The sequence below is a fragment of the Bidens hawaiensis genome, unplaced genomic scaffold, assembly GCF_021521415.1.
Source record: "Bidens hawaiensis isolate Kalapana, Puna unplaced genomic scaffold, B.hawaiensis_p1.1 tig00027112_1, whole genome shotgun sequence".
In the NCBI taxonomy this organism is placed as follows: Eukaryota; Viridiplantae; Streptophyta; class Magnoliopsida; order Asterales; family Asteraceae; genus Bidens; species Bidens hawaiensis.
This window is the reverse complement of record NW_027494379.1, coordinates 93,785-165,374: the sequence shown is the minus strand read 5'-3', so window position 1 is coordinate 165,374 and position 71,590 is coordinate 93,785. Positions and strand designations below refer to the sequence as shown.

The following is a 71,590-nucleotide window of genomic DNA, read 5'->3' as shown; positions in this document are numbered from 1 at the left end:
CTAGTTTATTAATGTTTTCTAAGATACTCGAAACCTGATTAACTCAACTCGAAAAAACTTAAACCCGAATTAACCGAACCTGAAAACCCGTGAGAGATTCGAGTTGGGTTTCGAGTCAAAATTTAAAACTCTAAAACTTAAAGAACTGACCCGAAAAACCCGAAACCCAACACCCTTAATCCCAAACTATATAAAACCGTCAACATGGACCGCTATAAATCGATATAGAATAATATTACTGATAAAAAAAATTTAAAAAAAAAACATTTTTCACGAGTGGGTCCCACCAATCAGAGTCCACACATGGACAATGTCACCATCTTTCCCAGACAAAACGTGGGCCCACACCACATGGTATTCTCCCCACTCAGGTGGTCCATGATCCAACGTTGATGCCTCAAACAACTCATCACAGCCGTTGATATTCATCCCCACACACAGGCTGTGTATGCTCCCTGCACCGGATCCACACCAACTTGTCTTCTATTCTTAAAAGCTTTTGACTTTGATGTACACTTGTCGGGTGTGCTGTCAGATTCATCCACAAACAGAATAATCATGTCCCATTTCTAATATTTTATTATTATTATTATTGGAAAACGGACCTAATTTTTTATATAAAACTCTCATTTTCCATCACATATCATCCCATCCAATTCTATCAAAAAAACCACTAGTTGGAAAATCAAGATTGTTGTTACTTGGGTTAACAAGACATGGAGCTAATTAACTTTGAAGCAACTGAATTAAGGTTAGGGTTACCCGGTTCAACCGAAGATCATCGGGATGTAAAGTCAACGAATTCTCCGGTGAATTCAAATAAAAGAAGCTCACCGGAGATGGATTCGAGTGTATCTGATGAAAATGATCCGTCGAGATCTCCACCTCCCACCAAGTAAGTTACCGAACCCACGGAAATTCTAAGTATTTGATTTCCCACCATCAAACAGTCGTTTTGTCAAGAAAACCACCAAAATTGTTGGTTAGAACTGTTATTTGAACAATATCTCTTAACAACGTTAAGTTAAACTTTAAAAATCTTTGGTTTATTGGGTCTTTTTTGGGCCTGAGACGAAAAAGATTTTTGATCTTAGATTAGTTGAGTAATTGAGTTTAAACATTGAAAATACATATTTTTTTAAAAAAAAAGTATATATAATTTAAAAAAATAAAGTTAAAAATTCGGCTCAGGTCAGGTGACCCTGCCTCATAGCCGGCCTTGATCTGGATAGTCGGACCAAACGGTCTAACTTATAAAAAAATTGGTTTAAATGGACGTCTAGTCTCTATCCTGGTGGTGGTTTGAAACGATGGGAGATTAGATATTAGCGCAGGTGTGTGCATAGTTGGTCCATTATATTATATGAAAATGTTTTTTTTTTTGTTTTTTTTTTAATTTGTACTAAATTGTTAAATGGTTTTTCAGGGCACAAGTTGTGGGATGGCCACCGGTTAGATCGTACCGGAAAAACATACTTCAGGGCAAGAAAAGCGAACCCGAGAGGGGTTCGGGGATCTATGTGAAAGTGAGCATGGATGGGGCTCCATACTTGAGGAAAGTTGACCTAAAAGTGTACAAAAGCTATGGTGAACTCTTGAAGGGTTTGCAAGCCATGTTCAAGTGCATTATAGGGTTGTACTCTGAGAGGGAAGGGTACAAGTCCGAATATGCACCTACTTATGAAGATAAAGATGGTGATTGGATGCTTCTTGGTGATGTACCATGGGATATGTTTCTTCCCTCTTGTAAAAGACTTAGAATCATGAAAAGTTCTGAAGTTATAGAGTTAACTGTGAGTGCCTTTTTTTTTGGAAGAAATAAAACCACAAAATAGGAAGGAAAAAAATAAAAAAGAAAAACTATATGTGTACATATGATCATGTAATTTTTCTTTATATAGTTTTATGATGTTTTAACAAAAATAGAGATATATACATATTTATACCTACTTGTTTAAATTCATGATTTATTAGTTATTTTGGGCCTCGTCCCGTTTATTAGATATAGCTAGCTATACATTCATCACAGATTTGTCCGGACATTTGTGGTTATCCGGACAAGAAAGTATATTATGATCCGTGATAGGATGAGAATTGTCCGGATATTTGTGAATATCCGAACAAGAAATATCACAATTCGCGGACAAGAAATATCAAATGAGTGTGTATTAATGATTTGTTAGATTGTTAATATTTTTGTTTATAAATTTTAGTATCTATGATTGATGATAATTTATTCTATTCTTTCACTATAACTAAAGGCTAGGAATTCTCAAATATTTTGCAGATTTTTAGTGTCTTGTAAGCCTGATTTGAACTAGGTTCTAGGTTCTGATTTATGGTTTTGAATGATTGTGTATTTCAGTCTTTCTATGCTTTGATGTGTTTGAACTAAACTTTAGAGCACATTTCAACTTGATTATGTGTTTTACATTTGACACGTTAAAAGAAAGCGACTACATATTAGATTCTTCTAATACTAGAAAGGTTGGCGGGTCGAAGGGAAGGGCTAACGAATACCACCTTCCAATTTCCGTTCATCTAAGTGCACCACCATCCAAAGGTAGTTAATTCATTAGCAGAGACAACCGATAAATTTTCGGTTCATTCTCTAAAAAATGGAAAAAGGTGTTTATATTATAAGCTATTTGGCAAGTTCGTAATAATAAAGTCTGCACAACAAATCCTCTCTTTCAAGGTTTATGAGGAAATCAAGGTGAATGTGTTTCTATGGATAAAAAACAATGCACAACTATTGACTTTGAGTTAATTCAACTAACGGGAAAATGAGAGAAAAATATTGAACTTCAAATGAGCATAACTTCGGCTAGAGCAGAGTACTAGAGTTACAAGACCCATAACTAGTTGACCAAAAAGTCTCGATGAACCTGATCAACTGTTACACCCGAATTCCACCAATTACAATTTAGGGTTCAAATTTTACAATTTTCAATCATTTCTTATTTAGCCTAAATCGTGTAAATTATCGACTGACATAAGTTACGTGTTAGTTTACAGACTTAATTTCAATATTTAACTGATAAGAAAACAATATCGCGTATTCTAACTTCTAAAATTTCCTTATTTCTAGATCTGTGTTTTTAATTGTTGCCATCTTTTAATTCGATTGTCACCTAAAAATAATAATTGAACATTTAAGAATCATTTTATTTATTAATCATATAATATTATATAATCAGTGAATTATATAGTTCTTTTTATATTTGCTTCTTGCATCCTAAGTGGTGGCCGAATAGTCGGTTACACACTTGCAACTACTATAGCATATTGGAATTTATATGTTCCCACCTGAGCTTTTTAAAAAGGTAAAGTTAAAAGGAATCAAGTTATAATAATGTTTTAAAATTTAAAGGATGACATATTTTCAAGGAAACACAAGATATGTTCAATTTCATATTTTGATTGTGAAGGATAGGAATTGTAATCTATTGAATGACACATTAATCCACAAATAATAACTTTCTGACTTCGCGGTAAGCCATTAATCTATCAATTATTTATAAAGTTGGAGCCCTAAGATGTAACTCCAGCCGTCCATTATTATTTTGACGTTCCAGATATTCGAACCTGGAGATTCTTATCACTTTATTTGTGGCTATTTTAAACTATCATGAATCTTCACAAGCCACTTTTCGCGTATGTGGATTGTATAGGGCTATACGGGTCGGGCCGTACAGGACCTGAGTTGTGTCAGTTTGTATCGGGCTCAGGCTAGATCTATACAAGCAGTTGAATATCTACACGGCTCGTATAGGGCTTTAAGGGTCGTATATACTGAAAAAGCTGGGTTTTTTTGTCCCCTTTATACACTTGTCAGTCATGCGTGGTCTATACGGCTTGTAAAGCCTTATACGAGCCGTAGTCCTATACATTAGAGGTGGACAAATAATCTGGTTAACCGAACCAACCGACAATCGAACCGAAACCGAACCGGTTTGAAACCGATTATGTAGAAACCGGTTCGGAACCGATTCAAACCGTAGGTTCGGAACCGTATTATAATTTTCTCCACCAAAACCGATTCCAAACCGGTTTACCGGACCGAAACTGGGCAAAACCCGAACCGAAACCGATCAAAACCCAAACCAAAACCTATCGTAACATGGTAAAAACCGGTTTCAACCCGAACCGAAACCGATTATAAACCGGTCAACCCAAACCGGTTTTAAGTTTGTGCACCTCTATTGTACATTATGTGGTGTATGAAGATAACATCTATTAGTTATTGGCCATAAATGTTTCCACGTTAACATGTCCAACTTGAAGTTCAATGTTTACACCCATTAAATATGCCATCTGTCTCAAATCATTTTCAAAGGCACTAATTCACTATACGTGGTGGTTATAACTTATATTTATATTGCATCTTCTAATTTTAACAATCTCGTGTGAGCCACAAGATGTGTTACATGATGTTTTTCTATATAATGCACTTCCTTTGACAATATCAAGGGACCCATTCGAGCAGTGACGACGGATCTAGAAGAAAAGCTGAGAGACAGTGTGGATTAAAAATTTTTGTTAAGGGCAGCCGATACATAAAACGAAGTGAAAAAATTTGCACATGAAAATGTTGCCAAGAAAGTTGAAGGGTGGTGTGGGCCGTGGTCCGTGGGCCACCCCTCAACCTATATTAGATTCGCCCTTGCATAGAGTTGCACAAATAGGTTTAAAACTCAAAACCGGGTTGGGTTGAAACCGGTTTGGTTTGATCAACAAAAATGTCAAAACCGGTTTAAGATTGGTTTTGGTTAGGGTTGAAACTGGTTTCTGACTAACTTACGATTGGTTTTGGTTTTGGTTTCGGTTTTGGCCGGTTTTCGTTCGGTTAACCAGTTTGGAACCGGTTTCGGTGAAGAAAATTGCAAACCAGTTTCGAACCTGAGGTTTCAATCTGTTTCAAACCAGTTCGATTTTCGGTTCGGTTCGGTTCGGTTAAACGGTTTATCTGCCCACCTCTACATATTTTCAAATAATAACAGAACATCAAAACAAAAAAATATGGGAAAAAGTAAAAATCTAAAAAGACATAGTTAAAGTACCTAAACGAGGTCAAAGTCAAAGTCAAAGTCAAAGATATGGTTATGGTTATGGTTCAGGACCAGGCCTGGTTCGAACCGCGGTGGATGCACCGGGCCGAACTTGATTCTGGTTACAAAAACCGAATACAGTCTAACCTTACCAGGACCGATTCATGTTACATATAACTTAAATTGCAACATGAAACCATAACTAATGTGTGTCATCTATATATCCTTCGATTTCCGTTTGCTACTGCTGAAAATGCAGAAATGATTGAAGACCCACCTGAACTGTACTCGAGAAGAACGCTTCTAGCCTGCATAATAAATTTCAGCTCTTAATAATACTAGAAATCAGACAAACGAAAACTTACAACCGATTTATAAAAGTAAATGAGCCAAAACTGTAACCGTTAGAAGGAAAAAATGCATAAAGAATTAAAGATGTACGAAAAATAACAGTAAACTGCGGTTTTCATCCCTGTAGTTTGTCTAAATATGCGATTTTAGTCCAATAGTTTCAAATTTGCGATTTTCGTCCCTGGGGTTTCGTTTCAATTGCAATTAAACCCTACCCCACTAACTCCGTTAAGTCTGGTCGTTAAACTCATCCACGTGCCCCTCGCGTCAGGAGCAGTTTTGTCCTCTTTTTTTTCAAATACACCCCAACCCCTCATGTGAGGGGGCTTGCGAATTAGGACCGGGGATTATCTGGGGAGAAAAAAGACAAAATTGCCCCTCACGTGAGGGGCACGCAGATGGGTTTAACAAGGCTTAACGGGGTTACTGTAGTCGGGTTTAATTATAAGTGAAATGAAACCACATGAACGAAAATCGCAAATTTGATATTGGACTAAAACTGCATATTTAGATAAACCACAATGACGAAAACCGCGGTTTTTTCCAATCTGAAATATAACAAATTACCTGATGGCACATCTATAATAAACAGTTTCTGGAGAGTTATAATTTTTAGCATTGGCAAACATTTTCCTTGCATCAGCAATGAACATCTCGAGTGTGACATAATACTGTTCAGATTCAACTCGTCTTGACATCGTCTTAAGATCTACAATAAGTTAAACTTTTACGTTAATGTAAATACTTAACACTTAGTTAAATAACTTAAATTTACTGTGTTTGTATAATATATACTTACCCATGGGATCTCTGATGACATGGTAATAATCCGGAACGTCACGAACATCAACAGGTTTATCAAATGGCCAAGAATCAACGTGATCAAGCGTCGCCTGCTTACATCAAATAATTTAATTTCGTATACATTATTCTGTTTTAAAAATAAGTTAAAAATTATTTGATTCAAATTAAAAACTTACCTTTAAAACTGAAAGCATGAATCCGGTCAACTTTGGATTTACGGTACCATCTGGAGAAGCATTGAAATATTTAAACCGAGTGTGTCCCCATTGATCCGGACTCCATCCAGCTTCCTCTGTAGCTCAACTTCAGTTAATAATCTCACAAAATAAAGCATAATAGTGAATATAATATAAACGATATAAAGATTTGTTTAATCGTTATAACTGTAGGGCTCGAAGGACTCACTTAGCCCAGGAATGTCTTCAAGTTTACAAATCCTTTTTGGAATTCCAGCTTCTTTCTAGAAAACAAAATGCAAATATTATATCAGTTTTGTATATAAGGATACACACACGTTCGCGCGCGCACATACGAGTATATTAAATTATTAATCATAAGCATACCTTTTGGAAATCAATACCAGGGTACACAATGTGACAATTTGAGAGCTCTCTTATTTTCTCATCGATCGCCTGGTGTATACAAAATTATATATAAAGTTACATAAAAAAGAATAAATTGTGGTTTTCGTCTATGTGGTTTGTCCAAATATGCGATTTAGTCCAATAGTTTCAATTTGCGATTTTCGTCCTTGTGGTTCCATTTCACTTGCAGTTAAACCCGAACCCACTAACCCCGTTAAGTCTGGTCGGAAAACCCATCTCCGTGCACCTGACATAAGGGACAATTTTGTCCTTTTTCTCCTAAGTAAACCCCAACCCCTCACGTGAGAGGGCTTGCGAATTAAGGCTGGAGTTTGTTTGGGGAGAAAAATAACAAAACCGCCCTTCACGTGAGGTGCACGCTGATGGGTTTCACGACCAGAATTAACGGTGTTAGTGGGCTCGGGTGTAATTGCAAGTAAAATGAAACCACAGAAACGAAAATCGCAAATTTGAAACTATTGGACTAAAACAGTAAATTTGGACAAACCACAGAGACGATTAGACGAAAACCGCAGTTTACTCTAAAAAAAAATGATTTTCCATTATTTTCGATCAATTCACCTCCCTCTGACGGTGAATCATGCTTGATAAATCGGTGTATGGAAACTTTGGATCAATTTTACATTCCATGAGAATCCCTCCATCATAATCTTTTATACACCTATATAAAAAAAATCATTATATTGCAGTAAGATATTAATATCTTTTGTAAAATTTTAGATATACTCGTATACATACCCGTGCCATCGTTCTTTCTCCAAGAATATATCTTTCGTAAATCCCTACAACATAAAAATTATAGGAAAAATATATGTATATATTACAAAGAAGCTAAATATTATCTAACCTGTTTAATAAAATAACCAACAGCATTGTTGTCTGCATAAGTTAGAAAATGAGTAAGCCCATCGACGTCTCGTGCACGTTGTTTTAAATGGTTCATTAATCTAGTGCCATAACCCTTTACTTGCTCATTAGAAGCTATTGCACAAAAAGCTATCTCTCCAAACTTTTGGCTAAAATGTCACATAAACAAAAGTCAAAAAACAAAAAAAAAAATACAAAAACGAAAGTGAAGCATGTCACTCTTGTAGCATCTGTACCTGAAATAAGGGCGGTATGTAATCCCGCCAACAGCATTGTTGCGCCTAATAACCATTACAGATTTGTGCCTTCTGCATAAGATAATAATAATATTTGAATTGTGGATTAGAGCGCGTCCACAATTCAAATATTATTATTCAAAAAATATAATATAATGCAGACAGCATGCATACCGATCCATCACAAGACGAACAATGTATTCTTTAGGCATATTTGGCAGTTGCCTTGTAAATATATTCTTCAGTTCAATTAACCTGTAAACACATATGTTCATCAATTTTATAACATTTAAAAACCGAAAACATTGGTTAAATGAATATAAAGATTAAGTGATACCAGATCATATGTTCGTCAATATTATTATTCGATACGCATACAAACTTGATATCTCCTGCTTCCTCCTGCATATACCGATAACTTGCTTCACAAAATTTATAATTATAAAATAAAACAAAATTATAATTTACTGATGATACATTATATTACCTCTCTTTTTAAACTCTCTTCTCGGGCACAATAAGCTCCATGTGTCTGCAAATTCTCAGTGAAAATACTTTTTACTGCATCATCCTTCACCATAAGCCCCTGCATGCATGAAACTGAAAAACTGATCCGAGACAAAAACCGACAGTTTGGTTTATGTTTTTGTAAAAGCCGAACTGTATCCGAGCTTACAGTTAGGTTTTGGTTTTGCATGTAACATAAACCAAAAAAAAACAAACCGAAAATGAATTTATATTTTTTTATCCTTTATTTAATTTATTAGAAGTTAATAAATATCTAACTCATTAATTTTAACCCAAATGTATAATAATCAGTTAACTATTACTTAACAAAATAATTTGGACACAACTTCGTTAGACTATGTGTACTACAGTACCAGGATAGCGCCCCAGCCACTTCATCCGCTACACCATTATTAAGGGGCATTAAGGGCGGCTTGAGCCCCTTCTTCCGTGAAGCTGATAACGGGCGCGAGGGCGTAGTGAGTGGGGCCCACCAACTTTTCACCAATCACATTCACACACACTTCACTTTTTTTTCTTTTTTATTAATTACACAGTTAACCTATTACACAAAAAGTAGATAAAAATAAGTGGTTGTTAGTCATCTCAGATGAGCCGAGCTGTTTGCGAGCTACTCGAGATCGGCTCGTGAAAAAGCTCGATCGAGCCGAACTAAATTGAGCCCGAGCCTAAAAGTAAGCTCGTTTAATAAACGAGCCCGAGCCCGAGCTTCACTTATCGAGCTCGAGCTAGCTCGCGAGCCTAAACGAGCTTGTCATTATATAATTTTTTAAAATATATATTTAAGAATTATTAATTAATATATATAATGTTATGAAAAATAAATAAAAATAACTAAATAATATATGTTATTTTATATATAAAATATTATAATAGAAATAATATATAAAAATAATTATAACTATATAAAAAATAAATGATAAATAGTAAACGAGCCGAGCTCGAGCTTGAAAATATATTCACGAGCCGAGCTCAAGCTTTGAAAATAGAGCTCGAAACGAGCCGAGCTCAAGCTCGAGCTTTGTAAGTTAAACCTAGTCGAGCTCAAACTCGGCTCGGCTTGTTTGCATCCCTAGTCTTATTTTATGCCAAAAAGATGTTCCACTCAAACATCCAAACAAATATGGCAAAACCGAAACCGAACGCTTTTCAAAAACTCAAAAACCAAAGTTTCAGCTTTTAATTCAATTTTAACCCAAACCCGACCCAAACAGAACCATGCACACCCCTACCTGCACCGCAAACCGAGTCAAAACCCCCGCCTTACCACCCGCGGCCAAATCGGTCACATTATTATTCTCCAAACGAGAAACAGTAAAGTTCGTCATCGAATAATCGTCATCGTCGTCGTCAAGCTTCCGTTTGTGGACGGATGACGTGGCGGAGTGTGATCGTAGTGTTGACGTTAAGTAAGATGAACGTGTATCCATAATATTATATTAATTACTACAACAATGGATACATGATTGCTGCTTCGGATATTATCAATTAGGGTTTTTGCGAGAAAATTGGAGCTAATTTCAGCAATTGATGCGATGGTTTTGGTTCAAATATTTATACATCTTTTAGCGACGAATACGTGACCAAATTACGATTCGAGTCATCTTATAGCTTTTTCCGAATGCGGGTTTGACCCGACTTGTACACGAGTCGCGTGACTCTATACGACTGGTTGTTTATACGAGTAGTATATATAGAGTCATTCGACTCGTATAGACAGTGTAACTATTTAGTCCATACCGAGGTTCTTACGGGTTCGAGTGACAAATTATTTTACACGATACAATATTTCGTTAATTATTTGATAAAATACAAGATTCCGTAAATTATTTGGCATGATACAAAATTCAACCGCTAATTATTTAACATGATATAATTTTTCCGAATGTGCATTTGACAAGACTTGTACATGAGCCGTATGACTCTATAGTTTATACGACTGGTTGTTTATACGAGTAGTATGAAGTTATGCGACTCGTATAGATAGTGTAACTATTTGGTCCATACAAAGGTTCTCGGGGATTCGAGTGACAATTTATTTTACACGATACTTACAAGATACGATATTCCGTCAATTATTTGATACGATGCAAAATTTCCACAAATTATTTGACACAATTTAATATTCTAAGGAAAGAAATATATATGACTATATGTTTGTTAATTTTATTCATGTAACTATTGTTAATTATATAGTGTCAAATTGAAAGTTAACAAAAAAAATTGCGAGCTAGTGATGTCCTTTTCTAACGATGACTATCAAAAATGTGATACTGAAATGGATCCATACTACTTGTATGACCTTATATTGTATATGATAATTCAGATGGATCTCGTAGGGCAACATACTACTCGTATATTCAAATAGATCTAATTATCTATACGTGAAAAAGATAATTACAAAACAACTTAACCTCCAAGTAACTCAAATTACACCTTAGACTTTATTAATTTCATCCAACCACTTCTGTAGATATTACCCTACCACCCTTGTATTTTCCAGTACTAAATATTTGGGCCCTTCAAGTTGGTATTACGTCGTTTTTAACACTACTCGTATGAGGCCGACTTGTATAATTCAAACTAGATCTCGTATGGCCCAGATAGTACTAGCCGACTTGTACAGCCCGTGTCATATAAAGTGGTCAATGGGCCTTAACACAAAAGAACATTCATTTATAGAACTATTGTTAAGATATTAGAGGTCCACTGCGAGATTATGGGTTCTAAACGAAATAAGTGAACGCAATCATTTGTGTTTAGAGGTGCACACAAAAACTGGTTAACCGGTTTCTAACTGGTTTGTGCCCGATTTCATAACCGGTTACTAGCTGATCCTAACCGCCGGTTAGTAACCGGTTTATATTATTGATTTTAAAAACGGTTAACCGATTTTCTATTACTATTTTATTAAAAATCGGGCTTTTTTCCGGTTATTAACTGGTTAACTGATCCAATCTAACCGGTTAATCCACACAAAAAAAACCGGTTAGCAATTAACCAGTTAACCGATTTGTGCACCTCTATATTTGTGTTCATGACCTCTTGATCCGAGGCCCACAACTGCCTGAGATAAGTGGGCTTTTAGCATTATAGTTATTGGGCTGGAGCACTTATGTGGGCTCTAAATTACTTATTAATACCTTATAGTTGGTTCTTTCAATAGATGTTCTAGTGTTCCACTATAAAAAAAGTGGAATGGAGCTTAATGCCCATTTCAAGTTAAAAAAAGTTCGAGCCCATTTAATAAAGAAGCCCGAACTTTGTATACCGAGCTTAGACGAATTAGGCTCAGCTCGTTTACCCGCACTCATTGAAAACAAATTTGCGTTTCCTTTACCAAGGGGGTTCACTGACCCGCGTGTCATGAAATTAAGACAACTTTTTTTAGTAGTAACGCAAGGTGGACCACGAACTCTGAGCAAAGACACAACTCATACAAGTAGTGATAACCTCCGACCAAAAGTCATTATTCTACCATCCACCTTAAGTCCTTAATTATGCATTGTTGTTTGAGTTCATAGAATAAAAACACATGTTGTAAAAAGACAGTTCCATAAATCTGTGTTTTGTTTTGCTCACTAAAGTTTTTGATTTTGTTCATATGTAAAGATTTTATCACTGACTTCCCAAAGTCAATGTCAATATGTTTCTTAAGAATTTCTTGGAAATTTCGGATGATATATACAATATTACTCAATATTACTAACTTCTACTTATGATTTGGGCATATATGTTTTGTTATTAGCAATAACCAATAAAGTGTTGGTATCAAGGTCAATTCAGTTGACCATTGAAAACATATTTTCATATAAGAAGTGATTCTAAATTTCTAATCATAACACATATTTGACTAGGGCTATAAACAAACCAAAGCAAACTATTCGATGGGAAGTTCGTTTACGTTCGTTTGTTTAATAAATGAACGAACATAAACAAAGAATTTTGTTCGGGTAACTAAATGAACGAACACAAACAAAAGTCATGTTCGTTCATGTATGTCACGAACGTTTGGTAATGTGTTCGGTTTTTCTTGTTTATGTTCGTTCATTTTTGTTTATTAAAGGTTTTTAGTACCTTTTAATGACATTTCTAATCTTATCATATAGATTTAATAATGGACGAACATGAACATGACTTAGCTCATTTACATACCTATATCTGATTAGAATATATGCATATTCTAAAACGCGTCATAGACAAAAACGAGTAACTTTTTTTTTGTTATAAATATCAAGCAACATTTACTAATTATAACGTTGAACCTGCATTATTCAAGTATTTAATTTCCCAAAAATGAATTTACAACTTGAATTTAGAATATAAGTTTACTTAAGTTACATGATCATTTCACGAGTTATCATGCTCGACTGTTGTACTCTAGGAGACAAACGAGTTCTCTAAGGTGAAATGCGCATATGTTTTAAAGAGTCTACAAAGCAAGAAACTTCAACATTTGAGGACCCTTCTTGGTTCAACTTCTCGAGTTTGGCCAGAGCGAAGAATTGCTCCCTAGCCAAAAGCCGAACTTGTTTAAAATAAGCTTCGTGACTCATAACGCCTTTACAAAAAGCATCATCGAGCCCAAGCATCAACTCTCCCAAAGCTTCCTCCTCGGCCATACACTCCATCTTCAATGTTGAGATCGCATTTACACATTCAAACGCGTCTTCAATACTCCCACCAGTAGTTACGCTTAAGTTAACCTTATTAACCATTAACCAATTGACTAAGACATTCGCCTCATCAGTCATTTCCTTGACTCGTTGCTTTAGTTCGGTCTTTTCATGGTCTATTCCAATGATCAAGTTGTCGGTTATGTCAACACGTGCCCTCATCTCCTCTTGAAGAGAAGCAAGTTTTTCTACCTCGTCTTTGGTGTTCTCCTTCAACCCGATGATTTCATAATGAAGCCTACACCAAAGTCGATCCATACATTCCATTTTCGACACGTATGAGGGGTATGACATGCTAGGAGGCACACTCACAACATAAGGATGGTCTAAGGAAAATATTTTTACTAAATTGTGTGCAAGGCCTAATAGATCATGTTTGAAAGGAACCCACGTGTGTAAATACGATGAGGTGGTCAAGCCCGAAGGGTCCACAAACGGGTGGTTTGGACATATCGGGTTGGTTTTGTCCGTTTGCACTTGAACCATAGGTGCCACATGAGGGTAGTGCTCATGGACCCAAATGTTTATATGAACCAAAGGTAACAAGTGAGAGATATATAGGTAGCCATAAACTTTTAATAACTTTACCGCGGTTCCATCATGGTGGATATACGTGTCGATTGAGGGGTATAAGGACGAAAATTCCTTGTGAAGAGAAAGCAAGTGTTTTCGTATCAACCACTTTTGGTCAGGATCATAATACGCTAATGCCAATTCAGTGTTGCAAAACATAGCACTATCGATGATCTCAGCCTGAGACGGAGATGCCATGGTGAAGAGAGATGGAAGTTGATCCCGAATTTAACCGAATCCTCTTACTTGAAGAACATATATATGAAATTTGGTCATGTAGCAATTTTAAAATGATTCAACAAAGACTTTACAAAGTCATTGCAACATTTAAAAAGCTTAAGTTAAGCATGTAGTTACCTAGAAATTTCTAATGACATATACAACAATACCAACTTCATTTTCTATCATATTATAGTTATTAAAAGTTATAAAAGAATATAAATTTAGTATGGAATTAAAATATAGTATTTAGCTTTGGAGTAAATTTGGAAAATTTTGGGTTAGACACTTCCCAACTACATATGATTTTATTATGATTTAGAAATATATTTAAAATAATAAATTTTGACAAGTTGGACTTATGAAAATTTTAGTGTCACTCTCCTCAAATTTTATAGAAGTCATGTGTTGTAACAGTCATACCAAACCTTGTAATCAAATATATATTTTTTTCATTTTATTATTTTTAGATATGGATAAGTATAACTATGCGTAAATTACAAATCTTAACTACACAAATGAATAGTTTTAAGTCCAAATTGCAATGAAGGTTGACCAACATTGTGACACATGTAAAAGAAATATATAACTTGCTTCCATCAATGTGAACATCTTATAGAAATTAGATTATTAACTACTAAAATGTATAAAACTTGATATAAAGCTAAAATACCAAAGAAGATCACCAATCTATGTATAATGTGATCACATATAGCCATCTAGGTGTCTTTAACTCCGATTATTTTCTAACGGGGTATGATTTGCGATTGGTACATAGTAGCGAGAGGAGACGACCAAATGACGTTCGGCAGGGGCGAAGGTTAGTGAGGGCCGGGGTCCCCCCCCCCCTTTTTTTTTGCGTAATAGTGTAAATTTACCTGTTTTCGTCCGAAACTTTTTATACGCGGTGTAAATTTAGCCGTTTTCGGCCAAAAATTTGAGCCCGGCCCCCTCCGTTTTTTGAAGTTCTTTATACATTTTGAGTCCCCCCCGGTGTCTTAGTTCAAACTTCGCCACTGACGTTCGATATTGAGTACATGCAGAGATAGCCAGATTCGAACACGGTATCGTCCTAGATCTTATATTTGAGAGCTGCTAAGGCTGAACATTTTATGTGAACTAAAATTGAGATCTTAATTTTAATCATATAAACCATAAAGAATCCTTGTATAAAACATTTTATGTTAACATTAATGCAATTGTTTTCTTTTCTTTTTTGTTTTTTGTTTTATGTATTGGTTATTCCTGAACAAAATTTTCTTTGCCCGCACCATCCCTTAATTTTTCTTCTAGATCGTCAACATGTAGATAATGAGATCTAAAACTTGTTAATGATGTTCTTTAGATAAGAGTTTTAAGCTATGATATATTGATATTCCCATGTGAAACTATGAAAGCCTTTCTATCAATGCATGTAATGTAACCACATAGGCCCAATAACTAAAGACTAAAGCCCAATATCAATTTTATCAGGAAACAATGATAATACATCAGTTATTTAACTTATTATTGTCAATAAAGTTATAGTTTGGTAAAGGGCCAGTATTTGAAAAATGATTCCTTACCCAGCTAATAAAGAAAGCATAACATCTCTATTCTCTTTTCCTTTTTTTTTTCTTTTTCTTTTTCTATTATTTTCATTCTTTTTTTCTCTTCATCAAAGTCATCATTGTAGTATGTTTTTTACTTCTTTTATTGTTGAGACATCTTCTTCACAATTCGGTCCTTTTTCTTTTTCATCATAGTAAAATTTATGATGATTTGAATGCCTTTTTGGTAGCACATGATGCACCATATGAATTCAGTTGTACTATTTACGTTAAATTGATTGTTTTGATGTAAATTCGTATTAAAGTTGATTTGAACCAATGAAATAGTAATGTTAAAATCAAATATAAATAACTTTTAATTTAGTGAAATAGCTATGTTACTTCAATTTGTCGTAATGTAGTAATGCATTCCAACACAATGAACTAGAGAAATTATTATCATGTACTCAGATCAATATAGGAATAATCACTTATAGTTCAAATATAATTAATCTAGTTGTTATTTTAGTTCATTATTGAGATGTAATAATTAATACATTACAAGAATATAAAAGTAATCAAGTACAGTAAATATTATTACACTACTTAAAGTTAAAACTACTTTCTCCGTCCCATTATAAGTATCTTGGTTTGAAAAACATAAATTTTAAGATGAATTGAATGATTATTTTTTTTTCCTTATCAAATGACAATAATGTCTTTGAAAAGGGGTCCATCAACATTATTTATTAATGTTAGTTGTGTGTGTTTAAGGGTAAATTTAAAAAAGTAACTAATAAATTTTGAAAGTAGACAATTGTAATAAGATAAATAAAAAAAATATGAACACTTATAAGTTATAATAAGACGGATAGAATATACTCTAATTAAATCTCTAATTATATTTTGAAATATGAATCATGAACGAACTATTTTTAATGGACTATAAAGTCAGACAAATTCTTTCTTTTCCACGTGGTTTCTATTTATAACACAAAACATAAAATAAATATAAAGTAAAAGTATAACTAGAAATAAGTACGTTAATTTCATTTTATATTAGTAAAGAAAAAGATGGACAGGTTTAAAGACAAATATGGCAACTTCGAGTCTCAACACATACACACTTTTACCGTAATTTTTACGTAAAGAATTATTTAAATATTCATCTTAACCTCATTTTCTCCGCATAAGCTTGCATCTTAACTTTTTTTTTTTTTAACTAACATGTGTAGCATTGGAATTTTTTTTTTCTTTTTCTATTTTTTTATTGGCTCACATAAAAACTGGTAACAATCTTTATTTTTTTTTTGTTAAATCATGTATATTTTGTTTTATTATTCTACGTATTTACTAAAAGTACAATCTTCTAACCTAGGATATGCATATAATCTTTTTTATCTATTTCTAATTTCTTGGTATCTGTAGAAAATAAACTGTTAATTTTTTTTCTTGAAAATAATGTTAATAATGTACTAAAGATAATAACTTGTTATAAATATATGATTACCATGGTTCTACCTTTTTTCTTAATAATAACAGTTAATACATTTTACATATTATTAGAGCATTCTCAGCCCATTCCCTACCGTATATCCTTATATATCATATAATTACATTAAAAATCACTGCAATTTCTCTCTTATTTTAATTAAATAATACATTTTATATCTTTATCATTATATTTTATCTCTATTCTACTAACAACCACTTTAAAAAAATATTAAAAAATTATACGGTATGTACAGTGAATCCCCAAATTTAACTTTTCCATATAACACATTCTCTCTGCTCTACACACAACCACTCATAACTATACCATATAATTTCCAAATCTCCCTCACATTATTTTAGGGAGCGGGTTGAGAATGCTCTTATAAGCACAATTGTGCTCATTGTTATCAAGCCGCTATTTTGCTATGTCACATTGTCAAACAAAAAGATCGAATACAAATGAGCTTAAAGGAGCACGAGCTCAAACTTACATTAGAGCTTATATAATAAACGAGTTGATGCCTAAGTTTCAGATGTCGACTTTAACTAGGCTCGCAAACCTAAAGGAGATAGTTATTATATAAAGATAATAACTTTATTCAATATACAAAATATACATTTGAAATATTATACAAAATTAGAATAAAAGTAACTAAATAACATATTTTGTTGTATATAAGATTAATTTTATTTTATGCATAAATAATTATATATTCAATAATTAATAAACGAGATTAGCCCGAGTACAATAAATTATTAACAAGCCAAGTTCGAACCCTCTTGAATCAAATAAACCGAGCTCGGTTAAGCTAAAGTCGTTTACATCCCTAGCTACTCTTGACTTAAAGCTTACTCTTTCCTTTTTATCTATTAGACTTTGGGTATTAAGTTAGTTACCAAACACAAAATATGTACTAGTGTCTTTAGACTTTGCGTATGAAGTTGAATAACTCTTTTTTAATAATTTTTTTTTCAATGTTGTTTTAAATATAATAATAAGAGGAAAATTATGAGATAAATCTTGTTTAGGCACGAGATGAAAATAAATATTTAGAATAAGAGCACATTATTATTATTATTAATAGTTTAGTAATAGGAAAGTACCAAGGTTGAGCATGTGACTGGTCTTTTAAGAACCCATCACATTATTATTATGAAGATATGATGTAACCGGAGGATTCATGTTGCACGTGAGACAAAAGGAGATTGTGCCCTACGAATTAAGGGCTCTTAGGCTGTTCATAGGGGCTTTTAAACCCCTTTCGTCACGTAGGAAAAGGGTTTCGAAGCCCTTTTCCATAATGTCCCGCAGTTGTTTAAAGTCTTTTGCCGTCACAATATATATACACATATATGTATGTGTATGAGGGCCCACACCAAACCCTCCTTACCGCCGGTCGTCCAAAGGCCACCACCTCCAATACCGCCCCAAAACTGCCCCCCCCTACCGCGTATAGCGTCAAGCCTTATAGACTGTATACACTTGTAATTCATAAATATATAATATTTAATAAATAATTTATGTATAGTAAACCTATCAGACACTATTAATACACAGTTGAAGAATAGTATTTATAACAATTTTAATGTAAACAATGCACTTTTATTTTCTAAAATATTTTCGTTTTTTAACAAAAAATTAAATAAAACGAAAAGCAAGGAGGTGCCCATTATGTGTACTTACTGTATGATGATAATTTGTTTATTGCTTTGGATAAAGGAATAAAAAATAAATAAAAACAGGTAAAGTAATAGAAAATAAAGTAAAACAGTTAACAAAAAAATGTCCTTACTAATTACCAACAACTATCTGTACATATAAAAAGATTTTTAAAAAAAATTAATAAGTTTTACAAACATCTAAATTTAAAAATAAGAAAATAACGGCAGAAGTGACAATACAATCATCTATTAAATGCCTAGCTATATTCACTTTGAAATAATAATTGTGAAACATTTCATTCACAAATATAAACATGTGGTTTTCAAATAATTAAACGTCTCCATATCTATGCATACATAAACTCGGATACATGACGCTAAAATATCATATAATTGAACATGCCAATTAATAATATGGTTATGGACCAACACGTTCTCGTGTGGCACGAACACTTATAACGTGTCATGGTACGAGTGGGTCTGAAACAAACGTCATGTAAATGGTCCTAGAACAATGTAACCCAAGAGGAAGTAGGGTAGGGTACATTTAGTTAGATGGATGTATACATTATCCAAATTAGGTTACGTGCATTGTGGACCTATTCAAAATCATAATTTCTATACATTGGGGACCCCTTTTACTCCCTTTTTACCCAATATCAAAACTTTGGTACCTACCCACTAAAACAATTATAACAAGTCACTCAAACATCAAAATAAAAACTTACCATCTACCCATTGATTATAGTTTCAAACACAGAAGCGGACATACCTAGAAAATAGCGAGTACATCGCCTTAGATTAAGTAAGTACACGACTATTTACTAGATCAATCATATTTTTAGTCTCCATTATGTCATTTTTAGTCTCGATATCTTAGTCTCGCTAGGTTAAAATTTATGGTACCTTTTGTTAAGGGACAATTTCACCCCTGCAAGAAAAAGAGTTAAAAAGTAAAATAATTCATAATTCCTACTTTATCACGGTGGACGCACCTAGAAACTCACCACTGCCCATATTAATTTCATTAACCAACCAATAATATCGTGTCACCTGTTTCCACTTAAGTCTATTCAACTCGACCCAATTTGAATAGGGCATTGTGCTAACTTAGTATAACCCATAAAGTTATAGTCCCCTTACTTTCCTACACCTTTCCACCCTTGAACTCGAATTCCATCCCCTTTCCACTCTCACTTCACTCGTTACAAGCCCCCTCCCCCCGGTCCCGTTTTTCCTCGTACATTTCAAGCTTGTCGAACTCGATAAAAGTAAAATAACTTGCTCCCAACTAACTCTAGCCTGATAAAAAAAACACTAGTTATTAATACCTTTAAATAAATGTCACTAAGAACATTAATAATTCACATGATCAGTTTCGGTCACCTACCAATCAAACAACTCAAATAACCCAAGTTATAGTTTCAAATGATGCCAAATGTCACAACTTGTAACATAATCAAATCACTTGTATATATAATTGTATATCACACAAATAAAATAAAAAAAGAAAACAGTTAGAAATACAACAAACCATACAATATTCAATTATTTTTCCATTTATATATATCATTATAATATCCAAAACAGTTAGTAAAGATGGACCCTTACAACAAAAACACCAAAGGGTCATCATTAGGGTATTATATATTTTCCTCTCTTTTATAGTGCACTACCAAAATGACCAAAAAAAGAAAACCAAAAATGGAAAATAGTCAAAAATACCAAAACCTTCAAGTGTCCAATTCTTCCAAATCCCATTTTATCCATATCATCATTAAATGAAAATTTTAGATAAAACAGGTTTTAGATTAATTAAACCTTGATATTGTAACATATTGTAAGTTTGTAACCACTATTATGATCATATCATCATCATTTGCCTTCGATAACGGAAGCTAGACCGCTCACGACTTTACCACCGCTCTTTAACACCTTCGGTTTGATCTCCAACGGCTCCCATTGTTTCACACCTTCATCCAATCCTTCCTCCTCTTCAAATTCCACCGTGTCTGAAATCCGGTTATTATTATTATTATTATTATCGTTAGGATTGTTGATAGTTTGGTTAATGCAAGGGGAGAGCCATTTTGCTTTAACATAATCAGCGCGTCGCCACGGAGGTAAAGGCATTCCTTTTTTCTTCAAGCTTTGTTTTGCTGCATCGGAAACTATGTTGATGATCTTCTGGAGACGATCCGGCTTCCCAACGAATATTTGAGGAAGCGTTTGAAGAACCGCTTTGTAGCTTTTGGTGGATCTTGCTATTTCAAATTCGGCTCTGAAGTCTATGTCGATTATCAAACGTTCCCCTTCAATCACCACATCAATATACTCGTATTCTCCTGTTGTTATAAAATTGATGAATTAACAAAACCAGATTATCAACATGTAGCAATTAAAGCCATAACTGTTCTCTCGTAATGTAAATTGATATGGTTTATAATTTATATAGTTTATTTTCATTTTAGCAAGGGCAAAAATGTCTTTTACAAATTTGACTACCTAAGTTATCTTTTACACACAAGTATGATTATGTGATTAAATACCAAAAAAAAAAAAGAAAAAAGTAACTAATTATAATGTGATTAAATAACAAAAAAAAAGTAACTATTTAAATAATAATTATAAATACCATATAATAGTCAGACTACAAGTTCAATTTTGTAGTTACAATTAATAACTATATTCCTTTAAAAATCCAATACAAAATAATTTTATGTTAACTGAATTCTCAAAATTTTTATATGATTTCATAATTAGTTCATATTATAAACTTTATTAATTCCTCACTAGTTTTTAGTGGTGCAAAAAAACCAATTTTTAGTGGTGCAAAAAAAACAATCTTTTTCTAGCTCAAGCCAGCCCAGACCTCGAATAAAACTCGTTTAGTTATCAACCCCAACCTCAAGTCTTGTATGGAAGCTCGTTTAGGCGCATCAAGCATTAACAAGCCTCGTGTGTCTGTTTTACCTCTCATGGAGTTCTATGTACTACACGAGCTTTGAGTCATCTAAGGTACTAAACGAGCTCGTTTAAGATTTCCTCAAAACGCATGTAAATAATAATACATATATTAATTAATTAATAATAAACAAACTGAGGCAGAACCCATACTTGAAAAAATCGACTCACAAACCAAGCTTTAGGAAAAAAAAGAACTCGAAATGATCCGAGCTTAAGCTCAAGTATATCGAAACAAGCCAAAGCACATTCACACCCACTCTACTTATCATAAAATTGAAAAATTAACAAAACTAAATTACCAACACTAAGCAATTAAACATTTAAACCCACAATATAAATGTTCCGTAACGTAAATTTAACAAAGCATAATATCAGGGACCCCTAATTTCATGCGAATGTTTTCACAATTTAAGGGAAATTGTCTCTTACCTGCCGGATAACTTGAAGTCTTCTCCCACCGCGATTTACACATCGAAACCGTGTATCCGGTAGCCCGTAAACCATCAGTAACAATTTTCCGACTAACTTCATCGTTCTTCTTACAAATCTTATTTTTATCAACTATTTTCGCCACGTCAGCTAACAAATTCCTTTCACAAATTGTCTCACACACCACCAAACTCTGTAACATTTACAGCATAATAATTTAGCTTAAATTAGGTAATAAAATAATAATAATAATGTATATTCGTTTTTATTAGCCTGATTATTTTCTTTTGGTCGTTGTCGGTCTCAATTAATGAATTGGCTGCCAACTGTCCCAACTTTTAACTTATTTGTTCCCAACGGTCTGCAACTAAAGAAATCCTAACATTGTTAGTTGCAGGTTGCCGGAATTATTTGCTCCCAACGGTCTGCAACTAACGGAATCTTAACACAGTTAGATGCAGGTCGCCGAAAAACGTTATTTTGTCGGAAAAGTAACTTTTTTTTTCCAGAAAACACCACCCGCACACCGCCACCAGTTGACTCACCACCACCAACCATTTCCAAGATGTGTCTACGGTTCCAGCAACATCAATAATAGGGACTCTTACTAGGGAAAAAAAACTCCTAAAGGTCCGATACAGGATAAAAATATGAGTTTTATACAGGATAAAAATATGAGTTTTTTGGAAAAAAAATGTGAGTTTTCCTATAAAAAAACATTTATCAGACGACCTGCAACTAACGACATTAGGATTGTGTTAGTATCGTTGTGTTGGTATCGTTGAGAACAAATAAGTTAAAAACTAGGACCTAAGCCGATGGTTGGAATTAATGTTTCTCCGACAACATGCCACTAACAAAGTTAGGATTGTATTAGTCGCATATCGTTGGAAACAAATACGTTAAAAATTGGGACCCACAGCTACTAAAAGACGATAATTTGAATTAATAAAAACCAGTATAAATCATAATAATAATAATAATAATAATAATAATAATATTGTATAAATGATAATTATTATTATTACCTTAAGAGGATCATATACTTCAACGGATGAGCTGTGGTTGTTATACGAGTTACCAAAACAATTAAACGAATCAAGCTCATCATCCGAGACATCCGAGCCACCACATTTGGTGGTTTCCACAACAAAACTCAGCTTCTCGTGCTCTTCAATGAAGCTTCGAACCATTTTGTCCAAGCAAACGGAGCTCGGCTCGAACTGCGGCTCGCCCGAGCCTCTCAAAAAGCTCGAGAAATCGAAGAACCGTTTCAGCCTTGACTTCGGTACGGCTTTCACCGGCTCGAGACATTCAGGTACGGTCGAATCAATTGGTTGTATCTTCATTGTTAATGGCATAACGAATACAAATACAAATACAAAATACAATTCGTAACACTAATAATAATAATAATAATAATAATAATCAAAACCTAAGCTAGGTACTCATTATTGGATAGCCGGCCAAATCAACAGGCACAGAAGCCTAAAAATATTATCCTGCAAAATTGATGATTACTTTATTTTTGCAAAATAATAATAATATTATTATTATTATTATTATTATTATATTTTTTTAATGGCGAATTGTGAAGAATAACTTGTAATCTCTGCTACGTTGCGGTCGCTTTAGCGTAGGGTTTTAACTTTTAAGCTACAATTAGGTTGTAGGCTATATGCTTACGTCACGGTTGAGTAAATGACGTAAAGTAGCCGGAAGATACATCTCCGGTGACGGAAAAATGTGTGATCGGAAAGCTAAGATGTGAATTCAGGTTGTGTGTGTTTAGTATTTAGAAAGGAACTGAGACTTTGGTTAAGGGGGTTCTTATATAACAAGTTTGTGTGTTTTGCTGACGTGGAATTTTATTTTGCTTACGTGGAATACAGTTAGTCATATTACATTATTACTAGACTGTTCGTGTATTACCTTTTTCGTTAACGGGTTGAGGGTTTTATTTTACGTGTAAACGTGTCATTTTGAGGTCGTGTTTAAGTTCGACTATTCGATCCCTTTGATGCGCGAAAACCGGAAGGAAATCATAAACCTTAGCCCCTAGTCAGATTCACATCCGGGATTAAAGCTCTGATTTGTCCATTCATCCGAATATCTTCAAACCGGTTCAAGTGAGAATCGAACATGCGTTTCTGCTTAAGGACGAGACTTTTACCGATAGACTGAATTATTATGATGAAAGACGATTAACTAATTGAGTAACAAACTTGGAAAAAAAAACTTTGTTTGATTGAATAAATGAATGTGAATAAATTACATTTACACTTTTGAACGTGTGTTCGCGATTGTTGGAGTTTATATTAGTTTGTTTCGTATTGTGCTTACATAGAAATGAATAGAAATTTATTGTTGGTTATTACCAATATAGTAATACTTCGTGCATCAATTCTAACTCAATCGAATTTCAGAATCAGTTCTATGATAGTCGAATATCAAATGAGCCACGCATATGATTATTGGTTAATGAATGATGAACACACACATTAAATTTTCGTTTGTGTCTGTACACTCGTCATTATGTTCATTTAGAGTATGCACAACAAATATAAATAAACACAAGCATTTTAATGTCAATCACAAACAAGAATTTTGGTTGTTTATTTAGTTAAAGTGAAGGAACCACGCCCGTGTTCATCTGATTCATGTACATATCTTTATAACACATATTTTAAGTTAAAAGGATCAATCAAGTATAATTTGGTCATTTAAAAATGATGAGACGTTGATGTTTATTTACTGATAAACAACCCAGTCCGTGCTCCTTTGATTCGTGCATATGTCTACTTACAAGTTATAACACATTATAAAGTACGAAAATCAATCATAGATCGTTTGGTTATTTGTAAAGGACGAATTGTTGGTGTTGGTTTAGTTGAGTGGTTGCACCTATAACCTATGTTGTTCGAAGCTGGGGTTAATAATGTAATTCAACAAGCAAGGTTAGTCCTTTTAATTTTAAGTACATGGTGTCTTGCGGTTTGAAATATAAAAGGGCAATAATGTCATTTAATATTTGATGGGCCCACGCATCACTCAACAAGAATTTACTCTCTTGGCGCTGCTTATCAAATACGTTTACATATAATTACAAAAACTGTTCATAAGACTATTTACTTCACAAGTTTGGTCCTTTATGAATGTTATTTGACATTTTGGTCTTTTAATATAAATTTTTGTTAAATAATCTAATGAGTGGCATATATTTAAACGTATAATGTATTTGATGTAGAAACAAGGTGATGAAATACTATAACCACTTTGTATTTTGAATTTTTTGCTCTACTTCTTATTCTCTCTTTATTGTAGTTGAAATATGAAACTTCTATTATCAACAACATTTATAAACTTAGAAGAAATGACAAAATATTGTCATATTATTGTTTGTGTTTAGTAAAGCTTGATCATGAAGTGTAATTATAAAAAAAAGTAGTTCGTGTATTAGTAACGATTGTAACTTGTAACTGTAATCTTACATTGTCATTGGTGGTGATAGACAGATCTTTGGACATAGAAGGTGAGATCTAATATTTTCTTTGTAAATACATTGTTGAGACCCCGTTAAGTAAATCACTTGTCAGGTCATTAAATTCACTTACATTCGACATGGTATAGAACTAGATATTCAAAAACACTGTTTACGTTGTGATTTGTATATGCGATATAGATAAAATTTATCATTTTTGTTAATAAGTTGTGTCTAGATCATGTTCATCGTCTTTTCCAAATAATTTTTTGGACATTTAGTAGGTATCGCTAGCATTTCCACATTTATCGTGTGACAACTTTGATGCCACATGTATTTTTGTCAATCAAGTGTTTCACACTCACACGAAAACACATCGAAAAAGACATTCAATTTGTCTAAGAGAACATTGCCAGAAAAGAAAAACATGTTTTGTTCGTATTCACGAGAATATTAATTTACCATATGTTCGATAACCGCATGCCACCCCTCATTTGCTTTATTTGTGGCCATATTTAGTTGCTACGTACTACGGAGGGTGTACAAAAAGAAGTTTAAACGAGCTAATTTTGATTATGTTAGAGCTATTAATTTAAATGAAATATTATGTTACGTAATAACAAAAATACATTACTTCAAATGGATAAAAAAAACATACTAATGCTTTATTTTGAAAACAACTTGGGTTTTGTTAAAATGCATTTAATATTGAGAATGAAACTTACATACGAGCCTAAGAAATACTTTATTTTGAAAACAACTTGGTTTTCACTAAAATTTATATTTGAATTTTTATAAAAGAAAATAAATAACAATGTTTATTTAGTTTTTAAAAAACTAACGATATAAAAAATTATAATTAACTGTTAAATGAAATAATATAATAAAAAAATAAATGTTTATAATCCTTAATAATTACAAAAATGTAATGTAGTTAAAAAAAACTAACGACAAAGAAAGAAAAATAAAATTAAATGTAAATGAAAAAAATATAATAACAAAATAAAATAAATGTTTATAACGGATAGTAATTTAAATTGGCTGTGTTGTAAAGTAAAAATTCACAATATTCTATTTTCAGAAAATCCAAATTAATTTAATTTAAATGAAAACCCAAAGAGATACTCACATGTTTCTAGATATGTACACGACATTTATATATCTTAGTTTCATCAAAAAGGATGGAGAAGCTTGTACACGAAGTTACAAACCAGATCGAATGTAGCTTTTGATATATTTATCAAAAATAAAACACGTTTTATTGACTTTATTTCATAATATTTTTGTCGGTTGAGATTATAGAAAGAACTTTCAAAAGCAATTCAAGTATAACAATATCCTAATGAATTAATGATGGTGTCGAAGCACGAAATGAATCTTACCTGATCCATGACGATGTTTCCACGGATTTTCGAGATGAACGAACCACGTCTTGATCTTCTTCTTCTCCGGCTGCGCCTGCGACCTGCAATGCTGGGCACCTGCAATGGTTTCGGGAGTGTGGAGGTGACTGCTAAGATATCCTGAGGATTTCTTGTTTACAGACACAAAAAGTGGTGGTGGCTCTTATTGAGCATGACCCATGATAAGGAAGTGGAGACCTCCTTATATAGAGTCTCAGGGCCACCATCATGGTACCCTAATGGGCCTAGCCCAGTTAGGGTTACCTCCACAAAACCCCCTCGGCCCAATAACATTGTATTAGTCCATGCGATAAAATAAGCCAAACATAATAGATTTAGGGTCGTAGAACCGGGTTTTAGTACCTTACCCCTACAAGCCCCCCAAGTCCAGCGTTGCTCCTGGGCGCGCAAGCGTCTAGGTGGAGCGCTGGACTTTATAAGGTGTGAGGCGGTTTTTTCCCTTTTCTTTGGCCTTGTCTTTATTGTCTTTTGAGTTTTGGGAGGTTTTCTTCATGATGGTGACATGTTGTAATAAAAGCCTGCGCGCGAGGCGACTTACGAGCTATAATAATAATGAAGCTTGCGCGTGAGGCGACTTACGAGCTATAATAATAACAGCTTGCGCGCGAGGCGTCTTATGAGCTGTAATAATAATGAAGCTTGCGCGTGAGGCGACTTACGAGCTATAATAATGAAGCTGGCGCGAGAGGCGACTTACGAGCTATAAGAATAATGACAGCTTGCGCGCGAGGCGTCTTATGAGCTGTATGAATAATAAAGCTTGCGCGCGAGGCGTCTTATGAGCTAAAAGAATAATAATGAAGCTTGCGCGTGAGGCGACTCACGAGCTATAATAATAATGAAGCCTGCGCGCAAGGCGACTTATGAGCTGTAATAATAATGAAGCTGGCGCGAGAGGCGACTTACGAGCTATAATAATAACAGCTTGCGCGCGAGGCGTCTTATGAGCTGTAATAATAATGAAGCTGGCGCGAGAGGCGACTTACGAGCTTTAATAATAATGAAGCTGGCGCGAGAGGCGACTTACGAGCTATAATAGTAATAAAGCCTGCGCGTAAGGCGACTTACGAGCTATAAGAATAATGAAGCCTGCGCGCATGGCGACTTAGGAGCTATAATAATAACAGCTTGCGCGCGAGGCGTCTTATGAGATGTAATAATAATGAAGCTTGCGCGTGAGGCGACTTACGAGCTATAAAAATGAAGCTTGCGCGTGAGGCGACTCACGAGCTATAATAATAATGGAGCCTGCGCGCATGGCGACTTATGAGCTGTAATAATAATGAAGCTGTCGCGAGAGGCGACTTACGAGCTATAATAATAACAGCTTGCGCGCGAGGCGTCTTATGAGCTGTAATAATAATGAAGCTGGCGCGAGAGGCGACTTACGAGCTATAATAATAATGAAGCTGGCGCGAGAGACGACTTACGAGCTATAATAGTAATAAAGCCTGCGCGTAAGGCGACTTACGAGCTATAAGAATAATGAAGCCTGCGCGCATGGCGACTTATGAGCTATAATAATAACAGCTTGCGCGCGAGGCGTCTTATGAGCTGTAATAATAATGAAGCTTGCGCGTGAGGCGACTTACGAGCTATAATAATGAAGCTGGCGCGAGAGGCGACTTACGAGCTATAAGAATAATGACAGCTTGCGCGCGAGGCGTCTTATGAGCTGTATGAATAATAAAGCTTGCGCGTGAGGCGTCTTACGAGCTAGGAATAATAAAAGCCTGCGCGCGAGAGGCGTCTTACGAGCTGTGAATAATAAAGCCTGCGCGTGAGGCGACTTACGAGCTATAATAATAACAGCTTGCACGCGAGGCGTCTTACGAGCTGAGAATAATAAAGCCTGCGCGCGAGGGGCGTCTTACGAGCTGTAGCATAATAAAGCTTGCGCGTGAGGCGTCTTACGAGCTAAGAATAATAAAGCCTGCACATGAGGCGACTTACGGGCTGTAAGGATAATAACAGCTTGCGCGCGAGGCGTCTTATGAGCTGTGAATAATAAAGCCTGCGCGTGAGGCGACTTACGGGCTGTAAGAATAATAACAGCTTGCGCGCGAGGCGTCTTATGAGCTGTGAATAATAAAGCCTGCGCGTGAGGCGACTTACGGGCTGTAAGAATAATAACAGCTTGCGCGCGAGGCGTCTTATGAGCTGTGAATAATAAAGCCTGCGCGTGAGGCGACTTCCGGGCTGTAAGAATAATAACAGCTTGCGCGCGAGGCGTCTTATGAGCTGTAATAATAGTGGAGCTTGCGCGTGAGGCGGCTTACGAGATACTTTATGTCACGCGCCACGTGCAGATGTTGCATGCACGTGCGCGTAGACTTTGGTTTTGTGTTATGCGCCACGCGCAGATGTTGCGTGCGCGTGCGTGTAGACTGTGACATGTGCGAGCATGTGATGCGTAAGCATGTGTAATATACGTGAGCATATGTGATGCGTGAACATATGGTATGAGGATTCCCAACCCCTAAGTTTGGCGTGTAGCCATATGGGATCTTAAGAGGATTCCCAACCTTACAGTTTGGCGCGTAGCCATATGGGATATTAGGAGGATTCCCAACCTTGAAGTTTGGCGCGTAGCCATATGGGATATTAGGAGAATTCCCAACCTTGGCGCGTAGCCATATGGGATATTAGGAGGATTCCCAACCTTGAAGTTTGGCGCGTAGCCATATGGGATATTAGGAGGATTCCCAACCTTGAAGTTTGGCGCGTAGCCATATGGGATATTAGGAGAATTCCCAACCTTGGCGCGTAGCCATATGGGATATTAGGAGGATTCCCAACCTTGAAGTTTGGCGCGTAGCCATATGGGATATTAGGAGAATTCCCAACCTTGGCGCGTAGCCGTATGGGATATTAGGAGGATTCCCAACCTTGAAGTTTGGCGCGTAGCCATACGGGATATTAGGAGGATTCCCAACCTTGAAGTTTGGCGCGTAGCCATACGGGATATTAGGAGGATTCCCAACCTTGAAGTTTGGCGCGTAGCCATATGGGATATTAGGAGGATTCCCAACCTTGAAGTTTGGCGCGTAGCCATATGGGATATTAGGAGGATTCCCAACCTTGGCGCGTAGCCATATGGGATATTAGGAGGATTCCCAACCTTGAAGTTTGGCGCGTAGCCTTATGGGATATTAGGAGGATTCCTAACCTTGGCGCGTAGCCGTATGGGATATTAGGAGGATTCCCAACCTTGCAGTTTGGCGCGTAGCCATAAGGGATATTAGGAGGATTCCCAACCTTGGCGCGTAGCCATATAGGATATTTGGAGGATTCCCAACCTTGAAGTTTTGGCGCGTAGCCTGATGCGCGCATGCACGGCGATAGAGTGGTGACTCGCAAGTGCGTGTGCATGGCGGAGGTCTCTTGCGCAAAACCCAGATGGTGGTTTCCGCGGCGGCACATGCACGGCTGCGGAGTGAGAACCCCCGGGCGTGCGTACATGGCGGCGGAAGTCTAGTAACTTCTGGATCTGCAATTTAAGAGTCAGATCTGCAACTTTATACCTAAAATCAAGGTCTGTAATCTAGACCTAGATCTGTAAATCAGATCTGGACAGATCTGAAGCCCGGAGCAGATTTAAAACCATCACAGATTCGGAGATCCTGAATCACAGATTCACAGATTCGGAGATCTGATCATTCGAATCACGGATTTTCCTTCTTGCCCAGATCTGGAAGCCTCTTTTTAGATTTATGGATCTTTTTGAGCTTTAATAGAACAAGCTTTGAAGCCTTTTTCTGTAAACTTCCAAATCTGTGTTTTTCTTGGGAGAGATCTGACAGCCGAGATGAAGATCGAAGGGCAGTTCGTTGCCGTCCCACGGATGGCGCCAATGTCGAAGCACGAAATGAATCTTACCTGATCCATGACGATGTTTCCACGGATTTTCGAGATGAACGAACCACGTCTTGATCTTCTTCTTCTCCGGCTGCGCCTGCGACATGCAATGCTGGGCACCTGCAATGGTTTCGGGAGTGTGGAGGTGACTGCTAAGATATCCTGAGGATTTCTTGTTTACAGACACAAAAAGTGGTGGTGGCTCTTATTGAGCATGACTCATGATAAGGAAGTGGAGACCTCCTTATATAGAGTCTCATGGCCACCATCATGGTACCCTAATGGGCCTAGCCCAGTTAGGGTTACCTCCACAAAACCCCCTCGGCCCAATAACATTGTATTAGTCCTTGCGATAAAATAAGCCAAACATAATAGATTTAGGGTCGTAGAACCGGATTTTAGTACCATACCCCTACAGATGGTTTTATAGGAAACAATAAAACCGAGTAAATATATGTAATACTGTTTGTTTATAAACAAATATTGTTGTGTACATTTTTTTACGTATGTATAAAACCAATGATAAATCCGAAACTAATACCTAAGTATAGATAGCTTTAGGTGTGAGACATGATATGAGATTAGTTTTAAAATCTTTACAGTTTTGAAACAGGTAATGTTTGGTGATACAGTTCGATTATCATATATAATGTACTATTTAACCTTAAATGTGTTAATAGTATGTTTAAACTTTTAGAAACTAATATTGATAAAATTATTGAAAATGTAACTAAATATTTGATATTTCAAATTGTAAGCTTAAAGTAGAGTTTCAAGCAAAAGACATTTTAACACGTAATTCTAATCACATGAGAAATTAAACAAGTATGCTAACAAACCCGATAACACGTAACGAAAGATCCATGATTATAACACACGATTTTATAATCAGATATAAGAATAAGATTATTCGATTACTGTCATCACTTCCGAATATATTTTTCTTAATCAAATTTGTTTAAGGGCCAAAGTTGGATAATATTAACTTGAAAGGACTAAAACTAAATATCTAAAGAATAACCCATGAGCAATTATAGTACTTCTTTATGTGGGCCCAAAAGAGATGGCTATATTTGGAATTTGTTATGATGAAGCGGCGAATGACGTCGACCTCGTACGACACGCGGCGAATGTGATTAAGGATGTTTAACAGATGTACGACCAAGATTGTTCCACGTGTCAACGTCACAATGATACAGACCATGCCTATCTATAGTAAGTGATTCCCCTAAAAACTGGAATCATTGTCCTATTACACAGGCTATGTTTGGGCTGTGTTTCAACAATGGAAACCAAAGTAAAGTAATACATTAATATTTTTATTTTGAGAATGGCGAAAATTTTTAAAATATAAAGTTATACAAATGTTTGATATAACATTATACCCGTGTGTCTTTCTTAAACGATATATCAATCGTTCATATCAATTTTAATGTTTCCAGACCTAATTGAATAAAGAACACCATTAGTAAGGAAATCTATCACTGTGAAAAAAACTTCTTTGAATCAGGTTTCAAACTTTTGAACATAAGATTTCAAGACTTAAACCATCACACACATGCATTGGACCAGAAGGTTAGCTACAGTTTAGTTATAACACTATTAAAATTTCAATATTATTCAAGTATTTTAAACTTTCTAATATTCTTTAAACGGCCAATGAATAAAGATATGACTATTAAGGGTGACCAAATGACAAAAACGATCTCATATGCCTGTGATCGCATACACCTCTATGTAGTCCAAGCTCATAATCTTCGTTATCAAGGAAAACTCATCCCCCAAGCGGCTAAGCCCATTATGGTAAACCAAAGTTCGGGTCAAATTCGAACTGAGTTGGAGATATGTGACCTCCAACCCAAATTTGCACTTCATTCTGTAATGTTTGTTGAGCTAAACTTATTGGCTTAAACTTTCTAATACGAATAAATAAGTTATGTATTGCGTTATAACTGATTGAATAAATTGTCACTATTAAACTTTATTTAAGTAACATGCCACGGTTTATACAAATATAATTTGTATATATACAAAGTATAATTTGTATGTTTTAGTGAACGATTTAAAAAAAAAAGTTGACGGGTCACATTATTATTCTTTTACGTAAAAGTATCTTAATATTTGTTCATATGGTATATGACACATAAAACGGAGATAAACAAAAGTTTGTAAATTTTATCAAGTGACGGCTATTTTCAAAGTTGAGATTATTATCGGCCAACTGCATAAAGTTAGGATTATTAAAATCCATTTTTCCTAATTAAAATAAATATATGCATAAACATGACAGAATAAAAGTGTAAGTAGGTTTAATATAACCAAAACTTTCGTAAACAAGGGGTGATAAATCTGTAAGGATTATTTGTCTATGTGATGTATTATAACATAATATAAATATAGACATGTTTATCTGATTTAAACACTTATATACTTCAAATGATAATAATATGGAGAAAAGAAAAACTTTCAAATAGACGGCATAAAACAAAGGGTAAAACAAAACAAAGGGCCATGTTTTATTATTTTTTCACTCGTTATACAACTCGAACCAAATGACAAGACTAGGACATCAAACATCGACACAAAATATGAAACACCTAGTTAAAACTAAAGCATAATCAATTGTCTTTTTTTTTCTTAAATAATTCACTTCGATTCTCTTTATCCTCAATCGTGTAAGTTCTTTCAATTTACTATTATTACTTGTATTTTTTAGTAAGAAAGAACACGATCAAACATTGTAGCATTGTTACCACAAACACATTTTGTCGTCCGATGACAAGAACAAGAAGCAGAAGACTCGTGTCTGATGATAATATGTGGCATCTCGTCTTGAATATATGACTTTCATAACTATCCAAACGTTGTTTGAATTTGGATGTTTTCATCCAACATAGTCACTAGATGGCCACATTTAGCACATCGGAGCATATGGTGAACATCACAAGGTAGAAAAAATATATGATATGTTAGTAGTTGGCATAATTTGTTAGAATAATATTAATATTTTTTAAAAGAAAGTGAAATGTGTTTAATTGAAATATTATATTTGTAGGTCTTGATAAATGTTATACATTGAAAAAAAATGGCATGTTAGTAATCGTTGACTTCTTGTCATTAATCATAAAACTGTTAGCATAAGAGTTATAAATATTTAAAAAAGAGATTTGGTTCAATTCCTAGCTACCGATTTCATATACTAATCGTTTGTTGCATAACTCAGCTTATATATCACACGTCATGGTGGGTTGAAGTTTTATTTGAGCTTAAAGCATATTATAAAACCCTGATTCTTTTGTTAAGACGTAATATACACATGTTCTAACAGATCCTATTTGACATCTTCTAATTGCCCTCTCGGGGATGCCTATTTTGATAAATACTGAACATATATTTTGTTACATTACTTGATTAAAGACTATATTTTGATGAATGATGATTATTCATTATGATTATTCATGGAGTCATACGGTATTCATTAGACACCTAAAAAAAGCCATAAGAAAGACTACATCAAACATCCCCAATGCTGGACATGATATTATATCGAGCAACAAAATAACAACCGCATTTTGTGGCCCAACTCTGGAACACCAAAGCCGGTTGCAAACGAGCAAGTCATCGCTCGGCTCGTGAACAGATTCAACCCAATTACAATCCGGTTCAAATAAAAGACTTAAAAAAGCTTAAAAGCAGTAAAAATAACAAAATCAATAAAAAACTTGGCCAGTGTTGGGTTTTCATATTTTCATGTAAATAACTTACAAAAACACATGTCAGGCCCAGCCCATTAGGGCTTTTACGTAACTACAAATTGGGCCTCTTCTTGTCCAGTCAAAATTCATCCTAAAATTTTGAAACGCCAATTCCCACCAAAACTTTTAGGCGCCAAATTACTCAAAATATTTTGAATCAAATCCACAACAACTCATAAATACACCCAACAAATCTGCATAATAGCCACATTATACATCTTCCAGTCCGGCTATTATTCACTCTACAGTCTTCCAGTCTCTCAGGTAAATTAAAACAATAACTAAAGCTCTTCATTTTTCGGTATCGGTGTTTTTACTGGTACCGAAAACATGATGAATACAGGTTAAATTCAAGATCTGAGCCTAAGCTGAATAATTGAAACAGTTAAGAAATAGTTTAGGTTATGATATTGATTTTAATATTTATTTTTTGTTAAATAAATGCATTATGCATCTGGATTTTTATTTTAGGGGTTTTAGAAATCTGATACAGATCTGTGATTTTGTAATTGAAGGGTAATTTAGTAATTTTTTATATAGGTGTTTAGATTTTAGAACGCTTTGTTTTCTGTAATTGAGGGGTGATTTAGTAATTGTTGAGATGGTTTATAAGGTTATGAACAGTTTGCTTCTGTAATTGATGGATAATTTACTAATTGTTGAGATGGTTTATAAGATTATGAACAGTTTGCTTGATGTAATTTAAGGGTAATTTAGTAGTTTTTGAGATGGGTGTTAAGATTTATGAACAATTTGCTTTCTGTAAATGAAGGGTAATTTAGTATTTTTTGAGATGGAATATAAGATTTTTGAACAATTTGCTATCTGTAATTGAAGGGTAATTTAGTAATTTTTGAGATGGTTTTTAAGATTTACGAACAGTTTGCTTTCAGTAATTGAATGACAATTTAGTAATTTTTGAGAGAGATTATAAGATTTATGAACAATTTACCTTTTGTAATTAAAGGGTAATTTAGTAATTTATGAGATGGATTATAAGATGTATGAACAGTTTGTTTTCTGTAATTGAAGTGTAATTTAGTAATTTTTGAGATGGTTTATAAGATTTATGAACAGTTTGCTTTCTGTAATTGAAGGGTAATTTTGTAATTTTTATGATGAATTGTAAGATTAATGAACTGTTTGTTTTCTGTAGTTGAAGGGTAATTTTGTAGTTTATATGATGGATTATAAGATGTATGAGCAGTTTGATTTCTGTAATTGAAGGGTAATTCGTGAGATAGATTATAAGATTTATGAACAATTTTGTTTTCTGTAATTAAAGGGTAATTTTTGTAAGACAAAATGGCATAACAGGTCCTTTATGTTTGTACGGTTTTTCAATGGTCGTTCTTTGGTAAACTTAATGACAAAAGACGTATTTCATGCTTCAAATTCTGTTCACGTTACGTTCTTTGGTACTAACCTAGTTAAACTTTTTCGTTAAATATGGTCATGTGCTTTGCACATGAAGACAGTATGGTCATTTTACCCCTTTAAGGACTGTTTGTGTAACTAGACTAAAGTTATGGCCTTTTAAAAAAAATTCATCTCTCTCTCCCTCTCATTCCACCAATATTCATCATCATCTCCATTTTTTCTTCATGTTAACCACCACCTACCCCAACACCACCACCACCGCTTATCACCACCAAATCCGGCCCCACCAGAAAACTCCATATCTGACAACCATTAAATCTGGCCACCTGACCAACACCATCATCTTCTTTCTTTTCCAAAACCCAAAACCACCACCACCACCTGTTGCAAACCACCGCCACCCACCACTCCACCTCTGCCACCATCACCATCCCATTTGTAGTTCTTCAAACCCAACTTCACCCACCACCTGCCACCACAACGTCGCCGGCGGCGCACATCACCGCCCCCTCAATCTCTCCGTCAATCACTGAATACTGCCCACACCTTTCTCTCCGACTCACTCCTTTACAAATGCTAACACCCCCAAATTTCAATTACCAATTTCCGAATTAGGGTTTCCAAACCCTAAAACGAGGTATTAGAACAAGAAATACTGGGATCTGGATATTTGTTTGCTCAGAGTAAAAAAAGAGAGAGTGATTAGACAATGGCAGCGGCGGTATTAAGATAAAATGGAGGTCGGAAATGGTGACGGTAGTTGTTGACGGTGATGCGTACAGAGAAAGATCTGACGGTGGCAGGTGGTGGCGGCTGTGACTGTGGCGGCTGAGTAAGTGGCGGGTGGGGCTTGAATCTTCTGGTTGCCGGAAAACGAGAGGTGAGAGAATGACGGTGGCAGGTGGTGGTGGCTGTGACTGTGGCGGCCGAGGAAGTGGCGGGTGGGGCTTGCATCTTTTGGTCGCCGGAAAACGAGAGGTGAGAGAATGACGGTGGCAGGTGGTGGTGAAAGTGGCCAGGAGAGAGAGAGGTGAGAGAAAGAGATGGAGAGAGAGAGAGTGTAATTCATATATACAATATAATTTTTTTGTTATTAAATAATTTTAAAGTTACAAATATACCCTCATGTAGATTGCACATGACCAAGTTTAACGAAAAAACTTAACTGAGTTAGCGTAAAAGGACGTAACGTGATACATTTTTGAAATATAGAACATGATTTCAGTCATTAAGTTTGCCAAATGACGACTATTGAAAAACCTTACGAACATAAAGGACCAGTTTTGCCATTTTGTCTTTTTGTAATTTTTATGATGGATTATAAGTTTTATGAACAGTTTGCTTTCTGTAATTGAAGGTTAATTTTGTAATTTTTGAGATAGATTATAAGATTTATGAACAATTTGCTTTCTGTAATCGAAGAGTAATTTTGTATGATTTATGAAAAGTTTGTTTTCTGTAATCAGGGCAATTTAGTAATTTTTGAGATGGATAATAAGATTTATGAATACTTTGTTTGTTTATTTGTTTGTTAGTCAGGTTTGAACAATGGCAGGAAAAGGCGGTAAGGGTTTGTTGGCCGGAAAAACTCCGGCGGGTGCAGCTAACAAGGAGAAAGATAAGAAGAGACCGATGTCTAGGTCCGCTAGAGCTGGTCTTCAGGTTTGGATATAAACACTAACTATTTATTTCTTGCATTAAATGTGATGATTGGTTGTTAAATTTGCTTTATATGGTTTTGTTACAAGGGTGTATATAATATTGAAAATTTGCTTTGTAATTGAAAAAACCCGAACGAAAACAAAACCTTGTTTAATGTTTTTTTCTTAAAAAACTGATTTTATTGTTCGGTTTTGGTGTTGCATGTAATATACACTGAAAAAACTGAATTTTTATTTATAATATTTCATTAGTTGTTACTTATTAGTTATCAATATAAGTTAGTTCCAAATTTGTTATGTTGTGTCATGAAATTTGTTTTTGCACAAAATTTTCAAGCTTTATTGGCGCTTTGTTGTTGTTTTGCTATTTAAATGCTCATAGAGTTGAAACTGAATGTTTTTAAATAGCTCAACTGAAGTTTTGGTTTTTGGTTTGATTTTATAAAAAATAAAAAATTGTTTGTCGGGTTATTTTTTGAGTTAAATAAGCTGCTCTGGATGTGAATTTAGAACTTGTTTTTGAGAAGTGTTTTGGATTTTTAATACAAAAGTTTGCTTGGTTATTTGTGTGTTAAAGTGTTTTCAAAATGAATTTTGTATTTGCTTAATCTAATATGTGTATTTTGTTAGTTTTTGAGATTTAAGTCATATTGGCAAGATATATGACAAAGACTGAGACTCAGGTTCTGTTTCTGGCAACTATCTCTTAACAAATTACAGAAAATGTTGTGTTTGTTTGGTGGAATATGAATACGAGACTTAGTCTTGACTGTATATCTTGATAATATGTTTTGAACCTCAAAATTAATACACATATTAAGCATGAGCATATTCAAAATTTGTTATTTAAATCGGCTTATTTAACTTGTAGTTAATCATGAAAGCGTTTTTTATAAGATCTCTGAAACATTTTTCAAAAGAAAAGTTCTACATTTTCAAGACTGCTTATTTAATTCAACATATCTTTTAACTGTAAGCTTTTGGATTTTAATTTTTTCAACTTTGATCTGCAAGCAATACAGTCGATCTGGCTAGACCAATAAATTTTTCACCTCGGCTTCGTTAATTTCAACTTAGCAACGGTTTTAACTTGCAGAATACATAGTAAAACAATAAGCCATCTTATTTCTTTAAACCATATGAATTGACTTTAACAGTATTCCACATATACTTGCAGTATAAAAAGATGCAGGCTCTTTAGACTGAGTTTCTTAACATTGCTTTAGATATTCATAAAATAGTTATTTATAGATATATTACTTGCATCTTTCAAAATACTAAACCCTATTGCTTTATTTAATCCAAGCTTTTGCTTATAATTTGTTTTTTTTTCCTCATCTTGAGGTGTTTTTTTTTTAATCTCAGATGTTTAGAAGTTAATGTTTTCCTCGTAAATTTAGGTGGATTTTTTAATCTTACTTTTTAACCAATAAAAGGTTGCAATGCGTAATTTACGTTGAATCAGTTTTAGTAGAATATTGGAGTTTTTTTTACAGTTAACCTTTGAATTTGTCTAATATGATGTTTAACAAATTTTGTTAGGTGTGCGTGTGTCCTTTAAAATGAAAAAGAATTTAATCTGCAATATATGTTGTTGATTATGGTTAGGATGTTTTATACTGATATAAAGTTCGATACGTATATCAAACTCAAATCATTAAGCCTAAGCTGATCATTTGAATACATATATCAGTGGCTTACGAAAAATATACTTTAGTAAGTTATATTTGATAAAGTTGACGTTTATATTGTCTTTTACTTATAAATTCTTTTATGTTTGATTCAGTTCCCAGTAGGAAGGATTCACCGCCACCTGAAATCAAGAACTTCAGCTCACGGGAGAGTGGGGGCCACTGCAGCCGTTTACTCTGCTGCAATTCTGGAATACTTGACAGCGGAAGTGCTTGAGCTAGCTGGAAATGCCAGCAAGGATCTGAAGGTGAAAAGAATCACCCCGAGGCATTTGCAGTTGGCTATTCGTGGAGATGAAGAACTCGACACCCTCATCAAAGGTACCATTGCTGGTGGTGGTGTTATTCCTCACATTCACAAGTCTCTCATCAACAAAACCACCAAAGAATGAGTTGTTTTATGTCCGTTTATGCGTTGTGTTTGACCGTGTTTGACTTGTTCTTATTGTTACTGTAATGGGATTATGGTATAGTTTGTTTGGATCTTTTGTTATGTGACAGATTTTAGGATTTAATGGCTTTTAGTGATGTGATCAGTTGTTTTACTGCAGCAGATTGTTTGAATTAGTCTCCAAAGCTTATGAATGATATTTGGTTAAAACTTTTTAAAAATATAAAAATGTTGTTTTTTGACACCTAGAGTACAATGGGCTGTAGTGGTTTTAACATCTGTACTTATAAGAGTTTAGTCTGGCCTACTATAGCCCATTTGCTACTCATAACAACTAAGGGTGTTAATTCTTGACACGACTCGAAACCCAACCCCAACCCGACACGATAAAAAACGGGTTTTGGGTCGGCTAACATGACCCGTTTAAAAAACGGGTCGGGTTCGGGTTGACCTGTTAACCCGTTTAATTTTAGATATTTTAAAATTAATTTTATATTCCCTATTTAGTTTTAAAATGTGCTAAAGAATTTAATTATTTTTCATTCCCCGTATTACTTTTTTAGGTATCCTCTTAAATTCTATTTTTCGTGAACGACACTTTTAAGTTCTCAACCAAAATTTCATTACCAAGACGCATTTCTTCTATCTATTCAACAATATGCATGAACATAACGTCAAATTCATCTATATCTAAATCGACTCATGCTTAAATTTCATTTGAATTTTGCAATATATGGTTTGATTTTATTATAATTCGTATGTCTGATTATATAAATTAATTTGTTTAAAAAATATGGGTTAAATGGGTCATGTTCGGGTCGACCCGAATTTATGTGTGTGCGGGTTAGGGTTGACATATTTGACACGAATAATAATATGGGTCGAGTTCGGGTTGCACATTTCAACCCATCAACCTGCCAACCCGTCAACCCGACACGTTTGACACCCCTGATAACAACCAGAGGTGCACAAAAAAAACGGGTTCCGGACCCGAACTATTGATTCCTACCCGGAACCAGACCTGACCTTACCCGTGGGTACGGACCAGGTTTTGGTTTTCCCCTGAGAACTATACCCGAACCGGAACCGGAACCGACTTGGTGGAACCGGTTCCGCCAATACCTGGTCAAAATCTGACCCTACCCTATCCGAAACCCGAAAAAAACCCGATGGAACCGGTCAAAACTATGTCAAATAACCGACTATACCCGGAACCGGTTCTTTCTCGGTTTCGGTTCCTGAGAATACCCGATTTTGTGCACCTCTACATGGCAACTTTGGCAAGTTTTCACATTCTTGTTTTTTTTCTTGGTAGTGTAAATGAATGTGTTTTTGTCCAGCAAATTTTATACATAGTGTAAAGTTACTAGTTTTTGTCTGAAAATTTTGAGCTTGGCCACCTTGGAATCTGAAATTTGTTATACGTATTGAGACCGGGTAACTTGGTATTTTTGTCCAAGCTTCACCACGGATTTATACATTAGCTTTATACTTTAGAGGAAATTAATTGATTCTTTTACTTACATACTTTGTTAGTTCTCTATAAGGGAGATTAGTTTTATACAATGTTTTTATCTCATGTTATCCATCAAAATAACGATGTGAGACGATAAGGCTGTAATACAATGTAAAATTGATGGATAAGTCCGTAGCTTTTTTTTTCTCATTAGCTTTCATATAAGCCAATCCTTTAATTTTTTTTCCATGAATCCGATTTTTTTGATCTATTCGTCATTTAAATTTTAAACCACTTAAATCTAATTTCAATCGTGTATTAAAGTTTAAATTTCATCCAACAGAGTTTAAATGACTTCATTTCTTTCAATGTACTGAGTTTCTCCTTCAGTTCTAATAACAAGAAAACAAAGAACCTAATATAAATTCTAGCAACACATTATACAACCATAATGTGCAACTCAGGCTATACAAGTATACAACTGCTACTATCGTTGTTGTACCTTGATAGAAAGACGAGTTTAGACACGTAGTACGTTTTTAAGAAACACATTTTCACGAGACCCTAACCATTTTTTTCATAGTCTTCTACTATAGGATTTAAGCTAACACTTTGTAAATTTTGAAACATATAAGTAAATACTAAATTGATAAGTGATTATGTGGAATAAGTGAGTACATAGAGATCTTGTGTTGGACTTGCACTGTACTTTCAAGTTTCAAGATTGAAAGTTGAAACAGTAGAATGGTACAAACTCTCATTGCATTGAGAGTGGCATGTGAACATGCAGAGTACCATCACATCTCCTATGGCTTTATATGGTCATAACTCATAAGTTGGCACCCAAGACCAAACCAATGCCTTTCTACTTTTAATATTTCTATTTCTCTAATTAAATATCCCCACAATAATTAATTTTCTAAATTGTATTAAGCAGAGCCGTCTTCGAGACTTGTTAAAATTTTTTAGGTCGAAGGTGAAAAAAATTAGGACTTAAATAAAACAGGTTTTTGTTAGGTTTAAACAATTTAATTTTTAAATAAGTTTGCTTGCTTATAATTTGGATTGTGCAAAAAACTTTTTATATAAAAATAGGCTAAACATGTCTCAAGTGAAACTATAACCCACAAACTTTAAATTGAAAGCCAAACTCCTTTGTCACTAGACCAAACTAGTAGTCGTATGATTGAGACATTAAATATACATATTGTTTTTTATAAAAATATATATAATTATTATTTTGTTTTAAATCCAAGCCTAACGAGATGTTGGGCTGGAATCCGTCAACCACCCTGCCCTGATATTGAGCAAAATTAGGTAAAGAACAAGTTTTAAGGGGCCTATTGTGCCCATATAAAGCTCAACATTGTGATGTATAGGTTTTGATTATATCTTACAAGGACTAATTCCCATCTAACACGTCTTATATGAAAATTAATCAAAATTTTTAATTTGTCTAATTGTCTAATTGTATTTTGCTAAATTAGGTAATGAACAAGTTTTAGGGGGTTATTATGCCACCTTTATGAAGCCCAACATTGTGATGTATAGGTTTTGGTTATAAGTGTAATTCCCGATCTAACACGTCTTATATGAAATTAATCAAATTTTGGTTCGATCCGAGTTAATTTATCTACCATGTTTAATAAAATATGGTGTCGGGTTAAATCATGAATAGATAGATTGACCTCTTAATCCATTTTAATATATAACTTTGAAAATAAAAATCGAATTTATAGGCTTAATTCATTAATCAATATATAACATGTTTACAACCTGATTACATCCCAACAACTTGTTTCGACTAGTCCACCTGCTTGAGAACCATGAGTCGTGTCCAAGTTATACAATGTTAAGTGTGTTTTGAGTCAATCTTGATTTTGGTCTCAAGAAACAAAGTTGGCCTTATAACTATCAATTAATTTCACAAAGTAGATAATGAAGGAACCACAAAAAAAGAAATAAAAACAATTACACATTTCACTAGCAAACATTATTTCTTTTTTTGAAAGGTGTATATAAAATTATTGTAATGAAGTCCCATTCCACAATACTTTTCCCAACATTACATGTTACCCACATTTTATTCTCCTTGTTAAGTCTGTCACAAAGACAAATCAAAGGACCAGTGGCTTCAGTCATCCCACTACAGAAATTTTTTTAGTCAATACAAATTATTAAAGTGGTTATGAAAATTTTTGTACACATCAATAAACTATTTCATAACAGTGAGAAATCAATTGTTAGGATATGATTTTTTTTTTTTAGTGTTTTGCTGGAACATTGGCCTTAAGACTATATGTAGTGGAGGGCTACAAAATCAGGATGATTTTTGATACGTGACTTTTAATCAACAAAATAACTATTTTCATTTTAGGGTTATAGCTCAAAAATCGCCCCCAATGGTTGCCATTTGTCACAATATTATTTTCCTTCACAAACCAGCGACATGAACATGTCGCAACCCCCTCCCCCCAATCGCCCCCTCTTGTCGCTGTGGTGGTGGTGGTGGGGGGGGGGGGTTACTGCCCAAAACATCGGCCCTATTCTCGCCTTATTACGCATAGCTTAAGATGCTAGGACTAGAGAAAAATTAAGTACAATAACAGATTTTTATGCCAATCGAGTCTAGACATTTTACTTTTCTGGTTCCTATTGCTATACCAATGGGTACACAAAATACAATATCGCCATATATCGAATGTTTCTTATGCCTAGATTTATTGAATACCGCATCGTTCATGAAACTACATAATACCTAACAACTAGTAAAAATAATCAATCTGATCAAATCTGTCCGCTGTTTTTTTTCTTTATTACCAATTTTTATAATTGATTTACAGAAAAAAAATGAATTTTGTATGAATATCCATGATATGATGATATTAGGGCTGAGCACGGTTCGGTTCGGTTTTTGGGTGAAACCGAAACCGAAAATTCGGTTTTTTCATATATACAAACCGTTCGGTTTCGGTTTTTCGGTTTCGGTTCGGTTATATTCGGTTTTTTTTGTTTTGTTTTTTTTGTTCTATTAATTGTTTTATGCGACTAGCTCCTATGTACAAAAATACATATTAACATTTACTATTTCTTTCACAAACTCTAATTTCTCTTACAAATCTACTGAACCAACAAACTCCTAATTTGTTTCGGTTGTTGTCGCATATGGTTTAGTATAAATATATTTAACAATCATTTAAATTATTTATTTTAATATTTAAAGTTAATCGGTTCGGTTCGGTTCGGTATTTTTGAAATGGGTAACCGAACCAAAACCGAAACTTTGGTTTTTCAGAAAAACCAAAAAAAAGCCGTCGGTTAATGCTTTGGTTCGATTATTTTGATTTGGTATTTTCGGTTTTCTGCTCACCACTAGATGATATCTTGGCCTAAAATAAAATAAAATAAACACACATTGAGGATTTACTCAGCATACATCTATTAATATTGGAGTTGCCCTAAATCATTTCAAATGTCACACGCCACCTGTCCCCACCCCCGGGATTTATGATAGCTATCTCCACACCCCTTGATAATATCCTTTTTGTAATTATGCCCCTCAAATATCATTTTCGGTTTTTCACCTTTACAGGTATACCGCAACAACTCACTATAAAACAAAAAGGCTGTAAGAAATAACGGAGGAGGGCGAACTCAAAATTTCGGTCGAAAACGGGTAAATTTACACTATGTATAAAAAATATCGGCCGAAAATGAAATAACTTTATACTACCGAGTGAAAAAACGGAGGGGACTGACGTAGAACTTACTAGGGGATCACAGATATACTTTTCAGTTGCTGATTACCGACGAAGAATAGTGGCAGTTGTCGTTTATCTTTATAACTTGTAAAATACAAGCTCGCTTATGTTAACCCACTGACACATTTATATCTAATGGTGTGCATTTGTAGAAGATCTAAACTTTTTAACCATAATGTTTTGAGTTCACTTAAAAGGTTCTTAAGAATCTTATATATGTCTTTTTAGTAGACATTTCTTTCCCTTCGATAGATAATTTTGGTCTTGAACACTCTTTTCGGTTCATTTGAAGCGAGGATGAAGATTACCATTCAAAACCTGTCATGTCACTGACAAGCAGAAAGACACATTCGAGAAGATGACATAGGAGACACATTGATATAAAAACCTAACTCTCGTACTGATATATTTGACACGAATAATTTCATTTTAAACCTTTTTCAATATGTCAACTAAGAACACACAAATCCCTAATCCTATATTCCTATACAACCACCACATATAAATAATACATGTAGGCTAGTTAGGAATTTTGTGTCATCCTCATATTAGCATCAATCTTCAATATCAATCAAATGCAAGTATGCAACCAACACAATTAACTACTTGCTTAACTAAACTAACCAGAAACACAAAATTATAGGAGATAAAACACCATCAAAATCTAGTTAAAAACTCTAATGTCACACTCATTTCCTTAACCTTCTAAAAGACTAGCTTCCTTCGAGCCTTCAAGAACCTAAACTCGCCAGAAATTTCGATCATTTCTCGTATCACTTCACTAACCAAATCCTTGAAGATCATTCGTTCGATATCTAGTACTAGTTCCGACGTCTCAATTGGATAATCTCTCCAATCATAGATTTCAACTAGGTCTTTCTCTATAACACCACTAACCAATTCCAATACACCATCACCGGTGTTTACTTCTCGAATCTTTTGAAACTCAAACCAGACATGTTTAAGTAATGCTCGAGAATAGTCAATCACTTGCTTCCAGGGCGGTAATTTTACATTTCTGTTGATGATCTCAAGAACTACGTCGAAAATGAGCTTGCGTTGGCGTTTAGAGACGTTTGAGGTGTTTTTGGTGTTGTAGAGTTGTTTCTCGAGCGATAAGAAGACATTGGGATCTTCTTGAAAGTGTTGTGTGGCTCGAATTATCTTTGATATGTAAATGAAATCCACGTCGTCTGATGTGAATTCTTCGCGTTCTGTTGAAGATAGTGCATGATAAACATAAAACATAAATACATAATAAACAAGTCGAGTCGAATATGAGATATTGCCTGAAAACTACTCATGAGTCGAGTTGGAGCTCTTATCACTTATTAGTTAAACCAGTCAAGCTCGGGCTCGGCTAAACTCAACTTTTCTCATTCACACCCATATGGGTGTGAACTTTAGTAACACGGGTTTGAATTTAGTATAAACAGTTTCAATTCAGGTTACTAAACATGTTCATCTATTTACTTTTATAAAGTTTAAAGAGAAATGACTCAAAAGTCATTGTTCTATAAAGTTTTATTATGTTTTTGATGTAAATATATGATATAGCAAGTTAAAAATTCGTAGGTTAAATAAGTTATTATCGTGACAGGTGACAAAACAAGAGTCGTGGTCTGTTGTATGTCTGACCCAAATTTTAAGTTAGTATTGGGTTTGCCAATCCGTAAAGAAGGCTTATTTAATATCCTTTACAAAACCTTTAATACCATTAACTATGTTGTCTAATAAACAAAAGTTTGACCACATTAAATACTCAAAAATGAGAAAATCTAAATACCAAAAGGGATGTCATTGTTTAACACCTATGGATCCCACACATTTCTAAACTCTAAAGAGTGTAGAATGAATTTGTAGTTAAATTTTTTTTTAACGCTTATTCAGATCACTGGTAGCCATTTGAACGGCATGCAACCAAATAGATACCGTATAATTTTTAAAAAATTAAAATGTGTCGTAAAGGACATAGTTACGACTAAAAAAAGTAAAGAAATACATTTATAATTATAAGAGTTTCATAATTTTATCGTATTTACATAGTGTTAATGAATTATTAGCCTAATTTAACCGGTTTAAAGTGTTACAAGTTTTCACACTAAAAGTCGGTTTAAATATCACTCTATCTTGGGTTAAAACTTGATGTCTTATGTTATATTCATATTTTATTTTGTATATATATTATACAAGATTTTATGGTATAAATGTATAATATAACGGTATATTGTATAGTATAAACATAAACGTATGTATGAAATATAATAATATATAAAAAATATATAACACAACACTTTTAATCATTCACTATGTCCCTACACATGTAAGATTGTAAGAATTTGTTATGATGGCTCAAGGGCAGATGTGACAATAAATAATATATTATACCCATACCTAGATTTGTTAGAATTGTTCCAGCTTATAATGGCAGTATGGCACAATGGCAAATAGAATAATAAACAAAAAAGGCTAATGTCTTGCTACTAATAAAATTACTTATACCAATTGTAAAGTGGTTGGCTCATCACACCTTGTAAAATTTTATTCTCTCTCTTAACAACATCAAATTCTAGTTTTCATTGTCCTTTATTGTGAAAAAATAAATTAATATTATAACAATAGTAATGTGACCAATTAAATTAAGGAAAAATGTCATAAAATAGTAACAAATTTCAAAAATGTTTTAATTAGGTCACTTATTTAACTTGTTTTTACAAACTGGGTCATTAAATCTTCAAATTGAGTCTCGCCGAATTTTTTGTGCATTAAGAAGGCAATGTATGATAAGATGTGAGGGTCGGGATTTGCAATATATGCAGTTATATGTAAAAAATCAAAAAAAACGTTATTTGTATTAAAATTTAAAAGTAAAAAATAAAATTCACGTCATCACTCCACGTCAACATCGAAAAAAAGATAAAAAGATTTCATATGTGAAAAAAAAGAATGCCAAAAAACATTACTATTTGATTTCATGTTAAAACCTATAATTTAAATAAAATATGAAGTTTAGTGACTTAACTGAACACCTTTTAAACTTGAGTGACCTAATTAAAACATTTTCGAAAACTAGTTACTATTTGATTCGCTTTTTAATTTTCAATTTGGCCCATTTCGAGCTTGGCTTATGTATAATTTTCAAGTTTTCTCGGAGCTCGATTTGTTTATTATTTATTAATTAATTTACTCATATTTATACGTATTCTTTTTATAAATTTTTTATATAATAACATAATATACATCATCTACTTACTTTTTTTCATAATATATATAAAGAACAAACTTGTTTAAATTTCTGAGCTGACTTGAGCTCGACAAGTAAAGCTCGGACTTATTCAAACTTGGCTCAATTCAAACTTTTAATAAGCCGATATCTAGTAGTTCACATACGACATAACGCCCCCAAATCATAACCTTACTAAATTGTAATTAGTAAAAAGTAAATATCACGTGAGCTTAATGAGGATTTTGTGTTTTGGTACCTTTCAAATCAACACGGTGTGAACGAGTTAACGGCTCGTCTTTCTCAAATCCCGAGTCAAGTACCGACACCGGATTCGGTAACACTATCGCTGAACTCGGCGGTGACTCAGTCGCGCTCTTCGTCTCCGTCAACAGCTTTTCACATCTCCGTAACGAACTCGTTCCTTTAGATCTCTGTAATCAATCAAAGTTATCCTTTTATGGCTAATTAATTATAACCAAACTAATAATATTTTTAATATGTTTATACTTAACAAAAGGACAAGGTTACAACATAGAGAGTCAGGTAAGCAGCTAACAAGCTGTATCGCCACCTCATTCTAAATTGCAAAACCGATCCAACTACCTCTAAATCGGTTGTAGAAGGCGTACTGAATTTGCTTTCGTTAATCGACGATGATTCGTCCTCCGTAACAAACTTTTGCCTTCGACGGTTAACGGATAACGATTCCGTTACCTTCTGGTTTCTTAATCCGTTTCGTTTAGACGAAACTTTGTTAACCGAATTACAAGCTTTTAAGTTACTCTCGATTCGTTTAGGCGAAGCCGCTCTAACTCTCACCTGAGAATTTTCACTAACGTGTCTACGCGATCCACGAAACCTATGCGAATCACGTTTCAAAGGCGACGGTTTCACCAGGACGATATCCGATTCGTTGAAATGCAAATTCCGATCATACATGAAGTTTCGGTGACTGTTTTCGGACCGAATAAGACCTTTGAGTTGTAAAACTTCGAGTATTTGCTTCAATGTGCTTAGATCATTTGCCTGTTCATCAATTGCTTTGATCTTCAACATCTTCTCATGCATTGTTATTGTCCGGTTATTCGGCTCGGGATAAAACTCACTTGAGTCGAGAAAACTTCGAGATCTCCACCGGTCATTTTCGTTTGGTGATTTGTTGGGTTGTTTTAATTGAAAGTTGTTATTGTCAATGTATTTGGAGTGAATTATGTCTCTAGAAAGTCTAGATTCCGAAGCGGATCTCCGTAGAGTAGGTTTTGTGACGGTTTGTAGAGGTTTGTTGTCAGTAGATGGCATTGGTTCGAGTTCCATGAGTCGTGCAATGACGCTTGGGGATCGCTGTTGGCTGTTGTCTCGGTTAGTTTCCGTTGTGTTGCTGACGTTTATTCTGCTATCGAGTGAATGCCTATGGATTTCTTTGAATGATTTTGACCGGTCGTTCGTCTTCGATGGTGATGATTGAGAGTTATCGGCATTTGCTGGTACGACAACTGAATGTTTATGTGGATCTGGTTTTCCAGAAAACGCGTGCGATTCACCCGAATTCCTAGACACTGGCGATCCACCGACGGCCTGCAAGAAGCGGTTTTACATTTTCGTTAAATAGGATCATCTATACACATATAATCTGGCATCTAATCACACACTGTTTTAAACAGTTGTTCGGATTGATAAAAAGTTTAAATGGTCAAAATCATGTTCGGATAAAAAGTAAGACGGCCGTTTAGATATAAAAAAATTCAATGGTCAGAAACTGCGTCCGGATAGAGGTCGTACCACTGTTTTTGACTTTTGATAAAAAGATTTTAAAGTTTGACCGTCTAGGACAGAACGATTGTCCGAATTTTGGTCAAATGGCCAATCTAACCAACAATTTTCAAAGTTTGACTTATTGTCGTCAAAGTATTGTTTAAACGGCCAATCAGACCAATAATTTTGAAAATTCGATTTTTTTGGTTCAAAACGGCCGTTCTTGTGTTGTGTGGACGGCCGTTTGATATTGTAAAATCAGACGGTGGTGGTGTAGCTATGACATTCTACATTACTTCCTTACATTCTTCCGTTGTTTCCACACAAATTAATGTAAAACCGAATGGCAAATGTAGAACTTACGGTGGAAGGAGGTAGGCGTTTAGTCGAATGTATTCTTTTTCCGGCCAAAATGTGTTCGCGATCAAAGATCTGAAGCAAACCAGACATGCAACCGATTTGCTTCTCCATTTTCTCCTAACGATCTCCGACTACCGATGCTTTCATGCACAGCTTTACTGTATTTTGAAGCTTAATAATAATAATAATAACTCATATGGATACTTTTCAGTTTTGACACTCACGGTTTTATTCATCAGTTTTAGAGCTTTTAACTAGAAATCTTACTTTATGGCCACTTTAAAGGGTGACCAATTGGTTGTGGGGAGACACAGAGGTGGGGTTGGGTCGGTCATAACTCATATGTTTGTCATGCATTTAACAATTCCAACACATAGTAACAAAATTAAAACGTTACATATATATGATACGTGTTTAATGAATGTTATTATTACAACAAGTATTGCATAAACATTTAAAGTTTTATTTAAAATAAGCATTCATTAATAACTAAAAAAATATTATAAATGTAGAATTAATAAATATTAAATTGCGTGTACTCGTTAGTCATTGTGTTGTCAAGTAGTCGAAAATGGTAAATATATTTCATCTAGTTTGACGGTTCAAACATGAGTCAAAGGGGTTGTTTGGTTCATTCAGATATAAATAAGTCAGATCTGAATGAGTTTCTGTCCAATTCAGCAACAACAATAAGTCTGAATGATTCAAACCTATTTTTAACTATTCAGATGTTTTTCTGTTTGGAACCAAACAGTCTGGTGTCTAAATGAATAAGATGTTTACATCTGAATGGTTCCATTCAGATGTAAACAAACAGCCCCAAAGTCGTTTATAAGAAAAATTATACAACCCTGTGCATTTAGATTAAAAAAAAGTAACGAAGGCATATTATATCCACGAATGGGTTTAGTTGCTAAAATAATTAAGTAAATTAACCAAAAATATTCAGTGATTTGAGCATCTGTTAACTTCCCGATGGCCAGCCTTGAATTAGAGGGGGCAGTGTGCCAGTAACGGGGATGGTCACATTGGATTTTGACAATGGACTGGAAATTATACCTGATATAGTCTAACTAAAGAGAAATATAAATTTGATTATACCTCCAGTAAGTAATAAGTATGCCTTTTTATGACCCTAATGTGATGTAATATCGTAGTAAGTTCTCTAATTTATAACGTTAAACCTTATTTATTTATTTTTACGAGAGGAAACTATTCTTACCTCTTACTTGGGGGTGTCCAAATTCGGACTATTCGGTGTTTGTAGTCATGTTGGTTATATAATAATATATTTTTGTTTGTTTATATAAATCAAGTTGAAAAATGTAACTAAATGGATTAAGAGTCAACTGATATTTAATAATGTAACAAGTAACTATATTAGATATACATATTAATAATGTAACAAGTAACTATATTAGAAATACATACTTTTTTATTCGAATATGTGAGTATGGTTTAGTGTTGTTGGACACTTGGAGTGAAGTGCTTTGTAACTTAGCGGTGGTAGTGGAAGACAAAGGCCACCGTCCTTCACTATCGTGGACTTGTTTGCATTAAATTAAGGTGATTTACATAAAATAATTTTACCAAACAATTAGACATTGATAGCCTTAATCTTCCTTCTAACATTGACAAACACTTTGATAATATTGAACTTTTAACAAACAATTTAAGACACGTTTTCCTTGAACATGACATGGCTCGAAATAATGACAGATGAGTTCGTGTTTAAATTCAACATGTCGACCTGTTAATGGCAAGATTAAAATTGTGTTTTCAAACAGGTCCTCAGATTCAACTCACCTAACATGTTTATGACCCATATCATTTAACTAGTCGTGTTAAACTGATTAACAAGTCATACGACATGGTTAGAAGTTGTTTATCAAAAGGCCGTTAAAATTCGTTGCGCTTAAAAAATCTATATCTTAGTGACCAAGATTTGTAATAACTTAAAAAATCTATATCTTAGCAATTGGACATGCTTCCAAGTTCCAAAGCATAGCAAAAACATATCTTTTTGAGCCTTTTGTTCCCCCTTTTCCTTCACAAAGAAAACGTTTTTGGGCTTTTTGATTCTGAAAACATAAGTCAATGTAACATATCCCCCAATATATGGCCTGTGAACTTGTGAAGAGTATGGTGGGTATTGAATTATTTATGATTCTGAAAATCTTTAATATATCAAATTAATTTCTTTTTGTAGTTTTGAGGCATACAAAATTAGAATAAACGTTTAGACGCTTGTTAGTTAATCGAAACTGGCTCGCTAAAACCTTGAAACGAGACACATTTGAATAAGCTCAAGCCTAAATTTTGAGTTGATTTAATAAACGAGTTCGATCATGGGCTTCATGTCTGACTCAAATTGAGAGACTAAATCATTGAGACAATTTTAAAAATATTTATTTAACAAAGTATCTATATAAATACATGATAATATTATTATTTGTAAATATTATAATGAAAAATAATTATATCATATAAATAAATAAAATAAATATATATGCATATAAAAAATAAACAAGTTGAGTTTGAACTTGAAATTTTACACACAAACCGAGTTTCAACTTTAATTATTGAGATTGATATCTTTAACTTAAACGAGTCAAGTTGTAACTTAGATGAACTACAACTAGAAACGACTTACTCACACCTTATTTACCGTTAATTCGCTAAACTAACATCATAAATATTTAGTTAAGTTATGAAGAAATAAAACTAGCACGGAAGCCATGAAATCAAGGATGCCTCTCTTGTTCAATGAGCCATGGTTGATGTCTATTGCTCTATTATGTGACATGATGTGATAAAAGTTAAGAGAAAGTAACTGATTATCTGGTCATGTGTTATTGACTTTTTAAATTTCAACAGATGCGACAACCATTTACAACATGAATACATGTTTTCAACGTATGACAAATGTCTTAATCGGGATTTAAGAATAATATAAAATCAAAGTTCTCAAAAGTCTTGTCAAAAGTTTTTTTTTTGTTTTTTTAATGTCATGTTTACTTTATTTTGTAAATGTTAAATATTTGTAAACCAACTGAGCTAAATGGGACACAGTTAGGCCATGTGTAGTGGGCGTTGATTTGGGCGAATTTTGAGTGCGAAGGGGCTACAACACCGCCCCTGGGCGAAATGTGGGGCAAATTGTGGGGGGGGGGGAGGGGAAGCTTTTATCGCCGGCTTGTGTTGTTTGTGGGGGGCGAAACGTGTTTTCTTTATTATTATTATATTGTGATTGAGAGAGGGGGATATACACACACACATATATATATATATATATATTATATTTTATTTGTAGCCCCTACACCATTACACCCCAAAAACAAATTCTCACCCCTTGCTGACTGGGCGCCACACGGCGCAAAAGACCCCAATTTGTAGCCCCTCCACTACACATAGCCTTACACAATTCAATTGTGTCTATTATTTAGCAACTAGTTTTTTCCAATAACTTAAAATTATAAAACAAGTTGCTTATTACTTTTTTGTTTTGTTTTTTAAACAAAATTTTCCATCTAAAATCTTCGTAGAATGATTTGAACTCACCACCTCACTTTGTAACATGTACGTGAGTAATAATGCATAGGTGAATCTTATAGAATTTTTTTTTACATGTACAAATATACCTTTTAACTTATTTAATAATTATATAGATATAAAAATAAAACTCATTAAAAGACTATTTCTCATATTTCAGTCTCTACCCATGATCTATATCTATATGTAGATATCTAATCTTTACGTGTTTTGAATGTTACCCTAGGACTGCACCCTGTTAGTAGCAGGTATTACATAAGGCCACCATATTACCCACACTGGAAAAAGAAAATTTGATGAACATTTATGGGCTATATTTATTATTGACCTGAAAATCAGATGATGTGAAGCCCATCCACTATGAGTTGATTGGGAGACATTTATGATTTATCAACAAGTTGTTAGAATGAATTTAGAAAAGGCCAACTAGCTCAGATGGCCAGGGAAATGAGAGGAAGACTTTGGGAATTCCAGGTCACAGGTTCGATCCTCGATCTTGAACCGGTTTTACCGGCTCTCCGTTGTGGTGCCATTTGGCCGGCGTGGAAGACGGGTTTATCCGGTAGGTGGTAGGCGTTCGCCAATAACTCACGAGTGTCCAAGCGTGGGCCCGGTTAAGACAACATAGTCTTGGCCTCGAGAGGGTTGAAAATTGCTGTTCTAAAAAAAAAGATAAGGCCAACTAGCTCTCCCAGGGTCCATTTTGAAAATAGCCATAATAAGTACCAAAAGTCATTGCACCTTATAAGTTTGATAATTTCTCTTTGTTGTCACAGGACTTAAAAATGGGTATTGATAATCTGAATAGGTGGAAAAGACATTAGTTGTAAACTGAACCGAAACTGATTTAAAACCGGTTTGAAACCAAACCAGTGAACCACAATTTGTAACAGGGTTGTCCATAACTGCTCGTCGTTTGCATGGAAATTGCTTGAAAAGTGCTCGCTTGATTTCGGCTCGGTTTGGAAATGAGCCAAGCCCGAGCAAAACCTCACTCGGTTTGGTTCGTTTTTGCTCGAGTCATTTTTTAGTTTATTATTTATATGTATTATATATATACACATATAAATATACTATTTCTTAATGATTTTTAAATTTCTTTATTTTGTGTTGACTTCAAAGTTCAATTTTAAACCTAACCGCTCGTTCAAAACTTTTACAATCCCACATTTCCATAAAGTTTCCTCATGTTACGTCATTCGATATTTCGATTACACCTTCAAAACCCTAGCCGCTCGTTCTTGTCACGCTTGATTCACGAATTGTTTGTTCAGTTGTTAGGAGGAAATATTGATCATGCTTCATTGTTGAACTTATTATGTATGTTTTATTGTTAGCTTGAGTTTTAGATATTTTAATAATGGAAGTTTAGACATTTTGGAATTGATAGTTTTGAATTAATGGAATTTTAAAGTTCTAGAAAATTAAAATTATAAACATTGTAGAAACCCAAGCCAAACCAAGCTGTTCGGTTTTAAATAAAACCAAGTTTAAGCATGAATATGTGCTCGTTTCAAACCAAACCAGGTATGAGCAAGCCTATGTTCGGTTCAGCTCGGTTCATGAACAACCATACTTTGTATACTCTTGTAAAACTGAGCCAAGCTGGATAAAACCCAGTTTCAAACTGAACCAATCATTATCCTATTATAACTGGTTCGGATAAACACCGGTTTGACTACCTTTGACTGAACCAAAGCTGTTTAAACCCAAAGACCGGTTGACCTCAGAATCAAAGAGGTGTTTATGAGCTAAGCTTCAACTTATATATCAGTATCACTATGTGACTAGGCCCATAACAAATTGGAAACCCACTTTATATTTTCATGATCTTGAATGTCGCTTTGTATTGGAAGCCCAAAGCTTAACTTAAATGAAGCTCGAGCTCGGCTCATTTCGAACTCTATTTTAAAAGCTCGAGCTCAATTCGTGAGCAGATTTTCAAGCTCAAGCTTGGCTCGGGCTCGGCTCGTTTAATATTAATTAATTATTTTATATATATTTATAATTATTTTTATATATTTTTTTCGTTATAATTTTAATTATAAAATAATATATATTATTTAGTTATTGTTATTTATTTTTTCACAACATTATATATATATTAATTAATAATTATTAAATATATATTTTAATAATCATATAAATGACAGGCTTATTTAAGCTCGTGAGCCGGCTCGAGCTCGATAAGTGAAGCCCAAGTTTGTTTATTACACGAGCTTACTTTTAGGCTCAAGCTCGGGACCGGGCTCGTGTGTTTAATTTAGAAACAAACTGGAATCGGAAAACATCAAATCAATTTCTTGTTTTTTTAAATGAACTGACTATAATATTAACCCTTAAAGCAATAGTATGCATTAATTATTACTTTTCTGCATATATATTTTTGATGCACCGGTAAGTGGGTAACTGGCGATGGAGTACATAGGTCTATACAACTACAAGGCTCCTGAGTTCGGACATAGTGGCTATTCATTCTACATGTTTCTTTCTTTAAGTTGAATTGATTTATGCAATGTAGCTTTTAAAACCAAAAGTTGCACAATCGACATGTTTTGACCCATTACACTCGACCTGCTTTGACCCGTTACAGCCGTGTTTATATCGAACATATTTTTCCCCCACTGGTGAAAGTTCCTGGATCCGCCTCTACGTAGAAAGGTCCAATGTTGTTCAATTCAACCCAGAATCATAAGTTCACACAATAATGTTTGTGGATTCAATCATTTACGGTAAAACACAATCTTCGCGATGCAAAAACATACCCAAAAAAAATCACCTACAAAATCCGTGAATCGTACACTACTACCAGAGTGGCCGAAATAAACAACTGGCCGAGTATGGTACAACTCTATTTAACTAACTTGTGACAAATTATAATTAATATTTATTTAACACCTTCCAAGTAAATTCTGAAAACAAATTAATTATATACTAAAAGACTTTTAAGTAAAATTAATAGTTGTCTGTATCATTAAGTAAGATTTACAGATTTAGATTTTTAGAAAAGAAAGAATGGAGTTTGAGAGTTTATTATTGAATGCACAAGTATCAACATCACGGACTGATGCAAACGGCCTATTATGTAACGGGTTGGTCTAATAACTGGTTCAGGGTAGGACCAAATCTCTTTGTTTGGAAGCGTTGCTCAACACTATGAACATGAAATCTAGCAAAAGACCAATCTATAATGAAAATAATGCATTAAAAGTGTCGGCCGCTTGTGCAGATATTGAAATTGTAACTTCTGAATCATCACTAATAAATAGGGTAAAATGCGGGAATCTGAACTTATTTTATTTTCTCAGATTATTTCATTTTGACATGGCCTAAACATACCCTGCAAATTCATGGTGGCTATGCAATGTTTATATTTACTTCTTAAATCTATTATAACATTAATCAAAGTAATTTAGTATGTCAGGAATAATAATAATAACAACAATGATGATAATAATAAAAGAAATCACCATTCAAACTTCCAAACAGATGTGAAATCAATAAATAAAAGCATAAGTTTACCATCCTTCCGAAATCCCAGTTCAAACACTTTTGCTAATGTAAAAGTGAATAGCTTTGTAAACGATTTCAGAACACCATCGCCCATCATCCATACATCGAAATCAAAATTAAAGGCTTCGTCATCCTGTACAACCACAACAAGAAGTGACTCCCCTAGCTTAGATAAGTTCACGACATTAAAACCATGTGGAAGGGTTATTTCTCCAAATTCTTCGCTTGACATATCAAATGAAATAAGCACACTAAGAAAATTACCGTCTACAGTGTTCTTATCAATAGCAAGCCAATAGATAACTCCATCTATAACTACCTCATTATCGAGTATACAACTAGTTAATATATGAGGGGGGAGATTGCCATATGACCTTCTCCAAGCCCCCGTGCTTAATGTGAAACCTCAACCTCAATAGGGTTGCAAGTTGCAAATTGCTTAATCCTGACAATCTTAGGGTCATTGGTCTCACGACAAACACCAAAACCTAAAGTAGTTGTGCTTCTGCATAACTCTTGTGCAACATTAGGGACAAAAACAGCAACCGCTTTTCTAATTGAAATATTCCAAATAACAACCACATCCATTGTACTGCCCCGGTAATGCCTGCTATACAAGCCCACCAAGCCCACCAAGCCACGAGAAGTGCCGATTACCCTAGGAGATTGAAGCTTCTTAACCAAGGGAGGAGGGGTGAGGGAAACTATCTGTCTGGGGTAAGTATGATCATCGATAATCGAAACGTACTTATTCTCAACTAGACTAACAGACCCTGAACGTGTATCTTGATACATTACAAGCAGATGATGTTGTACCTGAGTGTGGCGTCCGTTGTTGTAATGAATGCTTACTAATAAAAGCAGAGCTGTCGATGATTGACTTCCATGTTTTCGGGACCGACCGGAACTGAATCAACGATTTCAGAGGAAGGCGAGTCATGATTTCCAATTGGATGTCAGCAGGTATGTAGTCTGACATTTTGGTGTTGATTCTTTATGGTTTTACTTGCTGCTGCTGCTGCAGATGATGAATGGAGATGAGAGCGATTAAAAAGGGTGCAATGAAAGAAAGAAAGAAAGAAAGAAGTAGGTACAGTGGAGGTTTTTGAAAGATGTGATGTTTGGGGCCCATAATGGGTGGTTTTTGATGGTTTGAAACCTTGGTTTTTGGTTTGAACCAAGATAAACCAACCATTGGAGATGGTCTTATATTAACAATTGGTAATAAAGGTCTAATATTAACAATTGGTAATAAACAGAAACCATAAACGTAACAATATAACACGAGCATTCTTTATAACGTACCTTAAAAATCACGTTCTCTTAACCGTGACCTTTTTCTTGACAAGTTTTTTATCTCTTACACCATCATACAACAGTTCATATGCATAATAAGTAATACAACTCTTCCTTAACAAGTCCTCCACAACAATCTTTGGAGCTGCAACCGCTCTTTTATCCGCTTCAAATATACTCTTTACAGCATCTGGGACAACATCTTTCTCAACCATGACATGAATAACACCGACCGCTTCACGCACTCTATGCTTCACACACAGACAATTTATCACCTGCCCGAATGTACCAAGTGTCGGTATAAACCCGTGTTTCAACTTCTCAAAAAGAAACTTGTAACCATTGTCAACGTCTCCAGTTTTGCAAAACCCGTCAATCATACATCGAAATGTGTAGTTATCGGGCGCGCAACCATGGTCAGGCATCTCATCAAACAGTTGGCGTGCAATATCCATCTTTTGCTTCTCACCAAAACCTTTAATCATGATGTTGAAAGTGGAAGTCGTGTGACAAATGTTACGTCGGTTTTGTTCACGAAACAGATCATATGCGCGTTCAACATCACCATTCGCACAAAACCCGTTTATCAACGTGCCATAGCTAACTTCATCCGGATTCACACCACTTTTCTGCATTTCGTTAAACATTCCGACCGCATGTTCCAATTTTCGACATTTACACAAGCTTTCAATCAACGCGTTGTACGTAACCGCATTTGGAACAAAACCCTTGTCCACCATTTCCCTAAAGGTTCCAATCACATCATCATATTTAGCACTCTTGCATAGTCAATTTAACACAGTGTTATACGTTATCGTGTCGGGTGGCACTTTATAATACCACATGGTATTCATAACTTCAATCGCGTGGGTCATCTTTAACTGCTTACAATAACCATCAATTATGGTATTAAGCGTGTAAATATCTGGAATAAAACCTTTAGCCAATGCATCCGTCATGAGCTGATCAGCATCCGACACGCAACCCATCTTGCATACCCCGTTAATCAGTAGATTATACGTCCATATATCAGGATAACATTTGTTGTTTGTCATTTCCTCCATGAGCTCCAATGCTTGCAGAATAAGCCCTTGTTTCGATAAACCTTTGATCAAAGTGTTGTACATGAACGTCGTGGGCTCCACGCCTTTACTCAACCCGTCTCGAAACACACCCATGGCCCGGTCTATATCACCATCTTCGCAAGACCCGTAGATCAACGAGCAATAAGTAAACTTATCCGGTTTAAACCCGTTGAAAACCGCATCGTTTAAAATCTTGTAACCTTTTTCAATCATACCAAGTTCGCAGTAACCGTCGATTATCGCGTTATATGTGAAATCATCTGGCTCGAGCCCCTGATTAATCATGGTTTTTAACCACCGTTCGGCCTCCACAACCTTTGAGTTCTTGCATAAACCGCGTATAAGCGTGTTAAATGTCACCACATCGGGCGTCAACTTTTCTCTAGTGGCACAGTCTAACATTCTTGCAGCCTCGGTGATCCTTTTTGCTTTGCATAGACCTATGGTGTTCATGAAAAAAACGGTCAGAAACCGAGAAAAAACCAAACTGAAACAAAAACCAACGCTCTGGTTTTTTGTTTATGTAAAAACCGAACTTACGGTTTCGAATTTGTTTAGGCATGTGATCAAAACAGAAAGAACCGAACCGAAATGAATTTGCATATTATCATTCTTTTTTTAAGTAATTTCTAAGAATTTAATAAATATGTAGCTCCCAAATGTATAAAAATGGTTATTAGTTAACAAAATGATTTAAAATTTTAGACCCAAATTCATTATTTTGGGCCAAACTTTTTTTCGGCCAAAATTATCAAACTCAAATAGCAAAACCAAAAAAATCGAAACAGAACCAAACCCAACCCAAACCAAACCAAACCAAAAAATCGAAACCAAACTGTTTTCAAAAATTCATAAACCAAAAAGTTTCGGTTTTAGCCAAAAAAAAACGAACCAAAACAAATTTATTGATTTTCATTTTTTATTTTATATTTTAAGTAATTTCCAAGAATGTAATAATTATGTAACTCCCAAATGTATAATAATCAATTAGTTTTTAGTTAACAAAATGATTTACGCCCAAATTCATTATTTTGGGCCAATTATACTTTTCGGCCCAAAATTTTTAACCTAAAATGGCAAAACCGATTATACCGAAACCGAACCAAACCCGACCCAAACTGAACCGTGAACACCCATACAAACCTTGAATAAAGATATTAAACGTGTAAACATTCGGCGACAACCCCAACTTAAAAACCTTCCCAAACAACCTCTCACTCTCCTTCACATCCCCTCTCTTACAAACAACATGCAACACCTTATTAAAACTCACAACATCCGGAAAAAGAAAACTCCAGTCTCTCAAGCATTTCATCAAACACCTTACGCGCACCCGCCCTTTCGCCTTCCTCATACAACCCACCCACCACCGTACAATACGCAACCGCATTCGCCTCACACCACCGACATATTATTCAACAACCTAACCGCAGCCACAACCCGCCCTTGTCGACAAAACGACTTAATCCTAATAGTATAAGTATAAACATCACCAACAATATTATTATCCTTCATCCTCATATAAACCTTATGAGCTTGATCATAATAACCAAACTTGACTAATAAGTTCATCATCATATTATACGAATGCACACCGGGTGGACAGTTATAGAAATCCATCCGTTCGAATACGTTTACGGCTTCTTGGATCTTATTATTCTTGCCGTATGTTTTCATGGCGAATATGTACGTTTGTTCTAGCAGTTGTAGGTGACCGTATTTTTTATATTGATATTGTTTCGCATTTCTGTGAACATGTTTTCCATTAGCTCGAACTCTTGGTGGGTGCCGAGGGTTTTGATTATGCGGTTGTAGGTGGTGAGGGTGTGGGTGAAGTTGTCGGTGTGTTGGACGGAGTTGAAGATTTGTAAGGCTTTGTGTGGGTCGGTTTGGTGTTGGAGTACTGCGGCGACGTGTTTTGTGAGTAGTTTGCGAGTCATTGGATATGATGTTGTCGTTTAAGGTTTGCATACGTAGTATTAATCGAATCGAATAGTGTTGAGGTGAGTGTCTAGGCAGCTGGGATTTTAGATTTTGGTTTTACTAACGGAAATAATAGTTTGAATTTGTTAATCGAATTCGAATCGGAATCGGAATCGGAATCCAAATATTTTTTATACATAACGAGTTTGGTCGGTTTCGGTTACTTTCATTATGGTACCGGATTAAAATAACAAAAAAATATATAAGCAATGAGGTGGGCTAGTGGCGTCGGCAATGTTGTAAAAGTAAGTCTACAAGGCCGAGTACTTCTCGAGTACTCGTTACAAGGTCTGGCGTCGAGGGGAGTTCCTTTAACTCCGCCTAGTTTTTAAGAATTGATCAAAGGTGGTTAACATGAGCCAAAATCGCCTCTAGTTTGTCAACTTGAGCCGATTTTACTTAAGAAACAAAACATAATTCATATTTCTATAATAATTAAAAAAGAATATCCCTTTTTTTTAACTAATGATTAGAAATTTTAGAATAATTTAGTATCTAAAAATGTATTTATCTTATTTATATTTAAATTCACTTATTTTGTTATAAATATTGGTAAACTTATGATATTTATATATAATAACTAAAAGTTGGTTTTCTTTATATTTACCATTTCCGAGTACTCTCCAAGTACACCAAACTCCCCAGTCGGCCGCCTAGCAATTTTTACAACATTGGGCGTTGGTTGGTAAAATATGGCGTTTTGATAAAACCCGAGTGTTATCTAGTAAAATACCAATGATAATAAATTATTGAGACAGGGTTCAAAACTAGATAGAGGAAAATCTGTATATACTCGGGAGATAGAGATGTTTCTCATGTATTATCAATATATCTCAAAGTTTTAAACAATATATACCAAATTATCAGAGACGTAGGGAGATACTCAAGAACATAAAAGAAAACTAGAAAGAACTCTAGAGAGAATATTACTGAGTGAAGATATAATGAACTGATTTTATTTCTTTCAAGGGATGTCTTACAAGTGAGGAGAAGTCTTCTTTTTATAGGCAAGGAAAATCTAACTTCATAAAACAAAATAAATAACAAGATACATAATTATTTAGACAACATGGATTAATTAAAGCTTACTAGCCACAAAGTGATTAGATTCAAACCACACACTTAGAACAATATTAAGACAATATTATACAAAGATACATAATTATTAAGAACTTTTAGTAAGAACTGAGGAGGATTACCAAAAGATTGCCATTAATGGTAATTTGGCTACGAGTAAGTCAATGTTAGATTGATTATCATAAAACAATAAATAGTGTTATCATTTTTGCACTAATAATTATAAAAAGATGGTAGTTTAGAAAGGTTAGGTCAAGTCACTTGTTTTTTATACAGATAAATATTTATTTGTTTTTTGTACGGGGTATGGTATTAGATGATACTCGACTCCGAAAGACTCAAATCAAAAGTTAATAGTCTATTTGTTTATTTTTCTTTGAGTAAAGTGTCATTTCTGTTTTTGTGGTTTGACAAATAATACGAATTTAGTCCAAAAAGTTTATTTTTTGCATAAGGACCCTCCACGTTTCCCAGTTCTGGCCAATTACATCCAAATCACTAACCCCGTTAAATTTAATCGTTACGTCATGAGTAGACATGTCTTTTCACTCTTTCTTTATTATAATACTTACTTCAGTGAATTGCGGTTTTCGTCCTTGTGGTTTGTCCATATTTAAGGTTTTGGTCCAATAGTTTCAAGTTTGCAATTTTCGTCCTTGTAGTCTCATTTCACTTACAATTAAACCTGAATTTATTAACCTCGTTAAGTCTGGTCGTTAACCAATTTGTGTGCCTCTCACGTGAAGACCAGTTTTGTTGTTCTTCTCCCCAAATAAACCTTGGTCCTAATTCGCAAGGCCCTCTCACGTGAGGGGCTGGGGTGTATTTGGGGGGAAAGGAAAAAACAAGGAACAAAACTGCCCCGTCACGTAAAGGGCATACTTATGGGTTTAACGACCAGTCTTAATGATTAGGGAATTCAGGTTTAATTGAAAGTGAAATGAAACCATAGAGAATAAAATTGCAAACTTGAAACTATTAGACTAAAACCGCAGATTTGAACAAACCACAAGGACGAAAATCGCAGTTCACTGAAATACGTATTATAATAAAGAAAGAGTGAAAATACATGTCTACCCCTGACTTAACGATTAAATATAACGGGGTTGGTGATTTGGATGTAATTGACAAGAACTGGGAAACGTAGAGGGTCCAAATGCAAAAAATAAACTTTTTGGACTAAATTCGCATTATTTGTCTAATCACAAGGACAAAAATGACACTTTACTCTTTTTCTTTATACCCGCACCCAAATATATGTCCCAAATGCATGAATGAGTAGTTTTCTACGCCCGTAACAATCAAACAAAAGTCATACGCAGGTTTCTAACAAAAACAATGCGACTTAAAATATAAATTAAAAGACAAACGCGTGTTCGCTTACAAAATCACTAGGTAAAAACAATTCTCCTAGTCTTAAGTTATAGATCCAGCAAAACCATCACAAACATATAAAGTTTAAATAGTAACAGTGTGCAATCAAAAGACCGATGTAGACAACATGTTTAAAAACCATAAAAGTTTTTTAAGGACTAATATCTCAATAAGAAACCAGACCCCTTTGACCACCAGGTGAACCTGACCTTGACCGGGACCTGGTTTCAGCCACTTTCTTAGGATGCTTACGTGGCGACAAAGATGGAGACCTGGAGATAGATCGTCTGGGTGATGTCACCCTCGGTCCAAGACGAGATTTCAATTTGTCACTAATGTTGGCCCGTCTTTCAACCGGGCTTGGGCTGCGCCCATTTCTGATGCGTGTAATGCTCCTGCTACGACTCCTTCGCCTATACCTGCAAAAGGGCAAAGTTGTCATTCCTTCTTTTCGCATACACCCGTTTCAAAACAAACCATGTTTGTGTGTGCGCGCGCGGGTGTGTGTGTGTGTGTGTGAGAGAGAGAGAGAGAGAGAGATAACCTGGCAGGGCTCCTGCCTCTTGGCGGACTTCTGTTACGTGGTGGCGGGGAGCGATCAGAATACCTTCTAGAATTTGGATATCTGTTATCATAAAATGTAGCTTTTGTGATCATATGTATATGTATATGTATATATGTATATAAATCAAAATTGCAACTTGTAGTACAATATATCAAACTTGATAATTACCTGTCATGATACCATCCGCGAGCATAACCAAACTGATGAGATCTACGTGGGGACCGCTCAGGGCTAGGCGTGCGATATTTCCGTGCAAAGGAATATTCCTTAGTGAAACCACGCCCTTTCCTAATTCGTTTTGGAGTGCCATTTGGAGATCGGCTTCTTGATAAGCTTCTTGTCTTCACTTGATCAGTACTTTTCGGTAAAGATTTAGTATCTTCCGGAATCCTTGGGCTCCTTGTAACCCTATTTGAAGTTGGGCTTGCACTTCGTTTAGATTGGCTCCTTACAGGACTTTGATCACCCCTTATGCAAAATAATAATAGAAAAATAAATATCATGCATAGAGAACAACATATGTGAGCAAGTAAAGGAGTACTTGGATGTGTGATATGAAACTAGTTTCAAAACGCGCATCCAATCACCCCTAAAAGTACATCATTACAAGAAAATATCAACAAACCTGGATTTACTGGAGTCGTATGAATGCTGACGTGGACTGTTAGAAGGCTTTTCAGATATAGCTTCCTTATCATTGCCATTTGTAACAAGCACCTTGTCCTTTTCTTCTGCGGAATCATATTTCTTTGAATCGGTATCCTTACGCACCTTTGCTTCAGGAACTTCTTTCCTGACTACATATGTAACACCAAAAAGTCGGTACTATAACTAACAAACTAAATTAATAGCAATAAGATTAATAATAATAATAATAATCATAATAATAACTACTTGGAGGCTTGTTTTTAGCCTTCACAGCACGCCGGCGGTTTGCTTTCCCGTCATCAGAGCTGCTACTGGTACTCCCGCTTTCTGAATCACTTGAGCTATCCGAGCTCCTAAAGTCAACGTCTATAAGTTAGAAAGATGACACAAAAGAAAAATCAAAAGTAATATAAAAAGCATACCGTTTTGACTTCCGCTTTGACCTTCGGGAAGTCAAGCCTCTCCGTTTGCTCTTAGTCTGCTTGTCATTTCTCTTTTTTGACCTCTTCTTACGACGTCTCCCGTCACTAGAACTTGAAGAGTCTGAATCAGACTCTGAGTAGGAATCACTCTCTGAAGAATAAGAGTCCGAATCGGAATCGGAATCTGATTCAGATGATGAGTACTTCCTTTGTTTTTTCCTTTTATCCTTGGCAGTTGATCCCCTCCGTTTTTTAACGCGGTCGTCAGAACTTTCATCCGAACTCTCGTCAGAAGATATTGCTTTCTTCCCAGTTTTTTTCTTTTTACCTAAAAAGAATGGTCAAACACGTCAAAACAAGTTCGGTCAATGTGTTAACATGATTACAGAAACTTTATTAATACAATACCTTTATCAGACTCCCTCGCATTGTTCTTTTTATCTTCACAAATTTCACCACAGTCTGCGATTTTTACCAGCCCGGAGGGTTTTCCATCCGCTGTTCCCAACTGCTCCATCTTTTTAACAGTTTCCATTCCTTTTATTACCTTTCCAAATACAACATGTTTCCTAACATATAAACCATTAAACAAGCGTTAATAAAAACGACCCTAAGAAATTTAGTAAAAAAATACTTTTAAAATCAACGTTTAAAGGCGTATGTCATAAGTTTATAATCAATTAACTAAATCTATTATTTGATTATAAACGTACAGTATAAGCTCTTAAATGTCAATTTTGGAAGTACGGTTTCTAAAAAGAAACTGACTTGATAAATACATTCAATTAATATGCAATGTGTCCTAATTATAATGATATATTTATAACTTTTAATCAGTCAGAATAATGAATTACCCATCAAGATGCGGCTGACGTTTGAAGATTATAAAGAACTGGGATCCATTTGTATTTTGGCCGCCATTTGCCATAGATAGCATACCGGGCTCGCTATGATCCAGTTTAAAATTCTCATCTACAAAGAACAGATGAAAGTGTTAGTGCTAACATAAATAAGTGGCAATAAATAAATTAAAAAATATAAACATGAAAAAATAAAATGAATATTTCTAATAATGTACCTGCAAACTTTCCTCCATAGATGCTTTCTCCACCGGTGCCTGCAAACCATATAAAGATCACGATTCACGCCTTACAAATCTGGCATGCGGATGGAAGCTTAAAAAAAGGCTTCTTCACTCTTATCAATAACAAGATTTAAATAAAACACATACCATTTTGTTTTGAGAAATCGCCTCCCTGCAACAATGAGAGAAAAGTTATTTTACAGTTTTTACATGAACGTGTGTAAGAGCATTCTAGGGGTGTACACAAGCCAAGCCTCTCGTGAGCTATTCAAGATCGGCTTGTTAAAAGCTGGAAACAAGTCAAGCTGGTAAAATTACTAACGAGCTGCTGAACCACTTGTGAGCTACTCAAGATTGGTTCGTTAAAAGCTAGAATCGAGCCCAGCTGGTAAAAATGTAAAATTACTCACGAGCCGAGCCACTTGTGAGCTACTCAAGCTCAGCTCGTTAAAAGCAAGAATCGAGCTGAGATGATAAAATTATTCATGAGCCGAGCCACTTGTGAGTTACTCAAGCTCGGTAAAAGCTATCTGGTGAAATTACTCGCAAGCAGAGCCGCTCGTGAACGACTCAAAATCAGCTCGTTAAAAGCTATAGTCGAGCTAAGCTTGTAAACTACTCAGCCGAGCCGCTTGTAAGATACAAAATATTGGCTTGTTAAAAGCTAGAATCCAGCCGAGCTGGTAAAACAACTCACGAGCCGACCTCAGCCGATACGGCGATGCATGCCAAGCTCGAACTCTGCTCGGCTCATTTACACCCCTAAGATTCTTCAAGCCTATCAAATATTAAAAATGCCAATCTGAAAGTAAATTCGTTATCTTTTTAAATGAATCCCTATATCTAAAAAAAACCTTAATTGCACAACTTTGAATATAATTTGCAAATGTGTACTATTTGATCAAAATAAACATATAAAGTTATAAACATACTTGAGCCATAAATCCTTTAATAATCCGATGAAACACAACTCCTTTGTAATGCAACGGTTTTCCAGTAGTACTTCCAATTCCCATTTCCCCTACACATATAATAACCACATAACTACAACATTCAACGCAAACACACGTCTTTTTCATAAACTACACTTATTCAGACCGCACGGGTCAGCAGTCAACACGCACCTGTGCAAAGTGCTCGAAAATTCTCGGCCGTTCTCGGCACAACATCCACAAAAAGCTGCAATTTTTAAGCCATTAACTTCCATAACATTATTACTAGAACAAGTTTACTAAAACAGCATAACGAACCTCGATTACGAGCCGTTCAACCGGGCTTCCATCGATCGACACATCCAAAAACACACAAGGGTTTTTCTTCTTACTCATTTTTCTTCACAATGCAGATCCTAAAACATACAATTAACATGTAACTTAATATTACATAAATAAAATAAGATCTAGCTAAACAATGAACATACAATTAATAATATAACATTAAAACCCTAAACCCTAAATCATGTTATAAGTATGTGTTGTGCACATAAACCCTAGGCTCAATTGAAATTAAACACGATGTAATAGTTAAGCAAGTAGAGGCATAAGTGATGCAAAAGTAAGATATAGAAACTCACCGGTGGATGACGGCGGCGCACGGCGGAATATGATGGCGAGTCCCAGATTCTTTTTTGCCTTCGTTTCGTTTGTATTTATTTATATTTCATTCACCAAAAAGTTTAATATTTTACGTCATATATACACATATATATATATATATATATATATTACTATGTTGAACTCCATGTATTACACAAATAATTAATTAAAATTTTAAACTTTAGCCATTAAATAAAATACAGTTAACAAAATGATCATATATTGTTAATATAATTAAAATTACACAAATATTTTATAAATAAGTAAAACCTTCCTTGTACACTATATTTGTGATTATATTGGTCGGTATACATTGTTTATCAAAAATCAAAATCTTTAGTTCATGTTTATTTGTTACTCTAGATAAGGTAATATACAGGTCTGATTATAACTCTTCCATGTGACAAATAAGGTTCTTCATGTATATACCAACTCTAGATAAATAATAATGTATCCGTGAAACTAACAAAAAATTAATGCACATAAAATATATTAAAAAGTCAAAACTTTTGTTTAGAAGAAGCCAAAACTTGTTATAGAATCTTGATGCAACATGGAAATTAACCAACAAATACGAATGCCGTGTTTGGTTCATGTGTACGATATAATTTGGTTTTGGGTCGTGTTCGGGTTAGCTGGACCTACCAACCCAAGAACACGAGTACACGAACCGTGGAACAATTTTTTTAAAAACATTCAAAACAATATTTTGTCGGCTATTGAATCTGAAAATATAATAAGGGTTCGGGTCGTCTTCGGGTTAGCTGGACCTACCAACCCAGGAGCACGAGTACACGAACCGTGCTGCAATATTTTTTAAAAATCAAAAGAAAACAAAGAAAACAAAAGAAATCCAAGTGATACCTTGGTGTCGGTTGTGCTTTAGTTTTGAAATTTTGATATAGTAAAGTTGCATCAATTACCACCATCTTTTGTTATATGGTCATCTTTTCAAAACCGTAATACATCTTACGCAGGCATTGAATATGAAAATATATTAAAAAGTCAAAACTTTTTCTCAAAAGAAGCCAAAACTTATTATAGAATCTTGGTGCAAAACCGAGAATAACCAACAAATACGAATGTCATGTTCAGTTCATGGGTACGATATAATTTGGTTTCGGGTCGTGTTCGGGTTAGCTGGGCCTACCAACCCAATAACACGAGTATACGAACTGTTAAACAATTTTTTTAAAAGGCATTCAAAACAATATTTTGTCGGCTATTGAATATGAAAATATAATAAGGGTTCGGGTCGTCTTCGGGTTTGCTGGACCTACCAACCCAGGAACACAAGTACATGAACCGTGCTACAATATTACTTTAAAAATAAATTAAAAAAATAGAAAACAAAAGAAATCCAAGTGATATCTTGGTGCAGCAAGAGACTACGATTATTGCAGCGTAAGCGATGTGGAGGACATCAACAATGGCAACAGTAACTCCATATGCATCAAACCAAATGCAATTTAGATATACAACATGTATCTATAATGTTTATATCAAATATAAAATGAAACATACAACATTGTCTTTATCTCTTTCGACAACATATAGATGTAAAAAACTTTTCATCGTGCATATGGTGCAGGGCGTCAACAATAGGTATATCGATTATAACACTTTCTGGATTTGGAGTCATTACCTGCATAATAAATCATGAAAAAAATTTAAAAATTAGTTGAAAAGATAGAGAATAACCACTTACCAATATAACATCTTACTATTAAATTAAAATTGCAATTACAATATAATATATGATGTTTATCGCTTGATAATATATTAATTAAAAAGTGACAACTACATACATATTCGACAACAATCAACATCAACCAAATATTTAGTTAACGCCATCAAATCAATTTCAAAGGTTCATTTCTCTTGTTTTAATCCCACTCCATGATTCATGGTAGGCACCAACAGTTCTATAGCATGGAATGTAAAATTACTTAAAAGTAAGCGACAATGGAACGATCTGAAGCAACGGTGGAGATGAACGGTAGCAGCGGTGGAGATGAACAGTCTCGTAGGTTTAATCAGTTAAGGGAGAAGGCAGCGAAGTAATGGCAGATTGGCAGCGAAGGGAAGAGGCGCCTAATTAAGTGTCTGCGGCGTAGGGTTTTTTTTTTATTTGGAAGGGGGAAACAAACGGATTGAATAATATACGGATCTAGATAACATTAGTTGGGCGAGTTGATCCGAAATAATACCATTTTAGTGAATATGGGTTAAAAAAAGTGAAAAGCGATGAGAGGTTGACAAGTGGCAATATATAGTAGCCTTTTATTAGAGTAGTAAGATGCTATTAACTCGACCTGGACCCGGCCCCGGTTAATGGTAATATCAGGATCTAAGAACTGATTATTGATTTAGGTCTCGCGAGTCTTATCGGTTTATGCTCAACTCTAGTCTCTATAGAAGAAAACGGGTGTTACCCGAATGTCTCGCTCGACCCGGACCAGGTTAATGGTAATCTCAGGACCCAAGAACTTATTATATAGTTAATAACCGGGTCTGATCGATTTGGGCCTCCCGGGTCTTAACCCCGATTTATACTCACCCCTATAGGAGCAATCGAGTCTTAGAATGCCCCGGCCAACCCCGACCCAACCTGGACCTGGTTAACGGTTTTCAGGACATTGGAACTGACACTATTGTAATATAACAGGGTTTGGTCGGTTCGAATCTTGCATGTCTTGCGGGTCTTAATTGGTTTATGATCACCCCTACACATTATATACATTGTTAACTAGTATTAAAATCGTGTGTTGTGATGTGTAAACCCGCTGGGAAATTAACGTCTTTAATGTTGAAATGCATATAAAAATAAGCACGTCACAACAGAAAAAATAAAACCGTTAAAAAAGTTCAAGTCAAAACGTTGACAAGAAAGGTTTGACGTGTGTACCTTTGTGTTCCGATTTCATTGGACTGTAAGAAATAGACAATTTTTTTCTTTGTTATCCGATCGAAAGATGATATTAAAAGATAATAATGGTGATATTTCCAATATGTCACTTCCAATATGGGATTTTATACAAAAGCTAATGTTTTACTTTTCATAGTAGAAAACTTATATGTTGTTGTTGTAATATTGGTAATTTACACCGACACATAAAATGAAAATACGCATGCCCACAATGCACAAGTATGGGTCGAGGGTTATTTCGGGTATTAAACAGCTTCATTTTAGTAGGAAATTTAGTCTC

At 34.7% G+C, this 71,590-nt stretch overlaps 7 protein-coding genes and 1 pseudogene across 7 annotated transcripts; 2 read left to right on the top strand and 6 right to left on the bottom strand.

Moving 5' to 3' along the window:
* The first annotated feature begins 606 nt into the window (after positions 1 to 606).
* Positions 607 to 1,922, top strand: LOC143574812 (auxin-induced protein 22D-like). Its single transcript, XM_077059335.1, has 2 exons — positions 607 to 895; positions 1,427 to 1,922. The coding sequence occupies exons 1-2, from the start codon at positions 717 to 719 to the stop codon at positions 1,833 to 1,835; spliced, it is 588 nt and encodes a 195-aa protein (XP_076915450.1). The 5' UTR covers positions 607 to 716; the 3' UTR covers positions 1,836 to 1,922.
* Positions 1,923 to 5,292: 3,370 nt separating this feature from the next.
* LOC143574803 (histone acetyltransferase GCN5-like) lies at positions 5,293 to 8,516 on the bottom strand. Its single transcript, XM_077059328.1, has 13 exons — positions 8,402 to 8,516; positions 8,252 to 8,316; positions 8,089 to 8,169; positions 7,915 to 7,986; positions 7,659 to 7,827; positions 7,550 to 7,593; positions 7,373 to 7,472; positions 6,770 to 6,838; positions 6,612 to 6,666; positions 6,383 to 6,498; positions 6,202 to 6,295; positions 5,970 to 6,111; positions 5,293 to 5,359 (listed from the first exon to the last, which is right to left on the bottom strand). Exons 1-13 carry the CDS (start codon positions 8,504 to 8,506, stop codon positions 5,293 to 5,295), a joined length of 1,179 nt encoding a protein of 392 aa, XP_076915443.1. The 5' UTR covers positions 8,507 to 8,516.
* Positions 8,517 to 12,738: 4,222 nt separating this feature from the next.
* LOC143574811 (protein ELC-like) lies at positions 12,739 to 13,946 on the bottom strand. The gene has a single exon (XM_077059334.1). The coding sequence runs from the start codon at positions 13,887 to 13,889 to the stop codon at positions 12,843 to 12,845; it is 1,047 nt and encodes a 348-aa protein (XP_076915449.1). The 5' UTR covers positions 13,890 to 13,946; the 3' UTR covers positions 12,739 to 12,842.
* Positions 13,947 to 20,427: 6,481 nt separating this feature from the next.
* Positions 20,428 to 23,204, bottom strand: LOC143574810 (uncharacterized). The gene is made up of 3 exons (XM_077059333.1): positions 23,020 to 23,204; positions 21,992 to 22,184; positions 20,428 to 20,940 (listed from the first exon to the last, which is right to left on the bottom strand). Exons 1-3 carry the CDS (start codon positions 23,182 to 23,184, stop codon positions 20,471 to 20,473), a joined length of 828 nt encoding a protein of 275 aa, XP_076915448.1. The 5' UTR covers positions 23,185 to 23,204; the 3' UTR covers positions 20,428 to 20,470.
* Positions 23,205 to 34,734: 11,530 nt separating this feature from the next.
* LOC143574809 (putative histone H2A variant 2) lies at positions 34,735 to 39,761 on the top strand. Its single transcript, XM_077059332.1, has 3 exons — positions 34,735 to 34,773; positions 37,425 to 37,551; positions 39,337 to 39,761. Exons 2-3 carry the CDS (start codon positions 37,438 to 37,440, stop codon positions 39,631 to 39,633), a joined length of 411 nt encoding a protein of 136 aa, XP_076915447.1. The 5' UTR covers positions 34,735 to 34,773; positions 37,425 to 37,437; the 3' UTR covers positions 39,634 to 39,761.
* A 5,349-nt stretch (positions 39,762 to 45,110) lies between these two features.
* Positions 45,111 to 58,231, bottom strand: LOC143574802 (uncharacterized). The gene is made up of 7 exons (XM_077059327.1): positions 58,069 to 58,231; positions 57,658 to 58,025; positions 57,227 to 57,571; positions 50,191 to 50,304; positions 48,679 to 49,650; positions 48,332 to 48,506; positions 45,111 to 46,138 (listed from the first exon to the last, which is right to left on the bottom strand). The coding sequence occupies exons 1-7, from the start codon at positions 58,229 to 58,231 to the stop codon at positions 45,555 to 45,557; spliced, it is 2,721 nt and encodes a 906-aa protein (XP_076915442.1). The 3' UTR covers positions 45,111 to 45,554.
* A 274-nt stretch (positions 58,232 to 58,505) lies between these two features.
* LOC143574808 (uncharacterized) lies at positions 58,506 to 61,573 on the bottom strand (annotated as a pseudogene).
* A 2,356-nt stretch (positions 61,574 to 63,929) lies between these two features.
* LOC143574795 (peptidyl-prolyl cis-trans isomerase CYP63-like) lies at positions 63,930 to 68,452 on the bottom strand. The gene is made up of 14 exons (XM_077059324.1): positions 68,360 to 68,452; positions 68,037 to 68,134; positions 67,911 to 67,965; positions 67,719 to 67,807; positions 66,934 to 66,958; positions 66,781 to 66,819; positions 66,557 to 66,674; positions 66,111 to 66,271; positions 65,703 to 66,030; positions 65,527 to 65,633; positions 65,258 to 65,429; positions 64,801 to 65,100; positions 64,612 to 64,692; positions 63,930 to 64,486 (listed from the first exon to the last, which is right to left on the bottom strand). The coding sequence occupies exons 2-14, from the start codon at positions 68,112 to 68,114 to the stop codon at positions 64,234 to 64,236; spliced, it is 1,806 nt and encodes a 601-aa protein (XP_076915439.1). The 5' UTR covers positions 68,115 to 68,134; positions 68,360 to 68,452; the 3' UTR covers positions 63,930 to 64,233.
* Positions 68,453 to 71,590: the final 3,138 nt, after the last annotated feature.

What these genes read in the sequence shown, in the direction of transcription:
- LOC143574812 (XM_077059335.1), top strand. Translation starts at nt 717, where the DNA reads ATGGAGCTAATTAACTTTGAAGCAACTGAATTAAGGTTAGGGTTACCC. An exon ending in AGATCTCCACCTCCCACCAA is followed by an intron (nt 896 to 1,426) that starts GTAAGTTACCGA and finishes ATGGTTTTTCAG; the next exon opens with GGCACAAGTTGTGGGATGGC.
- LOC143574803 (XM_077059328.1), bottom strand. Translation starts at nt 8,506, where the DNA reads ATGCAGGGGCTTATGGTGAAGGATGATGCAGTAAAAAGTATTTTCACT. An exon ending in AAGAGAGTTTAAAAAGAGAG is followed by an intron (nt 8,317 to 8,401) that starts GTAATATAATGT and finishes CGGTATATGCAG; the next exon opens with GAGGAAGCAGGAGATATCAA. An exon ending in ACATACCGCCCTTATTTCAG is followed by an intron (nt 7,828 to 7,914) that starts GTACAGATGCTA and finishes GTGACATTTTAG; the next exon opens with CCAAAAGTTTGGAGAGATAG.
- LOC143574811 (XM_077059334.1), bottom strand. Translation starts at nt 13,889, where the DNA reads ATGGCATCTCCGTCTCAGGCTGAGATCATCGATAGTGCTATGTTTTGC.
- LOC143574810 (XM_077059333.1), bottom strand. Translation starts at nt 23,184, where the DNA reads ATGGTTCGAAGCTTCATTGAAGAGCACGAGAAGCTGAGTTTTGTTGTG. An exon ending in AAGTATATGATCCTCTTAAG is followed by an intron (nt 22,185 to 23,019) that starts GTAATAATAATA and finishes TAAATGTTACAG; the next exon opens with AGTTTGGTGGTGTGTGAGAC. An exon ending in GACTTCAAGTTATCCGGCAG is followed by an intron (nt 20,941 to 21,991) that starts GTAAGAGACAAT and finishes TTATAACAACAG; the next exon opens with GAGAATACGAGTATATTGAT.
- LOC143574809 (XM_077059332.1), top strand. Translation starts at nt 37,438, where the DNA reads ATGGCAGGAAAAGGCGGTAAGGGTTTGTTGGCCGGAAAAACTCCGGCG. An exon ending in CCGCTAGAGCTGGTCTTCAG is followed by an intron (nt 37,552 to 39,336) that starts GTTTGGATATAA and finishes TGTTTGATTCAG; the next exon opens with TTCCCAGTAGGAAGGATTCA.
- LOC143574802 (XM_077059327.1), bottom strand. Translation starts at nt 58,231, where the DNA reads ATGTCAGACTACATACCTGCTGACATCCAATTGGAAATCATGACTCGC. An exon ending in GCAACCCTATTGAGGTTGAG is followed by an intron (nt 57,572 to 57,657) that starts GTTTCACATTAA and finishes CTCGATAATGAG; the next exon opens with GTAGTTATAGATGGAGTTAT. An exon ending in AACGCCTACCTCCTTCCACC is followed by an intron (nt 49,651 to 50,190) that starts GTAAGTTCTACA and finishes CGCTTCTTGCAG; the next exon opens with GCCGTCGGTGGATCGCCAGT.
- LOC143574795 (XM_077059324.1), bottom strand. Translation starts at nt 68,114, where the DNA reads ATGAGTAAGAAGAAAAACCCTTGTGTGTTTTTGGATGTGTCGATCGAT. An exon ending in TTAAAGGATTTATGGCTCAA is followed by an intron (nt 66,959 to 67,718) that starts GTATGTTTATAA and finishes TCATTGTTGCAG; the next exon opens with GGAGGCGATTTCTCAAAACA. An exon ending in GGCTAAAAACAAGCCTCCAA is followed by an intron (nt 65,430 to 65,526) that starts GTAGTTATTATT and finishes TTACATATGTAG; the next exon opens with TCAGGAAAGAAGTTCCTGAA.